This window comes from Heterodontus francisci, chromosome 18 (genome assembly GCF_036365525.1).
Source record: "Heterodontus francisci isolate sHetFra1 chromosome 18, sHetFra1.hap1, whole genome shotgun sequence".
NCBI lineage: Eukaryota > Metazoa > Chordata > Chondrichthyes > Heterodontiformes > Heterodontidae > Heterodontus > Heterodontus francisci.
Genome location: NC_090388.1, coordinates 62216378 through 62288466, shown reverse-complemented (window position 1 = coordinate 62288466; position 72089 = coordinate 62216378). Strand labels below are relative to the sequence as shown.

General features: G+C 44.2%; 1 protein-coding gene across 1 annotated transcript; it reads left to right on the top strand.

Moving 5' to 3' along the window:
* The first annotated feature begins 37408 nt into the window (after nt 1–37408).
* Nucleotides 37409–71656, top strand: pnpla3 (patatin-like phospholipase domain containing 3). Its single transcript, XM_068050865.1, has 9 exons — nt 37409–37736; nt 49233–49465; nt 51507–51572; nt 62908–63117; nt 64520–64580; nt 65257–65514; nt 65722–65854; nt 67920–68042; nt 69839–71656. The coding sequence occupies exons 1-9, from the start codon at nt 37550–37552 to the stop codon at nt 70065–70067; spliced, it is 1500 nt and encodes a 499-aa protein (XP_067906966.1). The 5' UTR covers nt 37409–37549; the 3' UTR covers nt 70068–71656.
* Nucleotides 71657–72089: the final 433 nt, after the last annotated feature.

The following is a 72089-nucleotide window of genomic DNA, read 5'->3' as shown; positions in this document are numbered from 1 at the left end:
TAATAAGGAATGGGATGGGTATTGTTACAACCTCAATGAAACCATTAATGTTAAAATACAAGATATGAACCCCCAGACCAATTTAAAGAATTACATGACAAGATTTCACGTTTTAAGACTTTTATTATAACAACTAAACTAAAAGAAATCCCCATTAATCAAATAGTACTTTATAAGTAGCTGATACCCCAGATTACAAAGAAATGTATTTTCTTTACTTATTAAAATGCTTGAAAACCTCACACCATAATTATATGTTACACAGTCCTTTTTGGTGACGATGACACAAAGATAGGTAGGAAAGTAAGTTGTGAAGAGTTCGTAAGGAGGCTACAAATGGAGATAGATAGGTAAAGTGAGTGGGCAAAGATCTGACAAATGTGGTATAATGTGGGAAAATGTGAAAGTGTCCATTTTGGCAGGAAGAATAAAAAAGAAGCATACTATCTAAATGGTGAGAGATTGCAGAGCTCTGAGATGCAGAGGGATCTGGGTGTCCTAGTACATGAATCGCAAAAGGTTAGTACGCGGGTATAGCACGTAATTAGGAAAGCTAATAGAATGTTCTCATTTATTGGGAAGGGAATTAAATACAAAAGTGGGGAAGTTATGCTACAGTTATACAGGACATTGGTGAGACCACACCTGGAGTATTGTGTACAGTATTAGTCTCCTTATTTAAGGAAGGATGTAAATGTGTTGGAAGCAGTTCAGAGAAGGTTTACTTGACTAATAACTGTAATGGGCGTGTTGTCTTATGAGGAAAGATTGGACAGACCAGGCTTGTATCCGCTGGAGTTTAGGAGCATAAGAGGAGACTTGATTGAAACATATAAGCTCCTGAGGGGTCTTGACAGGGTGGATGTGGAAAGGATGTTTCCCCTTGTGGGAGAATCTAGAACTAGGGGTCTTCTTCTTCTTCTTCTTCATCTTCTTTCGCCTCCTTCCCGCGAGAGACAATGGGTAAGCGCCTGGAGGTGGTCAGTGGTTTGTGAAGCAGCGCCTGGAGTGGCTATAAAGGCCAATTCTAGAGTGACCCTCTTCCACAGGCACTGCAGATAAAATTGGTTGTCGGGGCTGTTACACAGTTGGCTCTCCCCTTCTGTCTTTTTTCCTGCCAACTAAGTCTCTTCAACTCGCCACACTTTAGCCCTGCCTTTATGGCTGCCCGCCAGCTCTGGTGATCGCTGGCAACTGACTCCCACAACTTGTGATCAATGTCTTCCTGTCGCATTTGCAGACATCTTTAAAGCGGAGACATGGACGGCTGGTGGGTCTGATACCAGTGACGAGCTCGCTGTACAATGTGTCCTTGGGGATCCTGCCATCTTCCATGTGGCTCACATGGCCAAGCCATCTCAAGCGCTACTGGCTCAGTAGGGTGTATAGGCTGGGGATGTTGGCCGCCCCGAGGACTTCTGTGTTGGAGATACGGTTCTGCCACCTGATGCCAAGGATTCTCCGGAGGCAGCGAAGATGGAATGAATTGAGACGTTGCTCTTGGCTGACATACGTTGTCCAGGCTTCGCTGCTGTAGAGCAAGGTACTGAGGACAGAGGCTTGATGCAATCGAACTTTTGTGTTCCGTATCAGTGCGCCATTTTCCCACACTCTCTTGGCCAGTCTGGACATGGCAGTGGAAGCCTTTCCCATGCGCTTGTTGATTTCTGCATTGAGAGACAGGATACTGGTGATAGTTGAGCCTAGATAGGTGAACTCTTGAACCACTTCCAGAGCGTGGTCAGCAATATTGATGGATGGAGCATTTCTGACGTCCTGTCCCATGATGTTCATTTTCTTGAGGCTGATGGTTAGGTCAAATTCGTTGCAGGCAGCCGCAATCCTGTCAATGAGTCTCTGCAGACACTCTTCAGTGTGGGATGTTAATGCAGCATCGTCAGCAAAGAGGAGTTCCCTGATGAGGACTTTCCGTAATTTGGTTTTCATTCTTAGACGGGCAAGGTTGAACAACCTGCCACCTGACCTTGTGTGGAGGAAAATTCCTTCTTCTGAATGCTTGAGCGCATGTGAGAGCAGCAGGGAGAAGAAGATCCCAAACAGTGTAGGTGCGAAAACACAGCCCTGTTTCACGCCACTCAGGATAGGAAAGGGGTCTGATGAGGTGCGGCTATGCTGAATTGTGCCTTTCATATTGTCATGGAATGAGGTGATGATACTTAGTAGCTTTGGTGGACATCTGATCTTTGCTAGTAGTCCGAAGAGACCACGTCTGCTGGCGAGGTCAAAGGCTTTGGTGAGATCAATGAAAGCAACGTAGAGGGGCATCTGTTGTTCGCAGCATTTCTCCTGTAGCTGGTGAAGGGAGAACAGCATGTCAACGGTGGATCTCTCTGCTCGAAAGCTACACTGTGCCTCAGGGTAGACACGCTCAGCCAGCTTCTGGAGCCTGTTTAAAGTGACTCGAGCGACACTGTTTAAAAATAAGGGGCCGCCCATTTAAGACAGACATGAGGAGAAATATTTTCTGTAAGAGGGCCGTGAGTCTTTGGAATTCTCTTCCTCAAAAGGCAGTGGAAGCAGAGTCTTTGAATATTTGTAAGGCAGAGGTAGATAGTTTTTTGATAAGCAAGGGGGTGAAAGGTTATCGGGGGTAGGTAGGAATGTGGAGTTGAGGTTACAGTCAGATCAGCCATGATCTTGTTGAATGGCGGAGCAGGCTTGAGGGGCCAAGTGGCCTACTCTTGTTCCTAATTCATATGTTCATATGTATGTATGTTTGTATGTAATCCTTTGTGGTTAAGAGTCTCAAACCCCTCCCAGTAGCAATGGGTTGTATTTCCCAAACTGTTTCAAAAATCAATGTCCTCTTCGCTTGCTTCTCCGAGCACTTTCGACCTGAACGTTGGTGAACAAGGCAATTCCTGATGATCCTGCTGGTCTTCTCCTTCTCCGCAAGTTTCAGCTTTCAAAACAGCTTCAAGTCTTCGAAGCCTTTTACTGTGACAGGCTTCCAAGAGCAAGTGTCTCCTCTCTCTCTCTCAAGGCCACAACCACTGGTTTCTTCTCTTACAGCCTGTCTGCCTTCAGAAGATCTGTTATGGACACAGACTGCTTCAAAAGCTAAGGAATTATGAATGGTACTGAACATTGTACAATCATCAGTGAAAATCCACACTTCTGACATGATGGAAGGAAGGTCATTGATGAAGCAGCTGAAGATGGTTGGGCCTAGGACACTACCCTGTTTATCTGAAATCACACGTCAATAGCTTATTGTCATGTTCCACTATGCAAAGTCCAGAAATCACAGTAGCAGAGGACATGCGAGAGAGGAGTTGAAAAAGAGCGTGAGAAACACCGGCGGAGACACAGCAACAGAACACATTGAGAGAGAGGAGTTGAAAAAGAGCATGGGAAACACCCGCAGAGATAAAGCAGCAGAGCACATTGGGAGAGTTGAGTTGGAAAAGAGCATGGGAACCATCGACAGAGACACAGCAGCAGAGCACATCTCATCTTCAACAGCACAGCACATGACTGGAAAGAAAAATGGAGGTGTGACATTACAGGGAAGCAGGTAGTTGATAGGCTGAGTGAGACATCAGAACTACAGACAGCGCGAGAGAGGAGAGAGAGCGGCGAGGCACTGGGTGTTAGCCAGTGAGTATCTGGTGGGTATTTCCTTACTTTATTAACTTTCTTTTTTCTGCTGATTTTTATTTTTTCTCCAACATTTAAATCTATCTACTAAGTAGATGCTAAAATACCAGTAGTTGGTAGGTGGTTACTCGTTTGTTCGTTCTCTTTGTAACCAATTTATTGTGTTTATTTAACTTCCAATTTTAGTGCAATAAATAAATAATTCGAAGCATGGCAGGGCTGCTCCCATCCTGTGCCATGTGGGGACTCCAGGACCCTAATCATGTCCTAGACAACTACATGTGCACAATGTGCCGCCAAATGCAAAAACTCGAGCGCCTAATTTTGGAACTCAAGGAGCAGCTGGTGTCACTGAGGTGCACCCGTGAGGATGAGAGAAACATGGATAACACATTTCAGGAGGTGGTCACCCTGAAGTTTAAGAGAGCACAGGTAGAGAAGGCCTAGGTTGCCGCCGAACAGACAAGAAGGACAAGGCAGGTAGTGCAGGAATCCCTGGAGGGCATCCACTTTCTAACTGGTATTCAGTTCTGAGTACCAATAGGAGAGAGGGCTCCTCTGGAGAGTGCAGCAAGAGTCATGACCAAAGCACAGAGGGTGGCTCAGCTGTGCAGTGAGGGAGGAGAAAAGACAGGAGAACAATAGTTGTTGGGGTTCCTATAGTTAGGGGAAACAGACAGGCATTTCTGTGGTTGCAGATGTGATTCCAGGATGTTATGCTGCCTCCCTGGTGCAAGGGTCATGGATATCACCGAGCAGCCAGAGAGCATCTGGTGGGCGAGGATGCACAGCCAGAGGTCATAGTCCAGATTGGTGCCAGCAATATCAGTAGAAAGAGGAATGAGGTCCTGCCGGCTGAGTTTAGGGAGTTAGGAAAGAGATTAACAAGCAGGAGCTCAAAGGTAGTAATGTTTTCAGCTCCCCCTCAGTGAATCCTTGTTCACTGTTTTCCAATTGCAAGACAAAGAAATCAAATCAGACAGGTTTTCTTAGATTTAAACAAGAAAGGTGGAAGTTTATTAATCTTAAACTCTAATTCGGTTAACGACTACGAATGCACGACGTGACCATGCTAGCATGCATACGCGATAAACACGCACGCAGCTAGAGACAGAAGAAGTAGAAAGAATAAAGGGGAAAAGTTTGAGGCAATATCTGATAGTTATTTACGGTCCTTGAGTTCAATGTGGAGTCTTTGGTTGCCGATAAGTCTTGCTGTTCGTTGGGGCCCACTGCTCACTTTAACTTGTTTCGATGAGTCTTTTCTCTCTTGAGGTTTACGTGTCTTCAGTGGGTCCGGAGGCTTGTGAGAAAGCGAGAGAGGGCCAGCCAGGCAAGAGGCTGTCTTGTTCCAGGTTCAGTTACAATCTGCAGTCTGAATTCAAACTGTCCTGTGTCTAGTTCAAAAAGCATGCACCAGCCAGTTAGTCATGTGACCAGCTGGCTTAACCACTCCTGCATTTGTGGATTCCGAAGCTCTCTTGGGGGGTGTAGGGCTGTCTCTTACCCCGACAAGATGTGGATCACCACTGACCCGCCCAATCTCTGTTAATTGAATCAGTGAGCCGTTCTTTTGTCTCTCCAAGCACCGTCTCTTAGTATGCAAATGTCCTCCAGCCAAGTGTCTGGTGATCGCTTTTTAAGCAAATCATTTCTTCACTCCAGCAACAGTTTAAAATTAATGTTCATATAACAAAATTAATATGCCTCAATCTTGGCAGGTGGGGGTCTTCATGACATAACAAAGAGGATTGATAAGGGTAGTGCAGTTTATGTTGTTGACATGGATTTTAGTAAGGCACTTGACAAGGTCCCACATGGCAGATTGGTCAGAAAAGTAAAAGTCCATGGGATACAGGAGAATGTGATGAGGTGGATCCAAAATTGGCTCAGTGACAGGAAACAAAGAGTAATGGTCAACGGATGTTATTGCGAATGGAAAGCTGTTTCCACTGGCGTTCCACAGGGCTCAGTTTTGGATCCCTTGCTGTTTGTGGTATATATTCATGATTTGGACTTAAATGTGGGAGGCATGATTGGGAAATTTGCAGATAATACAAAAATTGATCGTGTATTTGATAGTGAAGAGGATAGCTGTAGACTCCAGAATGATACCAATAGTTTGGTTTGGAATTCAGTCCAGAGAAGTGTGAGGAGGGCAAACAAAGCAAGGGAATACACAATAAATGGGAGGATATTGAGAGGGGTAGAGGAAGTGAGAGACCTTGGAGTGCATGTCCACAGATCCCTGAAGGTGGCAGAACAGTTAGATGAAGTGGTGAAGAAGGCATATGGAATGCTTTCCTTTATTGGCTGAGGCATTGAATACAAAAGCAGGGATGTAATACTGGAACTGTATAAAATGCTGGTTAGGCCACAGCTGGAGTATTGTGTACAGTTCTGGTCACCAGATTACAGGAAGGACATCTTTGCTCTGGAGAGAGTACAGAGGAGATTTACAAGAATGTTGCCAGGCCTGGAAAATTGCAGCTATGAGGAAAGACTGAATAGGCTATGGTTGTTTTCCTTAGAACAAAGGAGCCTGAGGGGTGACTTAATTGAGGTGTACAAAATTATGAGGGGCCTAGATAGAGTTTCCCCTAGTGGAGAGGTCAATTGCCAGGGGGCACAAATTTATGATGATTGGTAGAAGGATTAGAGGGTACGTGAGGAAAAACCTTTTCACCCAGAGGGTGGTGGGTGTCTGGAATTCACTGTCCGGATCGGTGGCGGAGGCAGAAACCCTCAACTCATTTAAAAGGTACCTGGACCTGCACCTGAAGTGCTGTAACCTGCAAGGCTACAGGCCAGGTGCTGGAAAGTGGGATTAGAATGGGCAGCTAGTTTTTTCAGCCAGCGCAGACATGATGGGCTGAATGGCCTCTTTCTGTGCCGTAACTTTTCTATGGTTCTATGGTTCTAGAAGTCTGGTTTCACAGAGGCACCTGGGCCTTCCATTCTTCCCAGGTGTTGACAACTGCTTGGTACATTTGCATCTTCAGAATTACTGACCCCCTTGTTTATGATTTGAATGTCTGGGAGGGTGAAGTCCATTGTTCTTCAGGTGTTACCTCTGCAGTTTCCTTTTGTCAAAAAAAGTCATTGATCTGTCTTATCCTTGCAGAGAGTGGATGTGAGGTCACTTGAACTTCCGGATTCCATCTTAAAGTTTTAACAATTGCAATTTTAAAAACACAATCATGTTACTAAGTCCACTGTTCATAACAGTATGGAATAAGAGGGGTGGCATGGGAAAGATGGAATGGCATGGGGGGGTGGGTGGGGGCAAGCGCATGAGGAAGAGAGGAGGAAATATAGATAGCCCCTTTCTGGCTGGGCTGCCCTTAACAATCTCATCTGAATTTAATACCAGTAATTGCAACTTCAATTCCCCAATTGCCAACAATTCCACAAATGGCTTTACCTCTTTCACTGACCATCACAGCATCTGCTTGGCCACAATACAAAAATAAAAGCTAGCACAAATTAAACAGTCCAAACCAAATTTATCAATGGAATTATTCCATATTGCATACAAAAGTCAACTGTTCACCCTTGTGCATTCCCTTGCCCATTTTATGACTTCCTTTGCCTGTTCTACTACTCCTATACAGTGCTACTCCAGTGTTTACAGTATGGTTGGTAAAAGGCTGCTGACTTTCATCAAGGAGACTGCAGATGGCCTTGAAGGACATCCTCACCCAGCTCTAGCCTTAGGAGGCCCAGCTTCAGACTTCGTCACCTTAGCATGAGCAGCAGCAGTTTGGGCTGACTGACTGACAGGCAACAGCAAGGGCACTGGCTGAGTGGCAGTGATGGCAGTATGAATACTGTCTTCCTAACAGAGGACAGCAGGCTAGTGCTCCATGGAGCCACTGCCAGTCACCCTGGGTGATGCCGTAACAATCCTAGTAATCTGTTGGAGGACAGATTGCTGGACTGCTGTGACACCCTGCAAGGCCCATTGCACACTGTGATCCACAGCCATGATGGTAGCGGTCTGAGCTTGCACAGTAGCACACAGATTTCTGGCCGAAGCTGCTTGTGCTGCAATGGAAGCTGAGACATCGGGCATCAGACCCTGCATCATGGTTGGGTCCACAAGTGTGCTTGATGAAGTTGGCGACTACATCCATGCTGGAAAGCAAGCTTTCCAAGCCCTGCGTAAAGCCGTGTGTCAAGTTGGTGCTGGCCTCCTCAATGCTTATTGACAATGACTGCAGATTTTATGACAAGGTTCCCAATGCAGCAAGCAATTTGTTGCGCATATCCATCAGTCTTCTTCTGTATGCTGTCCCATCAAAGTGCTTATCTGAGTCCTATGCAGTAGAAGTCCTGTGTGACCTCACCCTCTGTTGAGATGACACCCACTCTATCCTTGTCTCCTGCCCTGGCTGCAGACCATTCGTGCCTGGTATCTCAGCACATGGGTATCCCACCTCTATGCTATCTTCCATGTTACGTGCAATGTCACCATCTGAGCTGGTGACTATGAGTGTGAAATCGAGTGATGGTGCTATGTCTACATCATCACTGTCTCTTGCTCTTCTGCCACTGCCTGGCCCACTACCACTACTTGGGTATCTGCAATAAGAAAGGCACAAGGGTAAGGTTTTGGTGCTGGAAGGGAGGGAAAGTAAGAGTTGTTTGCTTATATCATCTACAACTTGTAAATCAGCAGTGAGTTTGGGATGAGGAGGAGGTGGGATATGAGAAGGATGATGAGATATGAGGATACGTCATTTTCAATAGTTATAGCCCCACCGCTGGCCACAGCCACAGCAATGGTGCCCCAATAATGGCCAGCACTATCTCCCCCTTGGGTGCTAGGTTATGCAGGTGCGTTTGTCTCCTTCTAGTTAGTTCCTGCTGACTCTGGTTGTGCAGAGGGAAGTGTGTCAGTGAGTGTGATGCAATCTGTTTGGGTGATATGGCTGTTATGGTTGAATAGCTGGCAGTGTGCACAAGATGCGAGATAAAGCCTGGCTCGGGTATTAAATTAAAACCCAACCCGGGCCCAACCCAACAACAGCCAACCCGAACCCGACCCGGGCCTGAGTCCTTTAATTTTTTTAAATGCCCGACCCTGACCTGAACCCGACATGTCGTCGGTTTTGTCGGGTAGCGAGGCTTTACTGCTGAGTGCAGAGTCCAGACTGCACGTTTCCACCTTGACATCCTGAATATTCATTTGAAGATTACTTCCTGGAGCAAGGCAGTCTGAATGCTGGACCCGGAAGAGAGACACGACCCGACCCGACCCGACCCGACCCCGACACATCATCGGGTCTGGTCGGTAGCCACACTGTACTGAGATATGGGTATGAGGCATGCAGCAGTGTTAATGTGTGAAGGTGAGATGAAGCATATGAATGTGAAGTATGAGTCCTGATTGCTAGAGATTGTTGGTAAATGAATAATGGAGGGGGGATCCCCACTGCCTTGTGGGCATCAATTGGCGTAGAGATTGGGCGCCACGGGTTGCCTTTGTCAGTGGGAGAGGTCATCGCATCTCACTGGACAGCTACCGCCCGCCTCAAATTGGGCAGCCCCTGGTCAGTAAGGTTCTGTCCTGCCACAGTCCACCTGCTTCAATGGGTGCTTGGAGCTCAGGGTCATTGCCTGACAAGTGGACTGTAACACCGCACCAAACAGCACAACAAAAAAAGGAAAGAAGGTGCCAGCCCTTTGTTTTGTAAGCTGGAACACCAGAACGATGTGTCCTGGCCTGTCGGAAGACCTTACACAAATCAACGATTCTCAGAAGACCGCCATCATTAACAACGAGCTCAGTATACTCAGTGTGGACATTGCAGTACTTCAGGAGACACGCCTCCCTGCGAGCGGATCTCGAAGAGAGCAAGACTACACCTTCTTCTGGCAGGGTAGGGATCCAGAAGAACCAAGACAGCATGGAGTGGGCTTTGCCATCAGAAACTCTTTGCTCAGCATGATAGAGACACCTTCAAATGGCGCGGAACACATATTGTCCATCCGACTGCTCACTGCCTCTGGTCCAGTGCACCTACTCAGAATCTATGCTCCAACACTCTGCTCCCCACCTGAAGTTAAAGACCAGTTCTACGAGGAACTCCATAATATCATTAGTAGCATTTCCAATACCGAACATTTGTTCCTGCTGGGGGACTTTAATGCCAGGGTTGGGGCCGACCATGACTCATGGCCCTCCTGCCTTGGGCGCTATGGCATTGGAAGGATGAAAGAGAATGGACATAGACTGCTGGAGTTGTGTACCTATCACAACCTCTGCATCACCAACTCATTCTTTCATACTAAACCCTGTCACCAGGTTTTTTGGAGGCATCCAAGATCACGTCGTTGGCACCAGCTGGACCTCATCGTCATAAGGCGAGCCTCCTTAAACAGCGTTCAAATCTCACGCAGCTTCCACAGTGCGGACTGCGACACCGACCACTCCCTGGTGTGCAGCAAGGTTAGACTCAAACCAAAGAAGCTGCATCACTCCAAGCAGAAGGGCCACCTGCGCATCAACACTAACAGAATCTCTCATCCACAGCTGTTACATAAGTTTCTAAATTCACTTGAAAAAGCCCTTCAAAACACTCCTACAGGGAATGCAGAGACCAAGTGGGCCCACAGCAGAGGCGCCATCTGAGACTCAGCAATGACCACCTATGGCAAACGTATGAAGCAGAATGCAGACTGGTTTCAATCTCACTTTGAAGAGCTGGAACCTGTCATAGCAGCTAAGCGCATTGTACTGTTGAACTACAAGAAAGCCCCCAGCGAGTTAACATCCGTAGCACTTAAAGTAGCCAGAAGCGCTGCACAAAGAACAGCCAGGCGCTGTGCAAATGACTACTGGCAACACCTATACAGTTGTATTCGGCTGGCCTCCAACACTGGAAACATCAGAGGAATGTATGATGGCATTAAGAGAGCTTTTGGGCCAACCATCAGGAAGATCACCCCCCTCAAGTCTAAATCAGGAGACACGATCACTGACCAACGCAAGCAAATGGACCGCAGGGTGGCGCACTACCTAGAACTGTACTCCAGGGAAAATGTTGTCACTAAGACCGCCCTCAATGCAGCCCAGTCTCTGCCAGCCATGGATGAGCTGCACGAACAGCCAACAAAATTGGAACTCAGTGATGCCATTGATTCTCTAGCCAGTGGAAAAGCCCCTGGGAAGGATGGCATTACCCCTGAAATAATCAAGAGTGCCAAGTCTGCAATACATTCAGCACCCTACGAACTGCTTTGCCTGTGCTGGGACGAGGGAGCAGTACCACAGGACATGCGCAATGCCAATATCATCACCCTCTATAAGAACAAGGGTGACCGCGGTGACTGCAACGACTGCCGTGCAATCTCCCTGCTCAGCATAGTGGGAAAAATCTTCGCTCAAATCGCTTTAAACAGGCTCCAGAAGCTGGCTGAGCGTGTCTACCCTGAGGCACAGTGTGGCTTTCGAGCAGAGAGATCTACCATTGACATGCTGTTCTCCCTTCACCAGCTACAGGAGAAATGCTGCGAACAACAGATGCCCATCTACGTTTCTTTCATTGATCTCACCAAAGCCTTTGACCTCATCAGCAGACGTGGTCTCTTCAGACTACTAGCAAAGATTGGATGCCCACCAAAGCTACTAAGTATCATCACCTCATTCCATGACATTATGAAAGGCACAATTCAGCATAGCGGTGCCTCATCAGACCCCTTTCCTATCCTGAGTGGGTGTGAAAAAAAGCTGTGTTCTTGCACCTACACTGTTTGGGATCTTCTTCTCACTGCTGCTGTCACATGCTTTCCAGTCTTCATAAGAAGGAATTTTCCTCCACACAAGATCAGGTGGCAGGTTGTTCAACCTTGCCCGTCTAAGAGCGAAGACCAAAGTACGCAAGGTCCTCATCAGGGAACTCCTCTTTGCTGACGATGCTGCATTAACATCCCACACAGAAGAGTGTCTGCAGAGACTCATCGACAGGATTGCGGCTGCCTGCAACAAATTTGGCCTAACCATCAGCCTCAAGAAAATGAACATCATGGGATAGGACGTCAGAAATGCTCCATCCATCAATATCGGTGACCACGCTCTGGAAGTGCTTCAAGAGTTCACCTACCTAGGCTCAACTATCACCAGTAAACTGTCTCTCGATGCAGAAATCAACAAGCGCATGGGAAAGGCTCCCACTGCTATGTCCAGACTGGCCAAGAGGGTGTGGGAAAATGCGCACTGACACGGAACACAAAAGTCCGAGTGTATCAAGCCTCTGTCCTCAGTACCTTGCTTTACGGCAGCGAGGCCTGGAAAACGTATGTCAGCCAAGAGCAACGTCTCAATTCATTCCATCTTCGCTGCCTCCAGAGAATCCTTGGTATCAGGTGGCAGGACTGTATCTCCAACGCAGAAGTCCTCGAGGCGGCCAACATCCCCAGCATATACACCCTACTGTGCCAGCGGTGCTTGAGATGGCTTGGCCATGTGAGCCGCACGGAAGATGGCAGGATCCCCAAGGACACATTGTACAGCGAGCTCGTCACTGGTATCAGACCCACCGGCCGTCTATGTCTCCGCTTTAAAGACATCTGCAAACGCGACATGAAGTCCTGTGACATTGATCACATCGTGGGAGTCAGTTGCCAGTGATCGCTAGAGCTGGCGGACAGCCATAAAGGTGGGGCTAAAGAGTGGCGCGTCGAAGAGACTTAGCAGTTGGCAGGAAAAAAGACAGAAGCGCAAGGGGAGAGCCAACTGTGTAACAGCCCCGACAACCAATTTTATCTGCAGCACCTGTGGAAGAGTCTCTAGAATTGGCCTTTATAGCCACTCCAGGCACTGCTTCACATACCACTGACCATCTCCAGGTGCTTACCAATTGTTTCGCGAGGCAAGGAGGCCAAAGAAAGAATGAAAAATGGGGATATGGTGAATTGATCAGTGTCTGAGGCTAGTGGTGCTGTTGATCGGAGACGACATCTGAAGATGTATTCACTGACCCTGTCTATTCATGTGAGGTGGTTGAACATCTTGCAGCACTGCATCCTGATCCTTGGGGTTTTGACTCCTGGCTGTCTGCACCCACTGCCTTCTCAACATATGTCTGGAGGGCCTCATGACACTCTGAGGATACAGGCCATCTCTCCTCCTTTCCACCTCCTCCATCAAGGCCTCCACTGCAGTGTCCAAAAATCTTGGTGCCCGCTCTCTCCCATGTTGTGCCATTCCTCAATATTTCCCAGTTCAGATTCTCTTCCTGCACGACTGGCAGCACGTACTCCAGCCACATTGTCCCTCCCCTTTAAGAAGTGCATGCTAACTTTAACTGGTGCTCAGACGCCCAGGCAATCAACAGTGCCAGTGCTGCCTGGACACCGAAATCACTTAAAACAGCAGGCAGCACGATGTTGACATGCTGCCTGCGTTGCAGTCAACCGGTGTTTGTTGATCACCACCCATCACAATCCCCACACCCAGAATTGGGGGCTCGAGAATTTAACCCCACCTCTGTCTAAGCTCACAGATGAAGAGTTGTCAGATGAGGAATCTGAAGGTTGTTGATGACTGTGGAACTGTAAAACAGTAAAAGTCAGCACTTTCAAGAGAGGAGACATTGCAATAAAAACATTAAAAATAAGTGTGACAAATCTTTTTTCATTCTTTTTGACAATTTTATTCACCCCACACTCATTGAAGGTACTGAATCTCATCAGAATAGCTTTCTATGAGTGCCAACAGTCATCCAGTATTTTACAAGTGGGCATTCTTAATGTGTGAGCTCGAAGTTACTCTTAGTAGGCTAATCAACCAAGAGAGCATTAAACCAAGCCGAATTCTGTTCTCATCCAATATCCATTCATGCTCAAATTCCAATCTGGAGGGGGGAGCCCGAACAAATTTGCCCCTTCCTAACCCAGGGAAACAAATGGTTGATTATTTCATGTCTCTTATAATGCTAGCTACAGTATCGTATTGTAGTAACCTGGTGGGGTAGCAGGTTCCATACACAAATGCCCTTTAGAGAAGAGAGCCAGCCACCATTAACCAATCTGACCTATCTGTGATTCCAATCCTGCATATATAGTTAACTCTTAGTTCCCTCAGGACATCTAGGGGAGGGCAATAAATGCCGCCTTGACAGTGTCACATACATCCCAAGCACACATTTTTAAAATGATGGGGCTATTCTGTAATACACCAACTGTCTTGAAGTTTTTAGATCCTGGCACACTGTCTCATCAAAGCACTCGCAATGAACTCAGTAATCCCGCACCAGTTTTTGCTTCCCTGAGTCATAAAACAGTTTAACATATTTTCAAAGATAATGATAGCTGATTAGAATGTTATTACAGAATATGTTTACAGGCATTCCTCAAATAACAAGCCACATCAGCCCCTGGACTTTGTTCAAATACCTCATCAGTATTTGAGAGAATCATAAAATTAGATAATGCAGTTTAAAAAAAGTAGTCCAATCACATCATAAAAATTAAAAGTTCTGGAAATACTCAGGAAGGTCTGATGAAAGGTCACAGACCTGAAACATTAACTTTGCTTATCTCTCCACAGATGCTGCCAGACCTCCTGAGTATTTCCAGCACTTTTTGTTTTTATTTCAGATTTCCAGCATCTGCAGTATTTTGCTTTTATTTTAGTCTAATTACATGTATGATATTTGTACTTTGTCCACTTCTTCAAAAAGCTGTAAAACTCTCATATGAAAATTAAGAGGATTTTAATAAAGGACATAAAATCTGCTATGCATGTTAGAGAGACAAGACAATCTAATACAGTCTGACATAACACAAAGCTGCACAAAGAGGTCAATGCACTGGTGGAAACTGGAATTGATCAATATGGACTGGCCTGGCTGTTTATGAAAGACAAAATCTGGAATTAAAAAGCTAGTCTAATGACGACTTTAAAACCATTGTCGATTGTTGTAAAAACCCATCTGGTTCACTAATGTCCTTTAGGGAAGGAAATCTGCTGTCCTTACCTGGTCTGGCCGACATGTGACTCCAGACCCACAGCAATGTGGTTGACTCTGAAAATGCCCTCTGAAATGGCCTGGTAAGCCATTCAGTTCAAGGGCAAATTCAGAATGGGCAATAAATGGCAGAACATGGGGTGATATGCAGGTTTATGGGAATTATATGGGAAATATGGGAATTAGACTGTTATTTGAAAAGGAAGAATGTGCAGGGTTACAGGGAGAAAGCAGGGGAATGGCACAAGGTGAAATGCTCATTTGGAGAGCCAGTGCAGACACGATGGGCTGAATGGCCTCCTTCTGCACTGTAACAATTCTGTAATTCTGTGATTGTGTTCGTGGAGGTTAGCCACCCTTGTCAGAATTTTCAACTGCAGTGATGTCAATCCAAAGGAACCCTTTTCTTCCTAAAGCTTTCATAATAGGTTTTTCTTAAACACCCTGGCTCACAAGGAAGCCATCAGGAAATGGGTGGCAAGAGATGAGCCTGGAATTTCTCATGTAGATCTGCAGATCCTTTTTGATGAGATCAGATGGAGGAGGCCTCATGCTGGGATTGCAATGAAGAAGACCACCCTAAGTATTTAGCACATGGATGTGAAGGGAAGTGGCATTGTCTCTGAGTGCAACTTCTCTCATCCCCAGGATAGTCTAAGCCCTATCCAAGATAGTCTGTTCCTTGATGCAGAGCTCGATACGCGCATAACAGCTACCACCTTTGGCCAACTTGCAAAACGTGCAAGGGATAACACCAAGCTGATCCTTTGGACCAAGCTGATGGTTTATAAGGCCTGTGTTCTCAGCACCTTGCTGTATGGCTGTGAAACATGGTGGACTTACAGTTACTAGGAAAAAAAGCTCAATAATCTTCATCTTCACTGTCTGCAGCGCATTATGGGTATATCCAGGCAGGACAAAATCACAAATGTGGCCGTCCTCTCAAAGGCAGAGCTCCCAAGTGTGTTGGTACTAATCAAACGGGCTTCGGTGGATTGGACATGTCTGCAGGGTGGAAGACAGTTGCATACCAAGGACCTTCTGTATGGTGAGGTAGGAGAGGCCAGAGGACCAGTGGGCACCCAAAGCTCCGCTTAAAGGATACTTGCCAGCGTGACATGAAGGCCCTAAATGTTGACTATTGCACCTGGGAGTCACTAGCTGGCGAAAGAGTGAAATGGTGACACATTCTGTGGACTGGTGTGCACCACCACGATGACTAGTTGCTACAGCAGCTTGGCAACAAGCATCAACATCAAAAACAACAACTCACAGCGTCAATTGGCAGCTTCACGTGTAGCACTTGTGGCAGAACCTGCATCTCAAGGATTGACCTTCACAGCCATCAGCAAAGGTGCATCAAGAGAAGACACCCCACTTAAAAAGATTGTTTGCTGCATGTCCATCATCTTTCATAGATGGAAGGATGCCAATCAACCACAAGAAGTTTATTGACTTGACAGGGAGACAAGCTAAAATAACTATGACCTTCAACTTTTCCCTTTAGCACCATGGAGCATCCTCCACCCACTTCTTAAATGGAATTATAAGTCTTTGTTACATTGCACTGTGCTTCCATAGATCTATAACTGTTCTACCAGGATCTCCCTTCACAAGCCTTTCTTGCATGCACCCTCTCACATCCTTCTACCATATCAGCTGTTCCCTGCCACCTGCCAGGTTCCCTTCAAATGTCTACTCCTGTTAATATCATTTCAGAAGAAACTGGCACAAAGGGACATAAAGGAAAAACTGAAAACTGCAAAGGCTTCTACAGTTCTGTGTCAGAATAGAAAGCAGTCTGAAAAGTCTTGATTTCAACATAGTGATGATGCAAGGAAGACGAACATGTACAGCAGCATATTTTGATATTAGCAACAAAAAGTGAGAGAAATTCAGGGGAGTGATAACAGAGGGATAAGAAAGGTAATAATGGAAGGAAGCTATAGGGAGATTGTCTATCATACAACGAGTTTTTTTCTTCCATCATTTCAGCAAGTATAACACAGTACTAGAAGAGTTCATCTATGGGTACAATACTCAAATCTTAGGCTGGCCTTTGCTTTATGAAAATTAGTAAACTTAAGAAAGACTTAGGTAGGAAGAAGGTAGGGTTTTAATAAACCATTTCCATCAACAAGATCTGGCGTTCAAAGAGATGATAAACATCAATAAATCATCCAAGAATATATAGACATGACATAAACTCATTAAATCAAGCAAAGGAAACTGGAAAGCTTAAAGACCAAGTGAAGCAGATCCATCCCATGTGGAATTAAATTCGCCAATAAACATAACACATTTACACAAATGTTAATTAATTTACAATACTAGATTAAGAAGGTCAGTCAAGGGCATAGAATCATGACAATCTTACTGAAATTGTCTAACACTGCTAAATATTCATTCAGACACTGTGTTATGAAAGTACTTTCATTTTTGAATATTTTGTGAGGACTCATATTTTAAAATTGTGGAAATGGATTTCTTTGGATGACTGAAGAGGTGACACAGACACTGGACTTTGTTTCTTTTTTTAAAATGATCACTGGAAGGACTTGAGCTTTCTGGTTAAAATCAACCCTTACTGGATGTCACATGTCTTAAGCTAAATAAACAATAAGAGCCTTGGTGACTATGTGTTTACAGAGAAGTGATATGTCAAGATTTATGGTGGTCAAGAATTGATTTCGTTTTGGATTGTTTTGAATCAGTTGGAGGTTCAGCCTGCTAAAAGAGAAGATACCAACTCATCCTTTCTCCAGAAGTCAGTGTGATAGCTGAAACTCCTGATGCCACATTTCTCCTGGAAAGCCTGTCAGACTACCCCTCAAAGTTGCCTGAAGAGATATGCTCCAAAAAGATCCCAGTGACAGCTGTCTATGTGTACCAGAATAAAAGGACAACTGATATCATTCCAAATCTTCTCCTTTTCCTTCAAGAATTAACAAGTATTTGGCCAAAATTTTTTTTGTCTTTTTCGTAAATAGATCTCTGCAGAGAAAACCTCTATTTTTTCTTTAACCGGTATGTGTTGGGCTAATTTAAAAGGGAACTTTCATATTTCAATCTGTGTGTTAATGCTTTGCATTTTTACTGAATAATTCTTGATTTATAATAAATTAATAATTTTGTTGTGTATTAAAGAAATCAGGTTAGCGAATTTTATTCAGGAATAAAAAATAGAGTATATAATTGGCATGTTGGGAACTGGGTAAACATTCAAATATATGTTGTGACCAGTGGATAAGTGGAACTAGAGAAAGACAGTACACTCCTCCCACCTCGGTCATAACATATAATTGGGGGATCATCTGGGATAACCCAAAGACAACGATGTGAAATTGTAAGTGGGATAATAATAATTGAAATGGGCAAAAGGAAAACATCAGGTTTCTTGTGCATTAGAGTAAATTTTACACTATTGGAATGCTTTGTCAGTTGCTATAACCTTCCTGGAGAAGGAGGATTTATTTCTGAGTGATTTGTTAGGCTTAGCTAAGGCAATGCTAAAAGCATTGGCAGAAAAGTTGGAGTTAGGGTTAAAACCAGGAGCTAAGAAAGCAGACATAATTGAGGTAATAGCATAGCATTTGAAATTGGAAGAAGGAAAAGGCAAACCAGATGCTAGTTCAGTTGAATTAGCTATAATTCACTTTCAGATGAAGCAGCTCAAACAAGACAAAGAAATGGGAAAACTTGAATTAGAATTTCAAAAGGAAAGAGAAAAGACAGGCAGGGGAGAGAAAGGGAGCAAGAAAGGGAATTTGAATTTAAAAAGCTGGAACTAAAAAAAAAGGCTGGCCTTGACTCCAGTGCAAATTCTGGTGAGGAAGATCTAACCTCAGCCGAGGACCCAGTGGAGAGCTGTTTAAATTTGTGCAAGCCTTCCCAAAGTTTGAGGAAGGGACATAGAGGCATTTTCATTTCTTTTGAAAAGAGATAGACAAATGAAGTGGCTGAAGGAAAGCTGGACATTGCTTATGCAAAGCAGGTTGATGGACAGAGCTCATGAAGTTAATGCCATGCTTTCTGAGGAGAATTCTGCAGACTATGAGATGGCAAAAAAGGCTTTCTCACTGCTTGTGAGCTATTCCCTGAAGCTTACAGGCAGAAATGTCGGAACCTCCGGAAACAGCCTACGCCGACTTATATAGAATTTGAGAGGGTAAAGCAAATTGATTTTGATTGTTGGATACTGGCACTAAAGCTAGAGGCCACATATGAGAACCTTAGGGAAATTATTCTCCTGGAAGAATTTAAAAATTCACTCCCTCCATTAGTAAGAACACATGTAGAGAACCAGAAGGTTTCAACAGCCAGACAGGCAGCCGAGATCACTGATGATTACGAGCTTGTTTACAAGCCAAACCCTTTGACCGTCACCCCCACAAACCCAAGAAGGATAGGTGGGAGGGTGAAAGGAAGACAAGAAGCCGGGGACAAGAAGGGACATCTGGGAATGCCCCAGGATCTCCTTCTCAGGCCAGAAAGGAAGATGCTGATCGTGGAAGTGAGGTCTAAAAGCTTAAATGCTTCCATTGCTGCAAGGTGGAGCACCTCCGTGCAGAATGCTGAAAGTTTTGGGCTAAATTCATGGGACTTACTGGGGTAGACAAAGTCAATGCAGAGAAAGGGGCTCTGACTGAAAGTATGACAGATTAGGCTGTAGCTCTGACTGCAGCTGTAAGGTCAAGTACAAAAACCGCTGTAAGTGTGGGGGATGTGAACACGATACCTGAGAGTTATAGGGAATTCTTATCAAAAGGAAAAGTAACTCCTTATCCCTCAAGTGAGGCAGGTAAACCTATAATAAAAACAGAAAGTGCTGGAAATACTCAGCATGTCAGGCAGCATCTGTGGAGGGAGAAGCAGAGTTAACGTTTCAGGTCTGTGACCTTTCATCAAAACTGGCAAAGGTTAGAAAATATTTACATTTTAAGCAAATGAAGGGGGTGGGGGGGGGAATGGTGGGGAAGAGAACAAAAGGGGAGGTGTGTGATAGGGCAGAGGGTAGGAGAGATTAAAGTACAAAGCTGTCCTGGGACAAAGGCAAAGAGTGTGTTAATGCTTGTGGTTAAAGACAAAGCATTAGTCCAGAGAGTGTGTTAATAGCAGAATAATGAACAGCTCTGTCTATACGAAAAACAGGCGCATGGTTAAAAAATAAAATTAAATTAAAAATATTTTAAAAGGCCAGTCATGCTCTGAAGTTATTGAGCTCAATGTTCAGTCTGTAAGGCTATAGAGTGGCTAATCGAAAGATCAGGTGCTGCTCCTCGAGCTTGCATTGATGTTCACTGGAACACTGGAGCAGGCCAAAGACAGAAATGTTGGCATGAGAACAGGGGTGGTAGTGTTGAAATGGCAAGCAACCGGAAGCTCGGGGTCATGCTTTTGGACTGAGCAGAGGCGGAGAACATCTAGTGGCCTACTTAGAAACACTGCCACCCAAACTCATTTGCTGGGGAAAGGCATAACCTTTCCACCAGAGAACGCACCGAATGCCAAGGTTTTAGTGAATGGTATTGGCGGGGTGTATATACCCGTACCTTTGTATCGGTGCACCTGGAGTGTGACCTAATGTCTGGAACAGTAACTGTCGGAGTTGTCCATAGTTTGCCTGTAGATGGAATTGACCCACTCCTGGGGAATGATTTGGTTGGAGTGAAGGTAGTAGCTTCTCCAGTAGCCACAGAAAAACCAAGTGAAGTCAATGAGTTAGAGCAGTTGCAGGAAAAAGTTCCAGGAATTTTTCCTTCATGTGTAGTGCTCCGATCAATGGCTAAACTAGTTCCGTTGGCGGAGGTCAAGTTGGCAGCACAGAGAGATAGCCAAATATCTGAAACTTTCCTTGGAGATTTGGATAATCCAAAGGAAATGTTCAGTAATTTTTCTCTGATCAAGGCTCAGCAAGCTGATCCAGAGTTAAGTAAAGTGGATCAATCAGCCCTAACTGAAATGGAGGTAAAGGGAGTTCTGGAAGGCTACTATGTTAAAAATGGGATTCTGATGAGGAAGTGGAGACGTCCTCACAGACCTGTGGACGAAGAATGGACGATAGTTCACCAGATAGTGGTACCGCCCAAATATCGCTGGGAAATGTTAGGGATCGCCCATGAATTCCTATGGCGGGACATGTGGGGATCTGGAAGACCCAATCACGTATAAGTCGACAGTTTTACAGGCCAGGTCTTTACAAGGACGTGGTGCAGTTTTGTAAAACGTGCCATACGTGCTAGATTGTGGGAAAACCGCAACCTGCTATAAAACCAGCACCTCTCAATCCCATACCAGTTTTTGGGGAACCATTTAGTAGGGTTGTGGTAGACTGTGTTGGACCTTTACCGAAAACAAAAGCGGGACACCAATACATACTCACTATTATGAATATAAATTAGAACTGTACTCCAGGGAGAATGCTGTCACTGAGACTGCCCTCAATGCAGCCCAGCCTCTACCAGTCATGGATGAGCTGGACATACAGCCAACAAAATCGGAACTCAGTGTTGCCATTGATTCCCTAGCCAGCGGAAAAGCCCCTGGGAAGGACAGCATTACCCCTGAAATAATCAAGAGTGCCAAGTCTGCTATACTCTCAGCACTACATGAACTGCTATGCCTGTGCTGGGACGAGGGAGCAGTACCCCAGGACATGCGCGATGCCAACATCATCACCCTCTATAAAAACAAAGGTGACCGCGGTGACTGCAACAACTACCGTGGAATCTCCCTGCTCAGCATAGTGGGGAAAGTCTTTGCTCGAGTCGCTCTGAACAGGCTCCAGAAGCTGGCCGAGCGCGTCTACCCTGAGGCACAGTGTGGCTTTCGTGCAGAGAGATCGACCATTGACATGCTGTTCTCCCTTCGTCAGATACAGGAGAAATGCCATGAACAACAGATGCCCCTCTACATTGCTTTCATTGATCTCACCAAAGCCTTTGACCTCGTCAGCAGACGTGGTCTCTTCAGACTACTAGAAAAGATCTGATGTCCACCAAAGCTACTAAGTATCATCACCTCATTCCATGACAATATGAAAGGCACAATTCAACATGGTGGCTCCTCATCAGAGCCCTTTCCTATCCTGAGTGGTGTGAAACAGGGCTGTGTTCTCGCACCCACACTTTTTGGGATTTTCTTCTCCCTGCTGCTTTCACATGCGTTCAAATCCTCTGAAGAAGGAATTTTCCTCCACACAAGATCAGGGGGCAGGTTGTTCAACCTTGCCCGTCTAAGAGCGAAGTCCAAAGTACGGAAAGTCCTCATCAGAGAACTCCTCTTTGCTGACGATGCTGCTTTAACATCTCACACTGAAGAGTGCCTGCAGAGTCTCATCGACAGGTTTGCGTCTGCCTGCAATGAATTTGGCCTAACCATCAGCCTCAAGAAAACGAACATCATGGGGCAGGATGTCAGAAATGCTCCATCCATCAATATTGGCGACCACGCTCTGGAAGTGGTTCAAGAGTTCACCTACCTAGGCTCAACTATCACCAGTAACCTGTCTCTAGATGCAGAAATCAACAAGCGCATGGGTAAGGCTTCCACTGCTATGTCCAGACTGGCCAAGAGAGTGTGGGAAAATGGCGCACTGACACGGAACACAAAAGTCCGAGTGTATCAGGCCTGTGTCCTCAGTGCCTTGCTCTACGGCAGCGAGGCCTGGACAACGTATGCCAGCCAAGAGCGACGTCTCAATTCATTCCATCTTCGCTGCCTTCGGAGAATACTTGGCATCAGGTGGCAGGACTATATCTCCAACACAGAAGTCCTTGAAGCGGCCAACACCCCCAGCTTATACACACTACTGAGTCAGCGGCGCTTGAGATGGCTTGGCCATGTGAGCCGCATGGAAGATGGCAGGATCCCCAAAGACACATTGTACAGCGAGCTCGCCACTGGTATCAGACCCACCGGCCGTCCATGTCTCCGCTATAAAGACGTCTGTAAACGCGACATGAAATCGTATGACATTGATCACAAGTCGTGGGAGTCAGTTGCCAGCATTCGCCAGAGCTGGCGGGCAGCCATAAAGACAGGGCTAAATTGTGGCGAGTCGAAGAGACTTAGTAGTTGGCAGGAAGACTGTATTGACAGAGTTGGCAGTGCCATGTTTTTTACCAAAATAGATTTGTTAAAGGGATACTGGCAGGTTCCTTTAACACCCCGAGCAAAAGAAATGTCGGCCTTTGTCACACCAGATGGTCTTTTCCAATGCCGAGTGATGCCATTCGGGCTATAAAATGCCCCAGGATCTTTCCAGAGACTAATGAACCAAGTGGTAGCCAGTGTTCCTAACTGTGTTGTCATGCAGGCCCCAACCTGCAAAGGATGAGGCACATTAATTTCATCACATGGACATTAAATTTCAAATTGTTGCTGGGAAGAAGAGAAGGCCTGTGACAGAGGATTGCCAGGCCCCTGGCTATAAAGACATTTTTGCATATTAGCAGACGGTGTTTGGGAACAAAGGAGTTATCCCCTGCTCCAATACAATCCACAAACAGACATGGTCGGACCAGTTGGTCACATGACTAACCTGCTTGGTAGTCTGTTTTTTTTCTGAATTGTAGAGTTTTGAATTAGCCATAGAGACTGCAGAAAGCTGAATACTCCGGGACTGAAGAAGACCTCCTGCCTGTCTGTCTGCTCCCATCTCTTTCTTACGGAACTCCAAAAAACCCACTGAAGACACATAGACCCCAAGAGAGAAAAGTCTCCTACAGCGAACAAGGTTTAAGAAGAATACTGGGCCCCAACAGATCTACCTACAAGCAAGGACTCTATAGTGAGCTCGAAGACCTGTAACAAAAATTCTTCAGTTATTGCCTCAAACTTTTCCACTTTATTTCTTCTGCTCTTTTCTATCCCTATCTGCATGTGTGTATTGCGTATGCATGCTAACGTGGGCGCATTGCGTATCCGAAGGCATTAACCAAATTAAAGTTTAAGTTTAATAAATTTCACTTTTCTTCTTTAAACCTAAGAAACCCTGTGTGTGTACTGGTTTCTTTGCCTTATAATTGGAAAGCAGTGAACAAGGATTCACCAAAGGGGAGCTAAAAACAGAGTGTGTTTAAAAATTAAACCCTGTTACAGGTGAAGGCTGAAAGGAACCCTAAACATCCTTCTCACCTGGTCGTAACAGTATGTTTTACATTAATGGTGTGCTGGTATACAGTGACACTTGGAAGGATCACTTGGAACAACTAGAAACTCTTATTTAGAAAATTACAGTCAGCTGATTTGGTGATAAAACTTGCAAAAAGTGAATTTGCAAAAGGACAGGTAACCTACCTAGAGCATATAGTAGGGCAAGGACAAGTGTTGCCAGGAACAGCAAATGTATGAGCATTGATGGAGTTCCCTGCCCCTAAGACTAAACGCAAAATCATGACACTTTTGGGATGTGTGGTTTCTACCACAAATTTGTACCAAATTTTAGTATCATAGCTGCTCCACTGACAGATTTGCTACAAAAAAGAAAGCCAAGGTAGTGTGGTCAGGAGAGTGCCAAGCATCTTTTGAGAGGTTGAAAGCCATTTTGATTAATGAACCTGTGTTGGCTGCCCCAAATTTCACGAAGCCCTTCAAGGTAGCAATTGATGCTGTTGACCTGGGGGTCAGTGCAGTCCTGTTACAAGATGATGAATTGGTCACAGAAAGGCCAGTGGGATACTTTTCCAAAATGCTTAATCGACACCAAAAGAGATACTCAACAGTGGAAAAAGAAACCCTGGGGTTACTACTAGCCCTTAAGTATTTTGAAATATATGTCCGCCATGACTACAGAGATACACTTGTATATATTGATCATAACCCCCTAGCCTTTGTGGAAAAATTCAAAAACCAGAATGCCATCTTTCGATGGAGTTTACTATTGTAGCCCTATCACTTAAAGATTATCCACAATGTAGGGAAAAGTAATGCAATTGCTGCTGCTTTGTCTAGAATTTAACCTTGCTTTGAGTTATCGGAGTACAAAAATGATTCAAAGCAGAACTATATTGGTTACAGCTGAAGAGTGACTGTGAATGAGTGTGCAAATGTGTTTAATTTTTTTCCATCTTTTGTTTTTTTCCACTCTTTGTAATGAAACACATTTAAAAATGGCATTTCATTCTTCCAAGGATTGGGTGTTTGAAAGTACATCCATTTTTAAATATTTTGTGAGGACTCATAGTTTAAAATTGTGGAAATGGATTCCTTTGGCGGACTGAAGAGGTTACATAGACACTCGACTTTGTTTTTTTTAAAAAGTTCACTGGAAAGACTTGAGCTTTCTGTTTAAAAACAACCCTTACTGGATGTCATATGTCCTAAGCTAAATAAACAACAGGAGCTTTGGTGACCAGGGGGAGCTGTTTACAGAGAAGTGATATGTCAAGATTTATGGTGCTCAAGAGTTAGTTTAGTTTTGGATTGTTTTGAGTCAGTTGGAGGTCAGCCTGCTAAGAGAGAAGACACCAGCTCATCCTTTTCCAGAATCCAGTGTGATAGTTGAAACCCCTGATGCCGCATTTCTCCTGGAAAGCCTGCCGGAGTCGCCTGAAGAGAAATGCTCCATAAAGATCCCAGTGGCAGCTGTCTACGTGTATTTGGGATGCCAGAATAAAGAGGCAACTGATATCATTCCATATCTTCTCTTTTTCCTTCAGGAACAAGTATTTGGCCAAAGTATGTTTTGTCTTTTTTGTAAAGAGATCTCTGCAGAGGAAACCTGTTTATTTTTTCTGTAACCGATTTGTGTTTGTGTGTGTGTGTGTTGGGATAATTTAAAAGCGAACTTTCATATTTCAATCTGTGTGTAAGTGCTTTGCATCTTGACTGAACAAGTCTTGATTTATAATAAATTAATAATTTTGTTGTTTATTAAAGAAACCTGGTTGGTAAATTTTATTCTGAAATAAAGATAGAGTATATAATTGGCCGTATCAGTAACTGGGTAAATATTTAAATATATGTTGTGACCCGTGGAGAAGAGAAAGAGAGTGCACTCCGCCCGCCTCAGTTGTAACAACTGTAAAAGCAACAAAAAACTAAACCAGCTGACGGTAGTGACCTATTACCTACTAACTTGCTGAAGCTGCACACTTAAAGAAATAGCACTGATATGTTGTGGTTCCACAGTTCGAATTTGGCCAGCCTGTCATGTATGCCTGTAGTAATTATATTTACAAGGAACAGAAACTAGTGATACATTTGATGCAAAGATAAGGCAGAAAAGGTTTATGAAACAGGGCAGTTACTTAGCACAAAGTGAACTGAAATTGGTTTTAAATGGTAATGCAAAATGGACAGTAGGAAATTGTCAGACCAATTTATAACTCACCCAACTTTTTACCAATTATCATGCAGTCCAATTCAGAAATTCGGAGTCATGTGTGAACAATCAAGATTTGGAAGATCCAACTGCAAGTTGCTTGGTAAAATAAGGACCTTATGGGGAAGTGTGGTTACGAGGTGCACTGCTAAGTAACACTGCAGGTGACAGGATTCATGTACATGTCTACAATTCATTGTCTTAAAAATTCCTGATCCCTGCAAGATTGTCAAGTGGACAGGAGAGGGCTGAAGAACTGTCCCATGGTAGAGAAGGAGATTAATAATAACAGTGGGTCCTTGCCACATTGTGTACTTCCCAATGACTGGTTACAGAAAACAAAAAGAAATACCTGCATTTATATAGCACCCATCACAATCTCAGGATTGTCAATGTGTTTCAGAGCTAATTAAGTATAATTAAGTAATGTAAGAAACAGGACAGCCAACTGCAATGAGCTAAATGACCAGATAATCTGCTGTTTTATTGAAATAAGAACAGAAAGTGCTGGAAATACTCAGTAGGTCTGGCAGCATCTGTGTAGAGAGAAACAGAGTTCATGTTTCGGGTCTGCGATCCTTCATCAGAACTGACAAAAGTCAGAAATGAGCAAGTGAAGGGGGGAGGGGGGGAAGACGAACAAGAAGGAAGGACTGTGATAGGACAGAGGGGGCAGAGATTAAATGATAGATATGTTGTGGAACAGAATGGAAATGGAGTGCTAAATAGTTGTAGCAAAAGACAAAGCACGAGTCCAGAGAGAGTGCTTGACAGAATAATGAACAGATCTGTACAAAAGCAAAAACATGAAAAATAAGTTAAAGATGAGCACTGGGGTAAAAAAAAAACAAATAAATAAATAAAAAGGAATATATATATATATAATATATATAAATATATAATAAATAAACAAAAAATAATGGGGCTCATGGTCTGAAATTATTGAATTCAATATTGAGTCAAGAAGGCTTGGACGGACCACTGAGGGTGGCAAGGGCGCACAATGTACTCTGGGTGGGGGACTTATATGTCCATCACCAAGAGTGGCTCAGTAGTACCACTACTGACCAAACTGGCTGAGCCCTAAAGGACATATCTGCTAGACTGGGTATGCGACAGGTGGTGAGGGAACCAACAAGAGGGAAAAACATACTTGACCTCGTCCTCACCAATCTGCCTGCCGCAGATGCATCTGTCCATGACAGTATTGGTAGGACTGACCACCGCACAGTCCTTGTGGAGACAAAGTCCTGCCTTCACATTGAGGATGCCGTCCATCGTGTTGTGTGGCACTATCACCGTGCTAAATGAGATAGATTTCGAATAGATCTCGCAATGCAAAACTGGGCATCCATGAGGTGCTGTGGGCCATCAGCAGCAGCAGAATTGTACTCAACCACAATCTATAACCTTATGGCCCGGCATCTCCCCCATTCTACCATTACCATCAAGCCAGGAGACCAATCCTGGTTCAATGAAGAGTGCAGAAGGGCATGCCAGGAGCAGCATCAGGCATACCTCAAAATGAGGTGTCAACCTGGTGAAGCTACAACAGAGGACTACCTGTGTGCCAAACTGCGTAAGCAGCATGCAATAGACAGAGCTAAGCGATCCCATAACCAACAGATCAGAACTAAGCTCTGCAGTCCTGCCACAGCCAGTTGTGAATGGTGGTGGACAATTAAACAACTAACTGGAGGAGGTGGCTCCACAAATATCCCCATCCTCAATGATGGGGGAGCCCAGCACATCAGTGCGAAAGATAAGGCTGAAGCATTTGCAACAATCTTCAGTCAGAAGTGCCGAGTTGATGATCCATCTCGGCCTCCTCCTGAAGTCCCCAGCATCACAGATACCAGACCTCAGCCAATTCGATTCACTTCGCGTGATATCAAGAAACGACTGAAGGCACTGGATACTACAAAGACTATGGGCCCTGACAATCTTCGGCAATAGTACTGAAAACCTGTGCTCCAGAACTTGCCGCATCCCTAGCCAAGCTGTTCCAGTACAGCTACAACACTAGCATCTACCCGGCAATGTGGAAAATTGCCCAGGTATGTCCTGTACAGAAAAAGCAGGACAATTACCGCCCCATCAGTCTACTCTCAATAATCAGTAAAGTGATGGAAGGTATCATAAACAGTGCCATCAAGCGGCACTTGCTTAGCAATAACCTGCTCAGTGACGCTTAGTTTGGGTTCTGCCAGGGCCACTCAGCTCCTGACCTCATTACAGCCTTGGTTCAAACATGGACAAAAGAGCTGAACTCAAGAGGTGAGGTGAGAGTGACTGCCCTTGACATCAAGGCAGCATTTGACCAAGTATGGCATCAAGGAGCCTGAGCAAAACTGAAGTCAATGGGAATAAGGGGGAAAACTCTCCAGTGGTTGGAGTCATACCTAACGAAAAGGAAGATGGTTGTGGTTGTTGGAGGTCAATCATCTGACCTCCAGGACATCACTGCAGGAGTTCCTCAGGGTAGTGTCCTTGGCTCAACCATCTTTAGCTGCTTCATCAATGACCTTGATTCAATCATAAGGTCAGAAGTGGGGGTGTTCGCTGATGACTGCACAATGTTCAGCGCCATTCGCGACTCCTCAGATACTGAAGCTGTGCATGTAGAAATGCAGCAAGACCTGGACAATATCCAGGCTTGGGTTGATAAGTGGCAAGTAACATTCGCACCACACAAGTGCCAGGCAATGACCATCTCCAACAAGACAGAATCTAACCATCCCCCTTGACATTCAATGGCATTACCATCGCCGAATCCCCCACTATCAACATCCTAGGGACTACCACTGACCAGAAACTGAACTGGAGTAGCCATATAAATACTGTGGCTTCAAGAGCAGGTCAGAGGCTCGGAATCCCGCGGCGAGTAACTCATCTCCTGACTCCCCAAAGCCTGTCCACCATCTACAAGGCACAAGTCAGGATTGTGATGGAATAATCTCCACTTGCCTGGATGGGTGCAGCTCCAACAACACTCAAGAAGCTCGACAACATCCAGGACAAAGCAGCCCGCTTGATTGGCACCCCATCTACAAACATTCACTCCCTCCACCACCGAAGCACAGTGGCAGCATTGTGTTCCATCTACAAGATGCACTGCAGCAACACACCAAGGCTCCTTAGACAGCACCTTCCAAACCCATGACCTCTACCAACTAGAAAGACAAGGGCAGCAAATGCATGGGAACACCACCACCTGCAAGTTCCCCTCCAAGTTGCACATCATCCTGATTTGGAACTATATCGCTGTTCCTTCACTGTCGCTGGTCAAAATCCTGGAACTCCCTTCCTAACAGCACTGTGGGTGTGCCTACCTCACATGGACTGCAGCGGTTCAAGAAGGCAGCTCACCACTACCTTCTCAAGGGCAATTAGGGATGGGCAATAAATGCTGGCCTAGCCAGCGATGCCCACATCCCATGAATGAATAAAAAAAGGCTGTAGAGTGCCTAATCGGAAAATGAGGTGCTGTTCCTCAAGCTTGCATTAATGTTCACTGGAACACTGCAGTAGGCCGAGGACAGAAATGTGGGCATGGGAACAAGGTTGAGATTTAAAATGACAAGCAACCGGAAGCTCGAGATCATGCTTGTGGACCGAGCGGAACTGTTCTGCAAAGCGGTCACCCAATCTGCGTTTGGTCTCCCCAGTGTAGAGGAGACTGCACTGAGAGTAGCAGATACAGTATACTAAATTGAAAGAAGTACAAGTAAATCACTGCTTTACCTGGAAGGAGTGTTTGGGGCCTTGGATAGTGAGGAGAGAGGATGTAAAAAGGCAGGTATTACATCTCCTGTGGTTGAATGGGAAGGAGTCATGGGAAAGGGAAGAGGTGTTGGTGGTGATGGAGGTGTGGACCAGGGTGTCACAGAGGGAATGGTCCCTTTGGAATGCTGACAGTGGAGTGGAGGGGAGGGGAAGATGTGTTTGGTGGTGGCAACAAGCTGGAGGTGGCGGAAATGGCGGTGGATGATCCTTTGGATGTGGAGGCTGGTGGGGTGGAAAGTTAGGACAAGGGAAACCCTGTCGCAGTTCTGGGAGGGAGGGGAAGGGGTGAGGGCAGAAACGCGGGAAAGGGCTCGGAAACAGTTGAGCGCCTTGTCAGCCACATTGTGGGGAATCCTTGGTTGAGGAAAACGGAAGACATATCAGAGGCGCTGTTATGGAAGGTTGCATGATCAGAACAAATGCGTCGGAGAAGGAGAAACTGGGAGAATGGAATGGAATCCTTACAGGAGGCAGGGTGTGAGGAAGTGTAGTCAAGGTATCTGTGGGAGTCGGTGGGCTTATAATAAATATTAGTGGACAGCCTATCTCCAGAGATGGAGACAGAGAAGTCAAGGAAGGGAAGGGATGTGTCAGAGATGGACCGTGTGAAGGTGAGAGAAGGGTGAAAATTGGAAGCAAAGTTGATAAAGTTTTCCTGTTTGGGGCGAGAGCAGGAAGTGGCACCGATAAAATCATCAATGTACTGGAAAAGGAGTTGGGGAAGGGGGCCTGAGTAGGACTGGAACAAGGAATGTTCAACATTTCCCACAAAAAGACAGGCATAACTCGGACCCATATGGGTATCTATAGCAACACCTTTTATTTGGAGGACGTGAGTGGAGTTGAAGGAGAAGTTGATCAAGGCGGAGGAGGGTGGTGGTGGATGGGGACTGGTTGGGCCTCTGTTCAACGAAGAAGCGGAGAGCCCTCAGACCATCTAGGTGGGGGATGGAGGTGTAGAGGGATGGAGGTGTAGAGGGATTGAGCGTCCTTAGTGAAGAGGAGAAGGTTAGGGACAGGAAACTGGAAATATCGAAATGACATAGGGCGTTAGAAGAGTCACAGATGTAGGTGGGAAGAGACTGGACAAGGGGAGAAAAAATAGAATTAAGATAGCAGGAAAGGAAAGATAGGGGCAGGAACAAGCTGAAATGATGGGTCTACCAGGACAGTCCTGTTCGTGGATTTTGGGAAGAAGATAGAAGTGGGCTGTTCTGGGTTGTGGGACTATGAGGTGGGAAGCTGTAGAGGGAAGATCTCCAGAGGAGATGAGATCAGTGATAATCCTGGAGACAGTGGCTTGATGTTCAGTGGTGGGGTCAGGGCCTGGGGAGAGGTAGGAAGAAGTGTCTGAGAGTTGGCGCTCAGCCTCTGCAGTCCGCCAGACAACAGCAGCACCATCCTTGTCAACCAGGGTTGATCACAATGTCAGGGTTAGATCGGAGTGAACAGTTTTTATTGATATTGGTTGAGGGGAAAATATTGGCCAGGACACCAGGAAGAATTCCCCTACTCTTCTTTGAATTGTGCAAGGCAATCTTTTAGGTCCACCTAAGAGACAGACGACAGGTGGGACATCGGTTTAACATCTAATCTGAAAGAAGGCACCTCTGACGATGCAGGACTCCTTCAGTATTGCATGGTAGTGTCAGTTTAGATTATGGGTTCAAGTCTATGGCATGGGACTTGAATCCACAACCTTCTAACTCAAAGGCGAGAGTGCTAGCAACTGAGCAACAGCTGACACCAAATATAGCGACAGAAGGGAGAGTGAAGATGCAGAGCAGTCCGTCTGCACATCTCTCAGAGGTACAGAAATGCATACGCTAAATCAAATTAGATTACATTAGGAAGGCCATAGAAGAGAGAAAGGGATATATTTTCACTGGGTTGTATTTGGGTGGGCAGTGAGTGGGGGGAATAAGCAGCTCGCTCATTGTCATCAGCAAGAGGCCCAAACCAGTTTGTATTTATCGTTCGTCCAAACATTTTTTGCCCAATTGAAGGGTGAGATTTCCATCCGACATCATCTAAAAGCTTTTTAAAAATGCACCTCTTAAATAGGGGATGCCATTCAACTCTATGCAAAAACTCTGTGCTGCTACTCAGAGATTTCTGGAAAGCAACATATTGCAGACAAGAGTACCTTAATTTTCTGACAACGGTGTCGGTGGTTGTGCAACAGGTAAAGGCATAGTGTTAGTCTTGTTCCCTCAGATGGAACAGAGTTACTCAAAAAGATATTATAGCAGGTCTGGAGAGAGTTAGCAAACAATGCCAAGTCTACAACACTGCCTCCAAGATGTGGGTCAGTGCTGCAAGCACTTCAACAACTTGTTCTGGACTTCAAGAGTAATGAGACTGGTTTCTTTCTATCTCTATTTTTCTGCATCAGACCTGCCACACCACTCCCAACCCCTCCCCTGGGCACTCCAAAGAGTTTACTTCCTAGCTCTTCCTCCAATGATAAGGAGATGCCGTACCAACTCTCCTTATTCCAGCTGCACACTCCCTTGTTGCTGCTGTACTCACAACAGGCACAAATAACATTCTACTTTTACCTGGTAGCAATTGTAAAGCATTTCACTCTTCTGTTGACTGCTTTCTCATTTCACATTGGAGCCACTTCCTTGCATATCACCATCTCCCTATCCTGCTTGCAACTTGCTGCTTCTTCCTCTCAGCATGCACACTGCCTAAAGCTGCCTCACATCTGCACACCCCATTATGACAACCACACACTAATTCACTCCATCTCTCGCTGCAGAAGAAGCTGGCTCACAACAGTGAGAGGACCAGAACCGGAGGCAGGCAGCTTCCAGCTAGGACCTCACCTAAATATAGGGGCAAACAATGGACATCACTGGAGAAGGAAGATCAAGCAGTGTCAATAGGGCGGCACAGTGACACAGTGGTTAGCACCGCAGCCTCGCAGCTCCGGGGACCCGGGTTCAATTTTGGGTACTGTGCGGAGTTTGCAAGTTCTCCCTGTGACCGCGTGGGTTTTCGCCGGGTGCTCTGGTTTCCTCCCACAGCCAAATCCTTGCAGGTGATAGGTAAATTGGCCGTTGTAAATTGCCCCTAGTGTAGGTAGGTGGTAGGGAATATGGGATTACTGCAGGGTTAGTATAAATGGGTGGTTGTTGGTCGGCACAGACTCGGTGGGCCGAAAGGGCCTGTTTCAGTGCTGTATCTCTAAGTAAATAAATAAAAATAAACAGTGACAAGACTAGAGGCAATAATCATCAGGATGTTTGATTATACCTTTTCTCTTTTCTCAATTCATATAATTTCCTCACAGATATAGGCAGTATAGCCTTGATTGTGCTATTAATCATTTACTGCCAAGCCTTACTGTGTCATTGCTGACCCATGTCCTTCTCCCTGAGTCCATCTAAAGGCTTGAACCCTGAAGACCAGGACTCATCGGAAGACAATCCTGCCAAGGAAGCATTGGCATCCAATCCATCTGTAGTCTGTAGTACAAACCCACTCATGTAACAATCTCTTTTTATGTATAATGTCTAACCATATTGATTTTGTCTGAATTATATATACATTAGCCCTTTCTGTAGCATGTATTCCTTCCTTCATCAATACTGCTACATCTCCCCCTTTCTCACCTATTCTGTTCCACCTAAACAAAATTATAGCCCAATGGGAGTAATTTTGTCTTTTGCTGATAATGTAAAATGAGCGATATCAATTCAACCACAATTATACATCTCTTTTGATTGCAATAACTTCACTGTTATACAATTCTCTAGAATTTCATTTCCAATCAGCTGAATCATATCACCCTTTTTACACTACCATCCAGTCAAAATTACCCCCAATTTGTTTATATTCCCCACCTGCGTAGTTTGTCACCAAGTTCCTGTTGGTAGAGGTACTATGAGATCTAAATCGTACTGTGACATAATTGTTTCTAATTCCTTAAATTTATTACCCACACTCTCAGCATTGCAATACCTGCTTTTTAACTGTTTTTGTTTGCATTTAATTGTTTTTGTCCAAGATAGCTCCTTGTTCCTTTAGGACAGTCTTTTCTTTGTTTATAACTAGTAAATTTGATATTCCTCCTCTACTCCCTTTGTTTTTTCTCTATCTGATCCCTTTAACAAAATTATATTTTTATTTGTATATTAACCTAATTTTTTTCTACATTTTCTTCTAGATATTTCTGACAGCTTGTATTTTCCTTGGCCCTTTTCTGAGTGCAAGGGCTGAATTTTACCAGCCCCTGGGTGGCAGGAACAGAAGCGGGGAGGCTGGTAAAATAGTGGGAAGCTGTGTCGGGACGGCTGCCTGCCACTGTCCCGCCGCCAGAGAGGTTTCCCGGTGGCGAGCAGGAAGTGGTCAGGGTGCAGGCAGCAATTCTGCATAGTAAAGGCCCCAATTAGGAGCCATTAAGCAGGGCCAGCGGCAGCACGTCCCCACTGCTTGGGGAGCCCACCAGCTTCATGGAAGCAGCCTCCCTGCGATAGCCAGAGGGGCCATTGGAGCCGAAGGTTCCATTGCTCACAGAAGAGCCCATGTCACAGTACGATTTAGATCTAATAGTACCTCTACCAACAGGAATTTGGTGACAAACTATGTAGGTGTGGAATATAAACTTATTGGGGGTAATTTTGACTGGATGGTAGTGTAAAAAGGGTGATATGATTGAGCCCACTTTTGATCCAAAATCCCTTGATATCCTCACCTAATAAAAAAGTCGGTAAATCTCCGCCTTGAACAATTTCAATTCACCAAGCATCCACAGCCTTTTGGGGGAAAGAGAATTCCACTACCTTCTGGATGAAAAACTCCTGAATGGCCTAGCTCTGAGTTTAAGATTGTGCCGCCTTATTCTGAAATCCCCCAATCATAGGGAATACCTTCTCTGTATCTACTCTATCAAATCCTTTTATCATCTCAATTAGATCAACCCTCAACATTCTAAACTCCAGGGAATACAACCGAAGTTTATGCAACCTGTCCTCGTAATTTAACCCTTTTAGTCCCGGTATCCCTCTTCCCATTATGCATTTTGCCAGTATAATAGCTCCTCTCCTGTTAAGATACACAATAAGCATCAATTTCTGACAAGTGCCCCATTTTACAGGAGGAAACCACTAACAAACTGGCTAAACAACTAAAGATACACGCAAGTTTAAAGCAGTATTCTATTCTGACAGTCAACGAAAAGCAGTGTGTCCAGTACTTCCCATGAGTCATGAAACTGGGGCTTTTCAGCCTTGAAAGGAGGAGCTTCTTATAATGGTGTAAATCCCAGGGCAGTACTTCAAGGCAAGCCAAAACAGCAGAAGTGGCCGTAGGATAAAACTTGTGATGGTCAATTTAGGACAGATATCAGTAAAGACTTCCTTATATGTGGATTGATAAACATTTGGAATGGTCTTCCAGGCAGGGTAATGGAGCTGAAAACTTTAGATTCATTCATTGTGTCTACTGTTTGGCTTTGACTGTTTCTCGGATAACTCAATGCTCTGGAAGCAAAGATTCCTTTGTGTTTTGATCCATGGTTGCTTTCAGACTTAACTATCAATCATATTAATCATCAGCAAAGTGATGGAAGGTGTCATTGACAGTGCTATCAAGCGGCACTTACTCAGCTATAGCCTGCTCACCGATATTCAATTTGGGTTCTGCCAGGGCCACTCAGCTCCAGGCCTCATTACACCCTTGGTCCAATCAAAGACAAAAGAGCTGAATTCCGGAGGTGAGGAGTGAGTGACTGCCCTTGACATCCAGGCAGCATTTGATTAAGTGTAGCATTAAGGAGCATTTGCAAAATTGAAGTCAATGGGATTCGAGGGGAAATTCTCTACTGCTTGGAGTCCTATCTAGCACAAAGTAAGATGGTTGTAGTTGCTGGAGACCAATCATCTCAGCAGTAGGACATTGCTGCAGGAATTCCTCAGCATACTGTGCTAGACTGAACCACCTTCAGCTGCTTTATCAATGACCTTCCCTCCATAATAAGGTCAGAAGTGGGGATGTTCACTGATGATTGCAGTTTTCAGTACCATTCACAACTCCTCAGATACTGAAGCAGTCTGTTACCACATGCAGCAAGGCCTGGACAACATCCAGGCTTGAGCCGATAAGTGACAAGTAACATTCACGCCACACGTGCCAGGCAATGAGCATCTCCTCATGTCATTCAACTTCATTACCATCCCCACTGTCAACATCCGGGGGGGGGGGGGGGGGGTCACCATTAACCAGAAACTTAACTTGACCAGCCATATTAAATACTGTGGCTACAAGAGCAGGTCAGAGGCTGGGAATTATGTGGTGAGTAACCCACCTCCTGCCTCCCCAAAGCCTGTCCACCATCTACAAGGCACAAGTCAGGAATATGATGGAATATCTGAAATAAAAACAAGATATGCAAGAAATACTCGGCAGGTCTGGCAGCATCTGTGGAGAGAGAAGCAGAGTTAACGTTTCAGGTCAGTGACCCTTCATCAGAACTGGCTATTACATTTCTATCCTTTGCCAGTTCTGATGAAGGGTCACTGACCTGAAACGTTAACTCTGCTTCTCTCTCCACAGATGCTGCCAGACCTGCCGAGTATTTCTTGCATATCTTGTTTTTATTTCAGATTTCCAGCATTTGCAGTATTTTGCTTTTATTATATTATGGAATATCCTCCACTTACCTGGATGAGCGCAGCTCCAACAATACTCAAGAAGCTTGACACCATCCAGGACAAAATAGCCCGCTTGATCGGCACCCCATCCACAACCTTCAACATTCACTTCCTCCACACAGTGGTAGCAGTGTGTACCATCCACAAGATGCACTGCAGCAACTTGCCAAGGCTGCTTCAACAGCACCTATCAAACCCATGATCTCTAACCCTGGAAGAATAAGAGCAGCAGATGCATGGGAACATCACCACCTGCAAATTTCCATCCAAGTCACACACCATCCTGACTTGGAACTATATTGCCGTTCCTTCACTGTCGCTGGGTCAAAATCCTGGAACTCCTTCCCTAACAGCACTGTGGGTGTACCTACACCATGTGGACTGCAGCAGTTCAAAAAGATGGCTCACCATCACCTTCTCATTGCAACGGCAATTAGGGATGGGCAATAAATGCTGGCCTTTCACGATTGAATGGAAAAAAAGCCATGTCCTGTCATCTGCGCACTTCATTAAATTGCATCAAGTTTCTGAAGCCCAATCATTAACATAGATTAAAAGGGCAATTTTCTGTCTTTTCCAACCAGTGATTCTTGGTTCCATTTGGAACTGGTTACTACCAACGTCCTTCCTGGAGGCTCATTTCGCCTGGACCCAATAGATCCAGGAAAGTCATTACAAAGCACACAGTGCAATTACCCAGTGAGTCACCAGAAAACTTAAAGCTTTTTTCGTTTTATCATGCAGATATTTTGTTAAATATTACATTTGTATCTTTTAGTCTGCGAAATACATTAGTATATATATTAAAAATACAATACAAAAAGCACAGTCGGGAAATGAAACGCAGTTTAAATTAATATGCATTGGTAAATTAATAGTTTCCTTAAATGTCACTATTTGGGGCAGCGGAAGGCAAATGAAAAGGTCCCGCTCAAGTATCCTTCCAGCTGATTGGCCAAAGCTGGTGTTGCTGTCACATGGGGAAACGGCAGTGATATATTGTGCCTTTAACTAAGCTTTCTGCTCACTCCCAATCCATGCATTGTCAAACAAACAGCCTATAATAAAATGCAGGAGCAAAGCGACCAACTTAAGTGAAAATCGTGTCACTGCGCTCCTGTTGATCAGATTCCCCTGCAGTTTTTCCCCCCCATTGAAACTCTTTCTCGTAGTCCGAGATGTTTGATTTCGAAGGCGGCTGGAACATTTCTTTCGCTGGCTGTGGCTTTCTCGGTGTTTACCATATCGGGGTGGCGAGCAGTATTCAGGAACGTGCCCCTTGCATGATCCGGGATGCCACTAGGATCTATGGCGCGTCTGCCGGGGCGCTCACTGCTGCTGCCGTGGTTTGCGGGGTACCGCTGGGTGAGTCTCAAAACTGGGGACAAGAGGGGGCATCATTTGGGCAAATAATTATAGGCACAAGAACCCCAATATCATGTGAAGGGGCTCTTGCAATCCAAAGGGAAACTGGAGGATATTAGTAGACGATGGTGTATTTATAAAACGGGCACCTGCCAATTTTGGAAGCATTCTTTGGGAGATCTACTTCCTTAACTTCGTTTGGAAAGAGGAGATCAGTAATTGTTCTTGTGCCTGTAGAGGACTACAGTGTATCTCTTCCTCGCTATTGTTACTAATTAGCTAATTTTTAAAAAATCCAGTAGCATACAGTTTAGCAAAATATCTGCAATAATTGTGTTAATTTATAACCTGTTTTCGAGCCTGGGTTGTTCCGTAGGATTGTTGTTAAGGATCCCAGATGTATGACTTTTTGAGAAATTAGCGAACCAGCATCTATTCTCCCACCAATTCTGAAACCTCAGTGTTTTGGATATGTTACATGGAGAGTGTGTGTGTTTTGTATGTGTTTTAAGTGAATCTTTTGAGGACTGTTCATGGCCGCATCCTGTTATTTGCCACTTGGATTGAGACACTGATTATCAATTGCTGGGAGTGGAGACGCGATTTTCCTCGAGAAATTCCAAATAGTGAAATTAATGCTCGTCTTTCTGCCTCTCCCATTTAATAGTGTTCTTGCTGATTTACTGCACGTTTTATCATCAGTTGGGACCAATGCTAGGTTTAAAGATTGTGATTTATGGTAATTTGATACCAATCAGTGGCATTACTTTCTGTTCCTGGGTCGGATGGTGATGTGTTGTAACTCCTGGGAATATTAAAGCAGTGGGTACAGTGTAGGCTTGGGCTGACCTGAGTTTCAGCGCTTTGTTTTATTGGCGGCTGCTGTGTGGACTGACTCAGCTGGGCGGGTTTAAATGTTCGGCTGTTTAGCGCGGTTACTCCCGGCCATTGACCTACTCACTGACCTCGGATAGTCATTGTGCTCTTCGCAAACAAAGCTTTTTACGGTTTCTAAAAAATACTAAATATCAATGAAGTGTCTTCCATTTAAGTTTTACAGTTACATTTCCCCGCAGTGTTCACTTTTTAAAGCGATTTTATATGTTCAAATATTAAAGGGATCCCTCCATATTTGAAGGTCACTTAAAAATGAGTGGAAAAAGTTTTCTGGTACAGACACAAATTTGGAAAGGAGGCCAGTTTTGGCAAGTGTCGCAAACAGCAATCAATGTACCCTTGCAGTTGAATCAAGCAATATTTCACTGGGATTTGAAAACGAAGAAGGTAGCTTGCGAGGCTACTTTTCTGATCACTGCGGCATTGGAGTGACCTGTTTGAATCCTGCAGTGCTAGGGATTGCAATCACTTGTGATTTTTTTTTTAAAGAATCCCGGGCTCCTGTCACCTAAAATGAGTTTTTTAAAAGTCTGAGTTGAGTTTGGGAGCTTAACTGGGCTGACAGGGCAATAATGGGCTTTGCGCCCTAGGCTAGGAAGGAGGGGTTAAGCCAGGGTCCCGCTCCTGATTTCAATCCAGTGAACCGAGAGATTATTAAATTAGATCCTGATTAATATGCTATCTTCCAGGAAGAAACAGAAAAAAAATGATATTTGTATGATGGGGCCTGAAAAAGGAGACCTTGGGGATATCAGGAAAAGGAAGCAATTAAATGTTTCACTTGTTTTTAACGGGTTTATTTCATGGAAAACATTGTTGTTTGGGAGGGATTCTTGCGAGAACAGGGACCTCTTATGGTATCTGGATTGTGAAATGTGTTTTTTTCATAGTACACAAATAAAATTATACTCAAGCATACTAAGCGGCATTGGTAATTGAATTTGTTAGCATTTTATTTTGGTATAAATTTTCAACTTCGTGCTATCTCGGAATTTAATTTTCGACCCTTTCATATAGTCACTTCCCTGTCCCTGCAATCAGTTTACATCTAGGACATGTCTCCTCATCTCTGCCATGTCAATGTAACCTCAATTCCCTTTGTTTATTCATGCTTGTGGTTTGGCTGCTGCTCTGGACCCCAGCCCATTACTTCTCTTGGTTCACCTCTAGCTCTTTTCTCTCCTGGTCTCCTCCCCTTCCTGTTACCAATCATGCCATCATTCAGTTCGTTGCTTTCTGGTACTTTGACTCCCCAACCCACCACTACCGTTCCGCCTCAGTTTTTGAAGGCACTATATAAATGTAAGTTATTGTACTTTGCTATTTTTAATGTGGTATATGTAATGAGCATAACTGAATGGCAGGAGGTATCGTTCCCAACGTTGCCTGGGCTTCTTGCCATTTTGTCCATGGTGGGGAAGGCCAACGATAGTCTTCCCACACTTAAGGGCCTCTTCCCGCTTGCACCTCAATCTTGCAGGAAGTAGAGGGGCCCAACACTACCAGGTAAAACCTGGCTACCTTCTAGTGGGGTGGGGGTTCCCTCCTTTTGGGGAAATCCAGGGCTGCTAGAGGGGACCCCATCCCATTGCTGGGGCCTGCCTGAATGGCTCTGGTGACCCCGCCCTCACTCATCTTTCCTGGCATCTCCTCCTGTGATGATGCTGGGCCTCCTTCAATGCCAGCAGTTGCTATTGCTCCCAGTGGCGCAGTTGGTACTGCAGGGCCGACAGTGGGCAGTTAATTGCCTGCCCACCATTGAAATGGCTTCGGCAATCTGATGGAGGGCCGAGACGGGGTTTGCCCCCACTTTGTTGCCCACCGCCGGGACCCCCTGTTGCAAGAATACAATGCAGCCCAAAGTATACATGAAGAACCATGCCCACGTCTTCCACTTCCACACAAGTTATCTTTCGTGGTCTCTAATTGGCCCTAATCTTTTGTTAATTAACCTCTTTATGTATTTATAAAACATCTTTGGATTTTTCTTTATTTTACTTGCCGATATTTCATCATGTCCTCTGTTTTCCTTATTTTCACCTTTAATTTCACTCCGGCTCTTCCTACACTCTGCTAGACCTGCTGCAGCATTAAGCTCTCTGTGTCTGACAAGCTTCCTTTTTCTTGCCTTATCCTATTCTGTGTGCTCATGGGCATCCAAGAGGAAGGGCAGGGTTTAGATTTGGGAGTTCTACCCTCTTTTTGCTTTGTAGGAACATATTTGTTCTGAACCTTCTCTCCTACTTGAATGCCTTCCACCCCTCTGACACTTGTGTCTTCAAGCAGTTGTTTGCAGTTCACTTTTACCAAATCACTTTTAACGTTGTGGGCTCTCATGCACCACCATCACCACAACCAGTGGCTATAGCAGCTTGGCAACAGGTGCTAATGCCGAAAGCAACAACCCAAAATGTCACCTGGATTCATGTGCAGCAATCGTGGCAGAACCTGCCTCTCAAGGATTGGCCTCATCGGCAAAGATGCATTATATGAAGGCACCCCCATCTAAATGTACTATTTGCTACGTGTCCATCATCTCTTGTAGATGGAAGGATGCCAACATACTCTTGGTCGATCTTGATCCTTTTTCCAAAAGTACAACTAAATCAAACTGAAGAGTATTTATGAGTACTGCCAAAATGCTCTCCTGCTGATGTCCCTTCCACCTGCCCAGCTTTATTTCCTCAAACCAAATCCAGAACTTCCCTTTCTCTTGTTGGGCTTTCCAGGTTCTTGATGCTGATACTGGGTACAAATGTTCTTGAACACGTTTGGCAAAAAATTTGTATTTTCATATGAGCAGAAAATATATTGTTTCGAAAACCTGTTTTCTGAAAAAATAACTTTTAAATGTGCTGAGTACAGGAAGTTAAGAGTTCATTAGAAGTGTACTGTTTGTATCAGCCATCTTTTCACTTTTGTGCTGATACTGTATGCTCTTAAACTCAAGAAGGAGTTGAGGTATTAGTTATCAGAAATGCAAAATTATCAGCTCCCTTGTTTTAAATATTAATTTCCTTGGTACTGTAGACCACTGTGGTTTGTTACAAGCTGGTTGCGACTGACCTAGAAACCTGTGCCAAGATCAGTAATAATGTGCCATTTCAGACAAGGCAGCATTTATGAAGTGATTAATCTCCAGTGAACAAGCCGTGCGGGTATGCGCGTGTGAAATTCCAAGATAATGAACGCTGCCTAATTTTTCAATCAATTTATTGAAAACCATCTGATATTCCCATCTGGGAACATTCTAAAGAGGATCTGTTGCATTGACTGTTCATAAAAGATTTAGATGGTTGCCCTAGCCTTGGTGATGTTTCAGTTTAAGCTTGTTTGTTCTGGTTGGTGGTGTGTTCAAAGCCAGTTGCTGCTAGTGCTTCAAAGCCAAGCCTCTAGCATTTGGATGCTGATCTCCAGAAAACAGATGCACCCTAACTATGATATTAAACTGTAGATAGGAGTCAGCTGCAAAGTTACAGTTCTGTTATAAATTAGTGGGTCGATTGGAATTGGGAGCATTTTGGCAAAATCAGTGGGATAGTAATCCTGTCTCTGTGTGCCATAGCACATGTGAATTTTCAAGTGTCCACAGTGAGCTCCCAGGAAGTGAATTGGATAACATGATGCAGGTCTTTCTCATATCCCTCCTGGAACCCATTTATGGAGTGATATTGGCCGCAGCTCAAACTCCATGTTAACCAGTCTTGGCAAAGATGAGGAAAAAGGAAGAAATAATCTCAATTCTTGTTACTTGAAACCTTAACCTTTTTGATTCAGGCAATTTGGAGCTTTTGAATATGATTTGAAGAGGCATCCAACTAGCCCACTTTCTATTGGTTTATTCTTGACCTGGGTGCATTTTGGGTTTTCATTATGCATGTAGCTACTAGGCCAAACAGAAAACTGACATTACCTTTATGTCCAACTACCCCTCTCCCTTTGATAGATTTAAGGAAATAACAATAACATGATAGCAACACTGTAGGGAACCAGGTGGGGTGGATTGCTAGAGGTGGCTCTGGGTGTCCAAATATTTTTTTTGATTTGATCACATAATCTGGGAAAAGCTTGTTCACCAAGTTTACTGGTAGTTGACACTGACAGCCAGGTTCAATTGTAATCGTGCCATCTGCAAATCGATCTGAAATTCAAACATTAAGGGCTGATTTTCCTTCTCAATCCTGTCTGAATTTGGTGAGATTACAATGGAAATGGCAGGAAAACAAGGTGAAGCCTAATGCTGTCCTGCTACCCTGACCTGGATTTCCCATTCCTGCCTGGAATTGGCTGCTGTTGCTGACAATGCAGCCATTAAGTGGCGCAGTACTAGCACATGCTCAAATGCAGCCTCTTCCACTGAAATGTCACTGTCTGCGACGTTCAGGCAGCTGCCAGGATTAAAGATGATACTACTCAATTTATCACAGAAAAACAACTTCAACCCAAAATTCCCTTCTATCGGTCCCTCCTGCGCCCGTCTTTTCACTGCTGCCTTCCTTTAAGCACTCGCTACAGCCTCGCCATCCACCCCCCCCCCCCCGCCCACCCTCAGCTGCTCATTCCAGACCTCACCACTGCTTCCCACCACCCCCCCTGCTCCTCACTTACCGCACCCCACTCACTAGCCCCTTGCTCCCTATTCTCCCCCCCCACTACCCCCCAGACGTTCTCTCCAGGCCGTGCCGCTTCCCTCCCCTCAGTCGCTTGCTCCCACGTTTGATTGTTCTCTGCGTGCCACCCAAAGAAGCTAGGTGGGCTGTGTGGGGTGAAGGGCAAGTGGCTGGGGGGGTGGGGGGTGGTGGTGGAGGGGGAGAAAGCATCGAGGCCTAGAATAAATGGTCGAGGGGGGAGAGTGGTCAGTGGGTGGGAGAGAGAAGCTGTGTGAGGGGAAAACAGGAAAGGGGAGTAAGTAGTGGGGATCGAGCTCTAGCCTCGGCCAGGGGGCAGGAGAGAGTAGCTGGGGGGGGGAAGTGAGCGGGGGGAGCGAGTAGTGGGGAATGAGCTCCAGCCTCGGCCAGTGGGGTAGGAGAGAGTAGCTGAGTGGGGGGGGCAGCGAGTAGCGGGGATCGAGCTTCAGCCTCAAAGTGCCTCATTCAGCCGCTCGATGACTTTGGTGTTGTGCAATGACGTTTTCTTGCGCATGCACCAATTAGTCCTGGCAAGACGTAGGCTGTGCATGCACAGCATCTCACTGAGAGCAGGAGACCATTTGCGCATGTCCGCAGCTTGGAGTGCTCTGATGACGCCGGGCCACTGTTGTCAGGAGTCACTTTGTTGTAAATTTTGGTGGGGATAGGGAGGGGTTAGGGCCAGGCTTCCAGGCCCATTTCCTTTCCATCCACCCCAGTTATTGGTAATGCCTGGTGGAAGTTGGAAGTAGACCTGCAATGCTCACTGTAAAGGCCCCAAAGCTTTCTGACAGAGGGAGAGGACCTGGTGCAGGCTGCTTCTTCCTCCGTTTTAGCCTGGACACTCCTCCTGTAGACCTTAGTCTCAGTGAAGACCTACAAAATCTGAGGCAGAGGTTCTTATTTGAGGCATTTCTGTTTCATCACCTCTGGTGCTGTATTAATGATCCCAACCCAGAAAACAGGATCAAGATGTAAGGGACAAGTGGAAGTCCTGCCCTGCTGTTGGTCTGCCCCAAAGAGGAGAATACTGCCCTAAATCTCTCTCCCCATATTGAGAGTGGGTTTGAGTAGAATCCGTGAAGAATGCACAGATCTAATTCCGTAGGGCCTACAGAAAAAGGAGCAAATGGGTGTTGTTTGTTTTTGTTTCCAACTTGGCTCTGCATTTCTGTTTATACTTCCTCATGAGAAGGTCCCTGGCTGTTGGTGCTAGTTTTCTCCTCTTTCTTTACTCCCATGCCTGCCCTATGGATTGCCTTGGTATTTTGATATCTTCTCTATAATTTGTATTTGTACTGTAAGAACATGTATCGTGGAGGAGAAACAAACTGATTCAACTTAAGATCTTGTTATCTTCAAAGTGATCTGTCTGCCTCTACTGATATTAATGCACTGGACTTGGCGATGCAAGGCATAATTTCAAAGTTTGCGGGTAACACAGGACTCTGAAATGGCGTAAACAATGAGAATAGTAACAGACTTCAGGAGGACATAGACTGCTAAAAGGGATGGGACACTTGGCAGATGAAATTTAATGCAGTGTTATGATACATTTTGGTAGGAAGAATTAGGAGAGGGAATAGAAACTAAATCATACAATTTGTAAAGGGGATGAAGGAACAGAGGGACCTGGAGATTGAGTGCACAAATCTTCAAAGGTAGCAGGTTGGGCAAGTTGAGAATTTTGTTTTTTAAATGGGATCCTGGACTTTATTAATAGAGGCAAGGAGTACAAAAGCAAGCAAGTTATGCTAAAACTTTATAAAACACTGGTTAGGCCTCAACTGGAGTATTGTAGTCAACTTTTGACATCACACTTTAGGAACTATGTTAAGGCTTTGGAGGGTGGAGAGGAGATGTACCAGAATGGTATCGGGGATGAGGGAATTCAAGCATAAGAGACTGGTGAAGCTAGGGTTCTTCTCCTTGGAGCAGTGAAAGTAAACAGGAGATTTGACCAATGTTCAAAATCATGAACGGTTTTGATAGGGTAACTAAGGGGAAATTGTTTCCGCTGGCAGAAAGGTCAGTCATCAGAGGACACAGATTTAATGTGATTGGCAAAAGAACCAGCGGTGCATAAGGAATTTTTTTTTATACACAGTGAGTTCTTGTGTTCTGGAATGCATTACCTGAAAGGGTGGTGGGAGCATATTTGACTGTACCTTTCAAAAGAGGATTGGATAAATGGGGCCATAGAAAAGTTATGTCACAAAAGAGGCCATTCAGTCCATTGTGTCTGTACCGGCTGGAAAAAAAACTAGCTGCCCAATCTAATCCCACCTTTCAGCAACTGGTCTATAGCCTTGCAGGTTACAGCTCTTCAGGTGCAGGTCCAGGTACCTTTTTTTAAATGAGTTGAGGGTTTCTGCCTCCACCACCGATCTGGGCAGTGAATTCCAGACACTCACCACCCCATGGGTGAAAAGGTTTTTCCTCATGTTCCCTCTAATCCTTCTACCAATCATCTTGAATCTCTGCCCCTAGTAATTGACCTCTCCGCTAGGGGAAACCGGTCCTTCCTGTCTACTCTATCCAGGTCCCTTATAATTTTGTACACCTCAATTAAGTCACCCCTCAGCCTCCTCTGTTCGAAGGAAAACAACCTGAGCTTATCCATCTTTCCTCATAGCTGCAATTTTCAAGCTCTGGCAACATTCCTATACATCTCTGTGCTCTCTCCAGAGCAATGATGTGCTTCCTGTAATGTGATGACTAGAACTGTACACAATACTCCAGCTGTGAACTAGCCAGAGTTTTATACAGCACTACATCCTTGCTTTTGTATTCTGCATCACGGCCAATAAAGGAAAGCATTCCATATGCCTTCTTCACACTTTATCTACCTGTCCTGCCACCTTCAGGGACCTGTGGAGATGCACTCCAAGGCCTCTTACTTCCTCTACCCCTCTCAATATCCTCCCGTTTATTGTGTATTCCCTTTGCTTTGTTTGCCCTCCCCAAATGCATTATCTCACACTTCTCTGGATTGAATTCTATTTGCCACTTTTCTGCCCACTCAACCAAACCATTGATATAATTCTGGAGTCTACAGCTAGTCTCTTCAGTATCAACTACATGGCCAATTTTTGTGTCATCTGCAAATGTCCCAATCATGCCTCCCACATTTAAATATATGAATATATCATGAATATATACCACAAACAGCAAGGGACCCAGCACTGAGCCCTGTGGAATGCCACTGGAAACCGCCTTCCATTTGCACAAACATCAGTTGACTTTGTTTTCAGTCACTGAGCCAATTTTGGATCCAACTTGCCACATTCCCCTGTATCCCACGGGCTTTTACTTTTCTGACCAGTCTGCCATGTGGCACCTTGTCAAATGCCTTACTAAAATCCATGTAAACCACATCCACTGCATTATCCTCATCAATCCTCCTTGTTACTACTTCTAAAAATTCAATTAAGGTAGTAAGACATTACCTTCCCTTAATAAATCCATGCTGACCATCCCTGATTAATCCATGCCTTTCTAAGTGACGGAATCAATTCTGAGAGATAGGATAAACTAATAATTTTCCCACCACCGAGGTCAGACTGACTGGCCTATAATTATTTGGTCTGCGCCTCACACCCTGTTTAAACAATGGTACAACGTTTGCAGATCTCCCATCCTCTGGTAACTTGCCTGAATCTAGTGAGGATTTGAAAATGATCCTCAGAGCATCTGCTATTTCCTCCCTTGCTTCCTTTAACAACCTGGGATGCAATCCATCCAGCCCTGGCGATTTATCCACTTTCAAGGATGTCAGACTATCTAGTACTTCCCCTCTCATTATGCTTTATAGTATCTAATATTTCACACTCCTCTTTAACTACAATGTCTGCATCATCCCTCTCCTTTTGTAAAGACAAAGTACTCATTAAGAACCCTGCCCACATCTTCTGTATCCACGTGTAAGTTCCCTTGTATGTCTGATGGGCCCTGCCTGTTCCTTAGTTATCCTCTTGCTCTTAATGTACTGATATAACTTCTTTGGGTTTTCCTTGATTTTTACCTGCCAATATTTGTTTCATGTCCTCTCTTTGCTTTCCTAATTTCCTTTTTGTACTTCACCCCTGCACTTTCTATACTCCTCAGCTTTCTGAAGTATTAAGTTTTTTGTGACTGTCATAAGCTTGCTTTCTTCTGCTTTATCTTACCCTGTATGTTTCTAGATAACCTGGAGGCTCTAGATTTGGCAGTACCACCCTTTTTTCTTTGTGGCGTCATGTCTACACTCTGCCCATAGAATCTCACTTTTGAATGCCTCCCACTGGTTTGCCACTGATTTTCCTTCAAGTAGCTGTATCCAGTCCACTTTCGCCAGATTGCCCCTCAGCTTCGTAAAATTTGCCTTCCCCCAATTTAGAATTTTAAACATGTTCTATCCTTTTCTTTTCCATAATAATGCTAAATCTAACTGTATTATGGTCACTATCTCCAAAATGGTCACCCACTGCTGCTTCATTTCTGGAGACTAAATCCTGAATTGTGCCCCCTCTCATTGGGCTTGTTACATGCTGACTAAAAAAGTTCTCTTGAATGCAGTTCAAGAATTTTGTGCCCACTGTGCTGTTCGCACTGTTCGTACCCCAGTTGATATTAGGGTAGTTGAAATCCCCAACTATTATTGTCCTATAGTTTTTGCACTCCGAAATTTGCCTACATATTTGTTCTTCAATCTCCCTTTTTGGGGGTCTAAAGTACACTCCGAGTAGTGTGGCTGCTGCTTTTTTTGTTTGAGCTCAACCCATATGGTCTCATTTGATGATTTGTTTATCATATCATCCCTCCTCACAGCTGTAATTGATTCTTTAGCCAATAATGCTACACACCCTCTTTTTTTTTTATCCCCCTCTATCCTGCCTGAAAACTCTATATCCAGGGATGTTGAGCTGCCATTTTTGCCCCTCTTTAAGCCAAGTTTCCATTGTAGCAATGATATCATGTGGCCATATGTCTATCTGTGCCCTGAGCTCATTGCTTTATTTGCTTTAATCCTTGCATTTAAATAAATACCTTTTAACACTGCCAAATTCCTGTGCTGCACACTTTTTAACCTTTGCTTCTTCTGTTTTTCAGAGTCACTCGCTAATTTTCTGCCTCCCATTCCCTGCCCTGAATTTGTCCTATCTGAAATGTGAAGTGTCAAAATTCGCAGGACTTTGGGGAAAGAACAGGGGAGTATGATTAATTGGATAGCTCTTTCAAAAGATTGGTACAGGCACAATGGGCTGAATGGCTTCCTTCTTTGCTGTATTATTCTGTGATTCTATATACTGTTCTATTTATTTGTACAGTAAATGCTAGAAATACTCAACAAGTCTGTTATAGAGTCATAGAGTTATACAGCACAGAAACAGGCCCATCGTGGCCCCTGGTTATTGACACCTCCGCTAAGGGAAGAAGTTTCTTCCCATCTACCCTATCAATGCCCCTCATAATTTTGTGTACCTCAATCAGGTCCCCCCCCTCAGCCTTCTCTGCTCTAAGGAAAACAACCCTAGCTTTTTCAGTCTCTCTTCATAGCTGAAATGCTCCAGTCCAGGCAACATCCTGGTGAATCTCCTCTGCACCCTCTCCAGTGCAATCACATCCTTCCAATAGTGTGGCCAGAACTGTATACAGTACTCCAGCTCTGGCCTAACTAACATTTTATACAGCTCCATCATAACCAACATCAGTCTGGTAGCAGCTATGGAGAAAAAGAGTTGATATTTCAGATCTGTGACCTTTCATCAGTTCTGATGAAAGTTCATGTTAGTTCTGATGAAAGGTCATGCAGACCTGAAATATTAAATGTTTTTCTCTCCACAGATGTTGCCTAACCTGCTAAGAGTTTCCAGCATTTTCTGTTTTTTTTTTTGTTTCAGATTTCCAACATCTGCAGTATTTTGCTTTTCTATTTGTTTGTATTTTGACCTGCAATTTTTTATATGTGCTTTTTGTTTAATTTTTCAAGATAATTGTTGTGCAGATATCATGAAAGTGGCGAAAGAAGCCAGAAAAAGAAACCTGGGACCTCTGCACCCATCTTTCAACTTGGTAAAAATAATGAGAAATGGGCTTTTCAAGAATCTTCCAGAAAATGCACACCAGCTAGCCACAGGCAGGCTCTGCATTTCTCTTACAAGGGTACCTGATGGTGAGAATGTGCTAGTGTCCGAGTTCAACTCCAAGGAAGAACTCATCCAGGTAAGACTAAAAAAACTCCTCAGAAATGGTAGTGGTCCTTTACTGTGTGATACCTGCTCGATTTTTGAAAGTCATATCTCTTTGGACAGTACAAGGCAATGTTGCAGGAATGCAACAGTGGCTGATAGTCTGTGAATTGTTGACTTCCTCAGCACGAGGGAGGAAAATGGATCACTCAACAGTGACAGATTTTGAAACAAAAACAAGAAATGCTGGATTCACTCAGCAGGTCTGGCAGCATCTGTGGAAAGAGAAGCAGAGTTAACGTTTCGGGTCAGTGACCCTTCTTCCGAAGAAGGGTCACTGACCCGAAACGTTAACTCTGCTTCTCTTTCCACAGATGCTGCCAGACCTGCTGAGTGAATCCAGCATTTCTTGTTTTTGTTTCAGATTTCCAGCATCCGCAGTATTTTGCTTTTGTGACAGATTTTGAGTTCTCTTGTGTAAAAGTCTCTGGCACCTTACACATTGACCCAGATTTTGCTGTGGTAATGACAATGAAACTGTCAGCATTTGCTATTGTTACTCCACTGAAACTGACAGCAACTTTCTTTTTCAAAAATCTGTTTACCTTTATTTTTACCTTTATCTTAATATAGTCAAAAGTTTAAGTAAGTGAAGGATTTTAACTGCTTCTAACTCCCTGGTTTGCTGTGTCTGAATGCATCGTCTTGATTGGTTGCCTAGCTGTTTGTTTGGTGGCATTATTGCTGCACACTAAGGGCTGGATTTTATGGAGTTGGCAGGAGTCATGGGAAACCCTGCCTCGGCCCTTTGGAGTCGTCCTCCCCCGCCCCCTCTTCCTCCCCCGCCCCCTCTTCTTCCCGGGCTCTAATTAATGCAATTAACTGCCTGGTGTCAGGAATCCCACTTCCAAGAGCTGTCGACCAATCAGAGGGCCAACAGCTCTGTAGTATTTGAAGTCCCACTGGTGGGGTGGGGTGGGTGGGTGTTGTTGAGGATGAGGTGAGGGATGTGTTAGCGGAAGGGCGGCCTTTGCTGACAGGGCCCTCCGTGGCCACAGATCCCCCACCCCCCACCACCACCACCCCAAGCCCACAGGGAGGTCACCTGCTTCACTGGGCGACCTTCCCACATGTTGGGACTCGTCATCGATAAAATACCAGCGACAATAGACAGATCCCCCTAAGTGACTGTTAATTGCCCTCTTTGGCCTTCCCTGCACAGGACTAAATTCCAAGGCATCAGGTACTGGGCGACCCCCCCCCCCCCTCCCCCCCCTGTCTCCATTCCTCTCCCGAGGGAGCCTGTAAAATTCAGCCCTACGACATCCCCTTGGTTTTCCAAGAGATTTCAACTACCGTGGGGAAAGGGGAAATTTCTACCACTGATTGCTGAGGCTTTGTGGGCAGCTTTCTTCAAGGTCAATGGCAAGCACTCTTGCTACGCCACTGACTGCAAAATCCAGGCCATCGTCAAAATTAGTACTGGAACTGAGGCACTGGCGAGCTGATTTTGTTTTAAGGATGTCTAGCTCCATTATAAGAACATTCAAACAAATTTCAGTACTATTAATATGGTTTAAAGTCGATTTCTTGTGGAAATTTGGCTTGTCAAAAATGTTTGTGGGTTAGCAAAAAGTAACCTTTATTTAAATTAGCATCTGAGCCTGTCCAATCATTGGTCAAGTGTCCTTACTCATTCCAATGGCTGCTCATTGGAATCCTCAGGCAGTACATATCTTAAGGTTCTGAAGAAGGGTCACTGACCTGAAACGTTAACTCTGCTTCTCTCTCCACAGATGCTGCCAGACCTGCTGAGTATTTCCAGCATTTCTTGTTTTTGTTATGTATCTTAAGGATTGGGTGTTCAAATGGTTGTCACAAAGAAATCTTCATAAAGTAAAGGAACTTCCCCTCTGTTTTTTAAGCCCCCTCCCCCCAGAAAACAACCTTGAGGGCCATTAACATTAATGTAGACAATGAACTTGTGTTGCTTTCTGATCTGTTTCTAACACCATAAATTGTGCATGAAAATATGCCTGTTCCAATTAGTTCTTCCCTCTGCTTATTCTCCTCAGGCTCTGATCTGCAGTGCCTTTGTTCCAATTTACTGTGGACTCATTCCACCATCTTTTCGAGGAGTGGTAAGTTTTTAAGCTTTTGAGAAAAATGTCTTCAATTGTGAATTAAATGCCTTTTTTTAATTGAAAAGGAGGGTCAAAGTTGACAATAGGACATCAGTAGGGCTTGAGCATGGGTGAATTGAAATGTCTGATTTAATAATAATGTCTGGCCCACTCAAAGACAGAGAAGGGAATCTATGTGTGGAGCCAGAGGAAATGGGCGAGGTACTAAATGAGTACTTTGCATCAGTATTCACCAAGGAGAAGGACTTGGTGGATGATGAGCCTAGGAAAGGGAGTGTAGATAGTCTGAGTCATCTCATTATCAAAAAGGAGGAGGTGTTGGGTGTCTTGCAAAGCATTAAGGTAGATAAGTCCCCAGGGCCTGATGGGATCTAACCCAGAATACTGAGGGAGGCAAGGGAAGAAATTGCTGGGGCCTGGACAGAAATCTTTGCATCCTCATTGGCTACAGGTGAGGTCCCAGAGGACTGGAGAATAGCCAATGTTGTTCCTTTGTTTAAGAAGGGTAGCAAGGATAATCCAGGAAATTATAGGTTGGTGAGCCTTACGTCAGTGATAGGGAAATTATTAGAGAGGATTCTTCGGGACAGGATTTACTCCCATTTGGAAACAAATGGACTTATTAGCGAGAGGCAGCATGGTTTTGTGAAGGGGAGGTCGTGTCTCACTAATTTGATTGAGTTTTTTGAGGAAGTGACAAAGATGATTGATGAAGGAAGGGCAGTGGATGTTATCTATATGGTCTTCATTAAAGCCTTTGACAAGGTCCCTCATGGCAGACTGATACAAAAGGTGAAGTCACATGGGATCAGAGGGGAGCTGGCAAGATGGATACAGAACTGGCTCGGTCATAGAAGACGGAGGGTGCTTTTCTGAATGGAGGGCTGTGACTAGTGGTGTTCCGCAGGAATCAGTGCTGGTACCTTTGCTGTTTGTAGTATATATAAATGATTTGGAGGAAAATGTAGCTGGTCTGATTAGTAAGTTTGCGGACAACACAAAGGTTGGTGGAGTTGCGGACAGTGATGAGGATTGTCAGAGGATACAGCAGGATATAGATCGGTTGGAGACTTGGGCGGAGAAATGGCAGATGGAGTTTAATCCGGACAAATGTGAGGTAGTGCATTTTGGAAGGTCTAATGCAGGTGGGAAGTAAACAGTAATTGGCAGAACCCTTAGGAGTATTGACAGGCAGAGAGATCTGGGCATTCAGGTCCACCGGTCACTGAAAGTGGCAACGCAGGTGAATAAGGTAGTCAAGAAGGCATACGGCATGCTTGCCTTCATCGGTCGGGGCATAGAGTATAAAAATTGGCAAGTCATGCTGCAGCTGTACAGAACTTTAGTTAGGCCACACTTAGAATATTGCGTGCAATTCTGGTCGCCACACTACCAGAAGGACGTGGAGGCTTTGGAGAGGGTACAGAAGAGGTTTACCAGGATGTTACCTGGTCTGGAGGGCATTAGCTATGAGGAGAGGTTGGATAAACTCGGATTGTTTTCACTGGAACGATGGAGGTGGAGGGGCTACATGGTAGAGGTTTACAAAGTTATAAGCGGCATGGACAAAGTGGATAGTCAGAAGCTTTTTCCCAGGGTGGAAGAGTCAGTTACTAGGGGACATAGGTTTAAGGTGAGAGGGGCAAAGTTTAGAGGGGATGTGCGAGGCAAGTTCTTTACACAGAGGGTGGTGCGTGCCTGGAACCTGTTGCCAGGGGAGGTGGTGGAAGCAGGTACCATAGAGACGTTTAAGAGGCATCTTGACAAATACATGAATAGGATGGGAATAGAGGGATACGGACCCCGGAAGTGCAGAAGGTTTTAGTTTAGGCAGGCATCAAGATCGGCGCAGGTTTGGAGGGCCGAATGGCCTGTTCCTGTGCTGTACTGTTCTTTGTTCTTGTTGATATAGGAGGAGCCTTTAAGAATGCTTCATGATGCAATTCACATTGAAAATTTTTGTTCATGAAATAACCCACTCAAAGGATCTTGAGCTGGCACAAAAATAAATAAAACTGGAATTTGTAATTTTTCCAAATGGGATAGCAATTTTCCGGGCTGGCATTTCTGATGGTCGTGAAAGGAGTCTAGAAGATAATAGCAACTGGTAGAAATCTTCAAATGCTTCAATGTCATTTTGCATAGAGACCCAGAGGAATTCTTGCCTTTTGGTAGTTTCTCCAGTATCAGATTACTAATTGTACTGTGGACTAGGTGCTTCCCTACAGAAAATGGGGAGAATCAGACAGCAAAGGCCAAAGTATGATCTTGCACAGGCCCTTTGAAGCATTAGAGTCCTAGGAGAAGATTGTGTGTGGTATTCTTGACAAGCCATTGGTACTGAAGAAAACAAATCTTTTCATTTTTAGAGAAAATGGAAATCTGCTGTTTAGCGTCATCACACCTATTTGATTTTTCTCATCATCTTCTCTCTCCAACTTTGCTGATGGCCCATTCTTGAGGAAATTTGTTTATTTTAAAGTACGGTATTTGTTTTACCATAACATACCCTGCAGTTGTTTGCCTGCCCTCTGCCTTCTCCACCCCACCACCCCAAACATACTTATTGACTTACTGTGCTGCTCCCAATGTGGTTTCAGTGACTGGCTGTCAGGCAAGCCCCCTACCTGCCAAGAATGAGGAAAATTAATTTCACCACATGAACATTGATTTTAAACTGGAAATACTCAGCAGGTCTGACAGCATCTGTGGAGAGAGAAGCAGAGTTAATGTTTCAGGTCATTGACCCTCTTCAGAACTAGCAGATATTAGAAATGTGAAAGGTTTTAAGCAAGTAAAGTGGGGGTGTGGCAAGAGATAACAAAGGAGGAGCAGATAGGACAAGGTCACAGGGAATAACTGACCAGAAGGTCATGGAGCAAAGGCAAACAATATGTTAATGGTATGTTGAAAAACAAAGTATTAGTACAGATAGGGTGTTAATGTGAACTGGCCACAGGGTTAAAACTCAAAGCTGTTTGCTCCTAGACTGGAAAAGACCTCTCTCCTGTCTGCTCTCATCTGGTACTCACCAGCTTCGGAAACCATTGAAGACAGGTAAACTAAAAGAGAAAAATCTCCTATGTGATCAAGGTTTAAGAAGAATACTGGACCCCAACAAAAAGTAAGAGCTGTCTACAATCAAAGACTCTATGGCCAGCTGGAAACACAAACAGTAACAAGAAACCCCCTTCAGAGATTGCCTCAAACCTCTCTACTCTCTTTTTTCTTCTCTTTTCTGTCCCTATTTGCATGTGTGTATCGCATGTGCATGTTAGCATGGGCACATCATTTATCCGTAGGGGTTAAATTGGAGTTTGTTTTAATAAATTTCACTTTTCCTCTTTAAACCTAAGGAAACCTGGTGTGCTCATTTCTTTGCCTTATGATTGGAAGGTGGTGAACAAGGATTCACCAAAGGGAATCTCCAAACACTGTGTTTAAAATTAAACCCTGTTACAATAAGACCAAGTGAAGACAGTAAAAGACCCCTCGACACCTTTCTCATCTGGTGGTAACACTGGTCCTCAATGTTTGTCACTTCCAATAGGGATGTAGCACTGTGAAATTTTGTGCTTTTATTTTTGGGGCAATGGAAGTGGGAGGAGCATGGGAGAGAAGAAAGGAATAGCATGAATACAAAGGAGTTGATGAGATTCTTGGTCATATTTGACTAGAAACATCGACCGGAATTTTACCTTCATCGCTGGCTCCGGTACGGGTGGAACTCAAACGGATGCGACCTGCGTTCCTGCGCTGCGTCTCCTGCCCACCGGCATCATGCGCGGGGCAGCCAATTAGTGGCCCCGCGGCTTACCTGCGACCTGAATCTGCTCGTGCGGGTGGGAAGATATACATCATTGGGGGGGGGAGCCACATCAGGGAATGTCTGACGTAAACCTTTGAAAAATGTTTACCTCAATGAAATTGACCAGGTACTCATTCATTGTTTAAAAATCTGCAGTAGTAGTTGTGGTTCACTGAGAGGCTACAGTCCTGTTAGTGCAGAAGGAGTTAGAGATTTAAACACAGGTGGAGGAGGTCATGGAGGAGAGAAGCACTCGCTCAGCCCCCCGTTTTTCAGATGCTTCACTACAGATCCTCCTTCAGGCGGTTGAGGAGAGGCGTGATATCCTCTTCAACTCAGATGGTAGAAGGCGACAATCAACAGTGACGAAGAGGGCCTGGCTGGAGGTCGCGGAGGAGGTCAGCAGCCGTGGCGTTGGTCAGCGCACATGGATACAGTGCCACAGGCACCTCAATGACCTGCTTTGCTCTGCCTGGGTAAGGGGCATTCCTGCAGTAATCCCATATTCCCTATCACCTACCTACACAATGGCCAATTTACCTATCACCTGCAAGTCTTTGGCCGTGGGAGGAAACTGGAGCACCGACGAAAACCCACGCGGTCACAGGGAGAACTTGCAAACCCCGCACAGGCAGTACCCAGAATCGAACCCGGGTCCCTGGAGCTGTGAGGCTGTGGTGCTAACCAATGCGCCCTATGTGAGATGAACGTTAAGGAGGGATTGATGAGGGCACGCTCAGCAATGGCACAGCAGTTAAAAGCCACATCAACCCATTTGGGTGATTGCGTGACATGCGCACAAAAATGTTTGACCTAATTTTTTTTCTTTCATTCGGAAGAGAGGGTACACAATGCCCGAGAGAGGTCCCGGACAGGTGGTGGTGTGGTCTGTTCAGCATTCCTCAGTCGAATGGAGGGGGACGCTTTGATTGCAGGGGAGGAAGGAGGACGAGCCGTAGCAGATGGCAAGGCCGGTGGACATGGCCATGAGAGTGAGTGATCCAGAAAGTGGTGATTAGTGCATTTCGGGGGGGAGGGGGCAGGGTGGGGGAGGTTGATGGGCCAATGTTGTTATGATTTACTAATGAACATAATTTGGCCCTCAAAAGTCCCATCACACTGACGTGACCATAATGGACTCAAATACATGTTCTCAACTCTGGCTTTCTGATCAAACTGATCAATATGATTTTCCCAGCAGGTGACCAACTGCATGGAACAGGAAGCGTCTCCATTGTACTACCATCTACCTCTGAGGTTGAGGAGGGTGCCTCAGAGGGCGCACCGTCACATCCCCGCGACGCACCAAGCACCAGCGCAGATACAGACACCTCGGTTGGGATTTGCGTGTCCGTGGATTCGATTTCACATCCAGGTGTCAGCACAGCACAGGTGCCGGGCCAGCCACCGGAGGCAGAATCGGCCGATGCCTCACACAGTCGGAGGAGTGTGGGAGGCCAGGCCAGTGCAGAGCAGCAAGCTGATGACATGCCTTTGAGAACAACCATTCGGCGGGAGATGTAGCAGATGCAGCAAGCGGTCCTTGAAAATCTGGCGGAGCTGCCTGAGACAATGCGCGCAATTAATCAAACTCTGGCTACATCCATCCAGAGTATGGGCGGCGCAGTGGTTAGCACCGCAGCCTCACAGCTCCAGTGACTTGGGTTCAATTCTGGGTACTGCCTGTGTGGAGTTTGCAAGTTCTCCCTGTGTCTGCGTGGGTTTCCTCCGGGTGCTCCGGTTTCCTCCCACAAGCCAAAGACTTGCAGGTTGATAGGTAAATTGGCCATTAGCAATTGCCCCTAGTATAGGTAGGTGGTAGGGAAATATAGGGACAGGTGGGGATGTGGTAGGAATATGAAATTAGTGTACGATTAGTATAAATGGGTGGCTGATGGTCGGCACAGACTCGGTGGGCCGAAGGGCCTGTTTCAGTGCTGTATCTCTAAACTAAATTAAGTATGAGTTCTGCTCACTCTCAGGCAATTGAACATCTGGCTTCCCCCATTGACAGATTGGCGGCTGCAGTGGAAGGGCCAGTTCTGGATGCACTTCGTGACGTCAGATCGATTGTGGCCTCCCTGGACGACAGCATCAGAGAGCAGAATCTGATGCACTGGCGCAAGGTCGAGGCCGCTCATCCCTCTGATGTCACCAGTGAAGGTTGTCCGAGCCTCACGAGGGCACGGGCAGCAGATTGCATATGGGAGCTCCTCTCGGGGCGCCTCTGATGCATCCTCCAGCTCCTTGCTCCCTCTGCCAGGGACATGTGATCAGCGAAATCCCAGGGTGTTACAGGGTACTCATGAGATTTCTCAGGAGAGCCCTGAGATGCTGGGGCCCTCGCGGCCGCGAGCAAGCAGAGGACGTCCGCCAAAGTCATCACAAACAGGGCAGCAAACAGTTCAGCCACCTGCCTCTGGTGTGTCTGGTGGCGAGGGATCATGCACCCGAAAGAGCACTCGGAAAAGATTTAAGAAATCACTTTAACATCACTAATGGTTCACAGGGTGAATTGAAACATTTTTTATTTGAATGTGTTATAAAATATTGTAATAAATCGGGTTCTCTGAGAATATGTCATGGGTTTCCTGAAGTCAATTCCAACATCGTTGCTCAACAAAAATAGTTCAACATGTGAGGTCTCACACCTGGGTGGCATTCCTCATGATGTGAAGGATTGCATCGTTGCATTCTCTCTCCCCGTGAAGGTGAGTGAATTTGTCCTTTCAGAGCCTCACGATTAGTCTCGTCACACAGTAATCCCAATTGTGAAAATTTACAGACTCTCAATGGAAATGTCTGCCTCTTAAAGACACCCTTGTCTCTCGAGCACTTAGATCCAAATTAAATTCAGCTTCCTCTCCATGACCATCAGGTCAGTGGTGTCCAGCTTCTTTATCAGAAACATCACAGTCATCTGATGATACATCGCGCTGACACTGATCCTTCTCCAGTGCCTCTCCATTTTCAGTCACCAGGTTATGCAAGGCACAGCACCCTTGAAGGTGCATACTGCAGTGCTGCACCTGAGCGGTCAAGACACCTGAACCTCATCTTAAGCAGGCCTGTAGTTTGTTCGATGGTCACTGTGGTGGCCGCATGGCTCTCATTGTATCGTTCCTCCGCATGACCCCTTGGATTCCTCACTGGTGTCATGAGCCATGTCTTCAGAGGATAACCCCTGTCGCCAAGTATCCATCCCTCCATTCTGTCTGGAGGCCTGAAAAGTGCAGGTACGTGGGAGTTTCGAAGGCATCATGACAACTCCCAGGGTAACGTGCACACACCTGCATGATTCTCTGACGATGATCACAGACGAGCTGAACGTTCATTGAATGGTATCCCTTGCGGTTAATCAATGCCCCCGACTGACCTGCTGGGGCTCTAAAGGCCACATGAATACAGTCGATCACTCCCTGTTCCATTGGAAACCCAGACATAGTGCTGAAGCCTCTGGCTCTCTCAGCCTCAAGTGTTGTCTGCCTTGAACGTGATGAATTAGTTAGCACGTTGGAACAATGCATCAGTCACAACCTTGATGCAGTGGTGCGCTGCTGCTTGTGAAACTCCGCACAAGTCTGCTGCTGAGGCTTGGAATGAGCCAGACGCATAGAAGTTAAGAGATATTTTAACCTTTCGAGCGACCGGCCTCCGATGGCCTCCGATACAGTTTGAGGAAACATCCACTGCCAACATCTCACAAAGAGATGTGACAGCCGCAGTCGTCTTCTGCACTGGCGATCTGACAGCTGCAGGTAGCTCAGACGCAGCCGGTATGCCCCTCCTGGTGGGTAGGCACGTATCCTGACATGTTCACTACCGGGCGACTCTGCCACCTGCTCTCCTTCCCACATCACGATGGTGCACTGGGTCAGCTTGTTGCATGTTCCCCTGTCCATTTGTCCATCTGTCCCTCATAGGGGCAAGGTCCTCCTCATCTGATGATCCATCTCCACATTGAACAATTTCCATTGCTGTACTACTCACCAGATGCTCTGACCACAGGTATTAACTTCCAACAGTTAGTACTGGCTCACGAGATCCCCTTCCTTTCACCACATAAATCAAAGTTGATGGGTCCCCATCAGCAGTGCAGAACACTCAGATGAATCCTTTAGCACTAGTTGCAAGTCACACACCTTGTCAGGAAATACAAATAGCATTAGAATTATTTCAGAGTAAAACTGAAAATTGTACTTCCAACTCACTCCTGAATCAATGCCTGCTGCCCTTATGTAGCTGCCGGCTGGCCGACACGCCCCACGAGCCGATTTACGGACGTTAAATCAGACCTCAGACGTAAAATTGTAGTCAATTGCTTTGTAAACGACCTCAATTACCTTTCAATTACTTGTAGTCGGGCGGCGAGCGCAGACTCACTCACGCCCGACTTCCGACATTGGTAAAGTGACATCTGCGCGTAATGACGCCGGGTACACGGCCTGACGTCATCGCGTTTCATTTTACCATCCGGACGCCTCCGAAGAGACACGTTTAATGCCGGTAAAATTCCGGCCAACAACTCTGTTTCTCTCTCGACAGATGCTGCCAAACCTGCTGAGTATCTCCAGCACGGTTTTTATTTCAGATTTCCAGCATCCATAGTATTTTGCTTTTATTTCACAAGTTAAAAGAAACTTTTTTTTTGCCTCCATTGTTTGTGTGACTTGTGTGTTTTGTATGTTAATGTTCTTGTCAGTTAGTATTTCAGCTCTGTATTAGGTGTCCAGGTCATGACTGTATTAGTTAGTGACTAGATTTGGAAATTATCATTTGTAAGAGTATTTTAAATATGATCTGTGATCTTTGTAGGCTATAAGGTTTGAAGAAGGAGGCATTTAATTTTTTTTATTTTCTTCTCATATACTTTCAAACCTGTGTAAAGAATCTATTCTCCATAATACTGCCTTTATAGAGAAACAGGTGATTGCTGAAAGCCCATAAAACGTTTGTGAAGAATACCTATGGTTGGTGTTATTTTCTACAATTAATGGACCCCGCAATCAACCAAGTTGAAAAGTGAAAACAAGATAAATCAAATTTTTGCTAATCTTTTAAAAGCTTGTATGTTGTGGGATGAAGAGATGGCTGATGGAGATCAGGAGTTCCATAATTCTGAGATCCTTGGTAAAAATTGGTCAGATTTGGAGATGGTGCCGTGCGTTCTCCTTTCAACAAAGGACAGATGTAGGGTCAGCGGGAGTGAGACAGATATGCATATAGCGTCAAGTGCACTGCAAAGTTACTAATACAATTGGGCTGAATTTATCTTGGAAATGGAACAGACATCATGGTTGGGATTTTATCTTGGCGGGGGAGGAGGGACAGTCCTCGACCACCAGCTAAAGTGCTGGCTAGAGCCCCACGTCACCGCCTCTGGGAAGGCCTGCCGGATTACGTGCCAATTAAGTACTTAAGTGGACAGTGCCTTCCCCAGGATTAAGCAACCATATGATGGAAGTCCCACCTGTTCAAAGCTGTTGGCCAATCAGAGGCTGGCAGCTCCTTCACTGAGCAGCACCACCATGGAGGCAGTGACTGCTACGGGTACTGGACTCTGAGGCACTGAACCCAAGCCACTGGTCAGTCAGGGTGGGAGGGGTGTTGCAGGGAAGGGAGGTGTGGGGAGTCAGCAGCAAGGAGTTTTGATCTGGCACAAAAATAAAGGAGGGGGTGCCCCCAATTATTTGCTCTCCCTGTCTCCAAAGCCAATGTGGGGGAAAAGCATAAAATTCCCCCTAATGGCTGTAAAATCTAGATTTACTTCTGTTTTCTGATGAGAGCCTGCCAGAATCATGCAGCAGTTTCTTGGCCACAGTGGTTGGATGGTGTGATCAGGAGGACTATGTCACTACTATCATCAATACACATGATTGCAAGTCTCAATTCTTAGTGAAGCTCTCTGAAGGGGGAGGTGCCCATCGGGACTGGATGCTTCAAGTGCTGCGCTGTCACAACAATAGCTAGTTACTTAGAATGGAAGGATGCCATGGAACAGATCATCTTGGTAATGGAATAATCTGGGCTAGTGAGAGCGAAGAAGGGAAAATGAAGAGGTCGATTTGAGAGAGAACTCTGGGATCTTTCACCCCCCCCCCCCCCTTTAAAGTGAGCTGTCTGCAACAAGACACTGACAGCTTGGCAAAGAATTGACCCTCATGATGGTAAAGCCCAGTCACAAGTAGTTCTTAATTTGAAGCTTGTCTTTGGGAATGAGACACAGTATAGTGGGTAATGTTAAAATATTGGATTATGAAGGTGACCAGTGAAAATGTTTGAACTAGATGTTTGTCCATCCTTCTCAAATAGGTAGAAAAATATTGCCTTATCCAGCAAGGACTTTGACTGTATCTAGCAACAATTTATGTATGAAAGCATTAAGGAGCCAGATGCTTTTATTCAGAAGATTTCCTCACAAATTCAATCCTATTAGGCTGTAAGAAAGACAAAGGCAAAACTGTTGGTAGTTAAACACATTTCCATGGTTAGATCTCAGGTTCTGCCTGCATATCTAGGCTAATCAGCATTCAAAGTGGGGCCCTTGGCTGCAGGGTTTAATTTTTTTCTGGATTAATGAAAGCTTACTTTTTCACTTGTGAAATATGTTGTAGCTTAAACCAGTTAGTCTACATGGCTTTTCCCATGAAACACCTTTCTCCATTTTGATATTTAGTATTCATTCATGGGATGAGTGTCACTGGCAAGGCCACCATTTGTTGCTTATCCCTATTTGCCCATGAAGGTTAGTTCCAAAGGGTGACTTACCCTGCATGTCTAATATATAAAAGTACAAGTTATTTTTGCCTGTTCCCATCTGTTGGGAATGAACTTGTTCAGTTTTGGGCACTGCACAGTACTAAGTTCATATTATATCCCTCTTAACTTCTGAGAAACAGTAGCCTTGTTTACCAGAACATTTTGAAACTTTAGCCTACTATAGTGCTCACTAGTCACTTTCTTTACTGTACTGAACTTCTCAAATAATGAGGTTTTTTTTACTGGAACAGTTGTTACTGGTGGCTCTTTGCATTGAGTTTTTACATTTTTATTTTCCTGCGTCTATAACCTAGTTGCAAAGAAGTACCAAAAAACGGTTCTTAGAAAAACAGCACCAGAGTAAATGTGTAATCCCTTTTTAAAAGGTGAGTGCTAATGATCTAATTGGAGGACTAGCCTGAAGTTACTGTGCTTACTATATACAGGGGAAGTTAGCCTGCAAGTTTGAAATCCAAAACTGCAGAATTATCCTAGATTTATAATTAATTAGGCTCCCTCACACAGGGCACAGTCATTCATTTATACAAGCTTCTGATATTAGCACGAAGTATTTTAATCTTGTTTTTTGTCTTCCCCTGTTTTTTTAAAAAAAAACATTTTGCAATTTTAAACCGTAACTATTTTGCGATTGTGGCTTAGGAAGAAATTTTTGGTTTCAAAGACAAAGCTTGTACGAATCTGTAAACTGAGTTGGAACTGGAAGGCCATAGCCTTGTATTGAAAATTGACCCCTTATTTTGTTAGCGCTATGTGGATGGAGGGATCAGCAACAACTTGCCTCAGTATGAGTTGAAGAACACAATTACTGTGTCTCCATTCTCTGGAGAAAGTGATATCTGCCCTCGAGACAACTCTAGCAACTTCCACGAACTGAGAGTCACCAACACCAGCATCCAGTTCAGCTTGGGAAACCTGTATCGACTGACTCGAGCACTTTTCCCTCCAGAACCAAAGGTAGATGAAATGTTTAGCTCTTATCTGAAGCTAGGTTTGAAATTTACAGTATTTCAGATCATTGAAATTTTTTAATGGTTTATTAAAATTATTTTTGGAAATTCTTTTGGGTACATGTGTTTGAACACCAACCCCCGCCCCCACCCCCAAAAAAAATGGACTGTGGATTTTTTGAATTTTCCTAATAGTTTGGTTATAGAAAAACCCTTCAGTGTATTTATTTAATTATGCTTTATCAGAATATTCAAATGTTCTGGCCTTTCTTGGGGTGCACACTTCCTGGTCCATTAATCTTATTTTGGGATGGTTGGGGCAGGGTGGGGAGGGGGGACAATATTGCAGTCAGGGAGGCAGAAGCTTCCTTATTGGACCTAGAGGAAAGTTTGAAAACTTTCATTTTTGGGGCCTCTTCTAGCCTCAATCCTCTTTGTGGCTGGGTTGGCCTGGCGGGCAGCTCACCACTGCTTCCTGCTGAGGCTGCTTATTAAAAACTGCAGTTGGGTCTGACAAATGTTTTTTTTTTAAACTTCTTTTGTAAGTATCTTTTGCAGCCTGCTCAGGAGAGCAAATGAAAATTGGAACTGGTCGGTTCCCGGTAGCCCCAGGTGGGGAAGTAACTTGAGTGATTTTTCTTTTTAAAAACTGCCCACCTATCTGGTTTCACTGGGTGGGAGGTAGAGATAAATTCACTTGCAACATTTCATGCTCAATTTTACTATGCCAACTATCACAATGCATTTTCAGGCTCTGACCACTGGATGACGTCAGTATCTGAAGTCTCTCTCCAAAAAATTTAAAATAAAAACTAACAATGGGCAATGCCACAGACATTTATTTTTCCAAAGTCTGGATTTGATGTTGCACAAAATAAAAATCCAATTCAGGAAATGGCTGCTTCCTTCTTGCACTCTTTCATACATTTGTCTCCCAGTTTTTCTGCGAGTCCATCAAACTAATTTCTTAATCTAATACAAGTAAAAAATACAGGAAATACATAGGTCCTGGAGACAAGACAGGCTAATATTTCCGGTCTGGATCTTTCATCAGGACATTAATCTTTCTTCTCTTACCAATGTTGATGCACTAGTTATATACTTCCAGGATTTTGTGTTTATTTCATATTTTGAAGTTTTTCTTTGTTCTATACTAAAATGTATTCTAGTTTATCTGAATAATGAAAAGGACATAACCCCAGCTTGTGTAATTTCTGTTACAATGTGTAGTGGGCAGTTAAGCAAGCAGCTGACTGGTTCTTGTGTTTAAATTCCTGCTGCTGAGATGTATTGCATCCATTTGCTTTCTTGGAATAAGGCAGAATGTTGGTACCAATTTGGAGATTTATTGCTTTTCCTGTGTAGTCTGACTTTTTAAAAAAAAAACTTTTTATGTAACCTATTTTCAGGTGCTTGGTGAAATGTGCCATGAAGGTTATGTAGATGCACTTCGATTCCTTGAAGGAAATAGTAAGTCTTGAATTACTTTGCAGGATTTGAATCTTCAATCACTTAGAAAAGAGTAGCGTTCATCTCATTTGTTAGAGCCATTTTCTACACTTAAGTACTAGAAGCTAGATATATTAATACACAGGGCCCTGTTCTTTGCAGACGGAAAGAATATGTACAAACGTTGCACCTGTTTAAGCAGAACAAAATAAGTGACTTCCAAACGCTGGTTCATTCCTCAGAACAATGCCTTGACCAATCAGAGTCAAGCTGCCTGGTTTAAATTTCAAACAGAGCTTGGCAGTTAAGTCAGTCACCATAAACTGGTGCATTCTTCATGGCAATGCCTCTACCAATTAGAGTTCACTTGCTAACCAATCAGCACTCTCTTCTCATACAGTATAAGTTGTTGTTTTTCCTTACATTGGTTATTCTTGCAGATTATTCTGATGTGTGCAGGACGAAAAGCTTTGACAACATGTCTCTATTTTCAGCAATAATTAATTAGTTCTTAACTCTGAATTTGCATTGCACAATTTAAGTGTCTTTGCACCAGTGTTAAATTGTTACTGTTCGACTCCTCAAAGTATTAAGTTCTGTTGTCTTTGATCTCTGCCCTGTAGTTGAAGCTGAAATGTCAGTTTTGTTAAAATATTCTCTTGGACAACAAATCACCCTGTTTTTGTTTGCTTCTCAGATCTGCTTAAAATGCCAGTCCTTCTAGATGACTTGACTTCCCTCACATCAGTGAGGGCAGCTGACACCACCTACAATAAGAATCGGGACAATCGTTACAGCAGGATGCGATTCATGGAAGAGGAGGTGCCAGCAATGGCCACAAACAGAGCTTCAACAGTAAAATCCAAATCAAACAGCGAGGATCTGAGGAAAAATCAGTGGGCATCGGCACTGGATGATAGAAAAATAGAGAATCTACCTCCAAGACTTTGTAATGGTATTGTGGAAACAGAAATGCTGGGCTTGAATGTAAAGGTTCAATTAACTAATCCAATCATAAACCATCTGTGCAATCTGAGAATTGAATAAATGTGATATGTTAACTCATGTACGTCCTGGAGTGAAGTTCCATAGAAGCCCAGAGTATATCTGCAATCAACTTACAGTTCAATTCTAACTTTCACTTTTTTTTTTCCTCCTGTAGCATTGCATGAAGCGTGTAAAGAGAAAAGTGGCCTTTATGCACAGCTTAGCAACCTCTTCTTGGTTAGAATGGCATCCTATGCGATGCTACCTTACACACTACCATTGGAGTCTGCCTATTCTTTTGGCCGCAGGTAAGTGTTGAGAACAGCTTGATTCTACTGGCTTTACAGCGATGTGCTTATTTTACAAAATCATTTGATTATAGCAGGAATTTTTATGTTGTACTCTTGATGTATTTGAGCCATGAGAGAGAACTTACGTTTTTTATTAGTTTCTTTCCTCTTTAGTGCCCACTTGGTAACTCTAATTTCTGTCTGTGGAACTCCCCAGTACTTTGAGTAGATTTTGTAGATGTGAGCAAGCGAGAAAACACGTCATCATGCCACAGATCTGTGTAGGTAGATGGAGCATTCAGCGGGCACATCTCCGCACCAAAACAACTGTGAATATAGACATATGACATGTGAAGTCACTAAGTTGGACTGGGAGTGCAGTGCTGCATGGGCTGACTTAACCGACATTGCAGATCTACCTGACATTCCACCACTTTTTTTAAACTCTCAAAAAATGGTGAAATTTTATTTAAAGATTATGACCATGCTGGAGACATGTTATTTTCTATGGGTTATGCTGCCTCAGAGCATTTGTTTTTGGTGCATCTGTTGACATTTTGGAGCTAACTATGATCCTGAGTGAATCTCACTATATATTTTGAAAAATGTCTCAATCCAATTCCCTCCCTATTTTGTTTCTAAACCATGATAATTCCACAAGAACGGTGCCAGGAAACATCAATAAAACTGGTTAATGTATTCACACCTGGGAACAATCAATTCATCTCAGTACTGAAGAAAATAAATATTCACCTGAGACAACTATCGGGCATGGTCCAGAAAATCCCTTTTTGAGGAAAATATGTAAAGCCTTTTTTTAGAAGCTGCATCTTAGGATCATAGAATGATGCAGCATAGAAGGAGGCCATTGGACCCATTGTGCCGGTTGTTTAAAAGAGCTGTTATTCTCAGCACCTTTTAGGGGTAACAATGCAATCTCATTTGCTTCATGGCCCTGTAAGTCAGTGACAGTAGCATTGAAATTTTGAGGACGTGCAAATGTAAAATATATTGTAAAATATTTTTTGTTCTTTAGTAAAGGTCAACTAGCTGACTCCCATCGGGAGCACTGCAACTTAATCTATTGTCCCTGGCTTAAGGAAGATAAAAGTCTGCCACGGTTCCCACCCCAGAATGCCATGCAGTGATGCCAGTAGAATGTGTATATTCACTTGCACTATCCACCTTGGTGGCTGCTACTGCTGCTATCAAGTAGACTGCTGAGACATAATGACAGTTCAACTTTCATGTGGAGAAAGGCCACTTCCACAACGTACTGGAGGGCTCCCAGTGACATTGGAGCTGTGTGCCAGCATGAGTGAAGGGGAGGCAATTTTTTTTTTTTAAATGTTGGTAAGTTTCAATCTCCCAATTACTTTCCAGGATTGCCTCCCATGCTAAGAGTGCTGTATGAGGCAATGTTGCAAAGTGTATATAGTGACATCAGTGCTGTTTGAGGTGCTGAATCTACTTGAGGTGGATTTTGTCCGTGCTAGTGACAACTCTCAAATTGTGGTTCCAATGACATGTAGGTCAAGTTGCTCTTGATACAGTTGGGTTGACCCATGTAGGTCATACAATTTCAGATCTCCCCTGAATATCAGAAGGTCTATGGTCAGACTTGGCAATAACTGCAGATGGACAGTTGGTTTAATAGCTTTTCTGTAATTCCAGAATAAATGTACATGTACAATTTACCCACATGCAGTTTGCTATTAAAACTAAAGCAAAATACTGAGCAGCCAAGTGTTTCCAGCATTTTCTGCTTTTTTTAAAAACTTGCAGTTATCTATTGTTAGACCCTGCAGAATATATGAAGTGAATTCAGCAGGCAGGGAACCAGATTTTTACTGAACTTCATGTGAATAGGATAGAAGTGAGTTTTGTACTGCAGTCTCCCAGACTGATTGTGACTTTATACCAGCACGAGCTTAGAGTGGTGAAATTGCCTGTTTTATAGTGACAGTTGAAGATTGGTTTTAGGCAAATACTGGATTAATTGCTATCAGTAAATGAATATGTCAATTGCAATAACTTGGGTGCAGTTTCCCTGTGACTAATGTACTTCGTAAATATTCCACAGGTTAGTGGAGTGGCTTCCCGATGTCCCAGAGGATGTTTGCTGGATGCGTGAACAACTATACATTATTGGTGGTGTCATTTATCATCGAGCTACAAAGCGTTTTGGGGGGCAGCCACGTTTTAGGTAAGTAGCTTTTAAAAAAAAAATAATAATAATCTTTGGGAAGTTAATATTTCCAAATGGGGTGGGTGGCTGTAATAATATATTCAAAAAAATTATTTTCAGGAGCTCAGCAATATTTTTCTCTCATAAAATAGGCAATGTAATGGACTTTAAATATGTTTGGAAACAACAAAAGCTGAAGGCAGTTTAAAGAGAATGGTCACTTTTTAACTGAATATCACTATTGGGTTGCTCTTAATCTTGGACTTACTTTACCACATTTTATAGGCCTATGTTGTAGGGCTACCATATTTTTCTCAGTCCAAAATGAGACCGGCAACAATATAATTTCAAAATGCATCTTTCATTGTTGGAAATGGGTTTGTTAAATACCACCTGAACTGAGTATCACAAAAGATATGTTGAGTCTATGATTTGGAAATTAGTTGCCATTAGTAAACTGAAAATGGTAACTGCTGAATGCTTGGCTTTAAAAAAAAAACTGCACACATAGAGGATTTCTGTTGACGATCCATTTCAAAATGTAACGGTTTCCTTTTCACTGTAGCAACACTGTCACCTTTTTATAATTTACTCCTGCTGATGTGCAACCTGATTATTACTGATGTAAATGTGTCACTGTTTTGATCGAAAAGTTGCATAATACCTAATACAGAACAGCCACATCGGCTGGTGACGAGATTCTGAACAAACTAAAGACAATATAGAAATTACTCTAAGTAGTGATGGTCTTAGTCTGCCTGAGATTTCAACACTTCCTATTAAAGGAGCTGGCAATTGATATTAGGCACATTTTGGTGAATATCTTGAAGGAATTACATAGTGCCGATTTTTATATTTTGAAAAGAATGACCAGACCTTTGAACTTGACATTGCTAATTGAGAAAATTAAGTATACTGGAGTAGTGAACAATGAAGTATAAGAAGGAACATCAATAAAGTCCTAGATTTAAAGGTGGTAGATTACCCTTCCCAAATCTTCTGGAGTTCTTTGAAGATAAAGTAGGTTTAATATGCTTAGATTTTTATTAAGTACCACATAGGAAAATTCTTTACAAAGTGGGAAGGAGAGCAGGTGTGTTGGGGTGATGCCAGGCTGTGGGGCTCAAAAAAAAAAAAATCTCAGATGGATAACTTAGTATCAATATCAACCCTGTGTGTCCAGCAAAGTGATTAAATAGATATTTATAGGGTTGATATACTAAGTTCATGTCACTGACACCATGATTGACAAGCTCAGTTTTGAGAACCCTGGAGTTAAATGTGATTTAAGTTCCCTATTTTCAATATATTTGGTTCTCATTTCAGTGTCTTTGTACCATTCCCCAGTTAAAATCACATGACTTGTATACTGGCTTCTGCCTATATAGCTTGACAGCTACCAGGTTGGAGTGATACACAAACAGCTGTCATTTCTTCAGGAAGGGGTGGATTTACTCTCCTTGCCTCCCTTCCTGTGGGAAAACCAGGCTGACTCCATATCCTTATAATATAATCTGAAATCATGGCTTCAAGAAAGGGATAATTTTCCACAGCAAATTGAGTTTCAACTCAAATGAGTTTTGGAAAATCCCAAAGGTGTGGCCTTCGATGGTTTCTTCCATGCGCTGTCTGGAGTTGATTACTGCTTTAATAGCACTCTATTGAACACTGCATTCAGTAATAGGAAGACTATTTTTTTAAATCTAGGTTATTGTGTTAGTGTTTTCACTTTATGGGGTTCAATGTCATTTAATAGGACCTTTTAATTTGAAACATGAACTGAATTTCTTGTAATGTTTTTTTTTACTTTCCAGTGTTCAGCCTAACATGCCTCTGAGAAAATGCCTGAGCCTACCACCTAACTCAAAGCAGCACCAGTTTTACCTCACTTCTCAAATCTCCTCTGTGGAGCTTAACTCTCAGCAGTGCGAATTCCCCAGCTCCTCATATCCAATGGTGCAAGATTCTGATGCTTTGGCAAAACAGGGTCTGGCAACTTCAGACAAACAGATCAATTTCTTCACCAGCTCAGATGATTCCTGAATTGTAGCAGGAAGTTTGCAAAGTGGATTAGACAGCCAACCAGGAAATCCTTTTCTAAATGGTTCAGGCATCAGAATGACTCTCAAAATTGGCCCATGGACCAATTAGATTAGAAATATGTATGCGAGACCTTTTACTTAGAAGAAACCTAGTTCATCGGGTTTCAGATTAATAATCTTAAAGCCATTTCTAAACTACTTTGGTGTGGCAACAATCTTGTTTAACAATGAACTGCCTTTAAGAACCTTAACACATGCGTTCTGTATTGTGTAGGTCATAACTTATGTTTGAATCGAGTTAACAATGGAGTAAACTCAGTTTCCACAGCATCAGTGATTCATGCCCAACTATTTATGGTGCATCAACTCAAATTGGTATTTATCATTTTAAGAACATTTATATCCTGATACCTCCTACAAATTACTTATGTATATAGCAGAATCTCTGGCTGTATCACTGCATTTTAAACTAGTGGATATCAAGTTTAATCCAAAATAAATATGCATTAGTTTTACCTCGCTCCTTGTAAATATACTGTCGCCCCCCATGCACTCCTGAACCAACAAGACTGTGATTACCTTGGTTAAAGATATTGTGGAATGATCAATGCTGGCTTTTCTTAATATGAATTGTTATTACATTGAAATCACCAGGTTCAAGTCAGGTTGCTCTTCCTCTCAATGTAAGAAATTTATTGCTGTAATTAATACTTAAGTGTTTTGCTTTCTGGGCTGCTTTCATATTATATTTGAAAATGCAACGGGACCTCCCTTGTCCAATTTCTCAGTTACACAAAAAGTTGCCCTTTTACATACCCCATTAACACTAAAATTTTTCTGACTTATCAGTCTTGCAGCACCAGAAACATTAAATAGATTTAATATTTGTGTTGTACTTTATTCCTGTGCTTGAAGTATTGCTGTAACGGTTGAGTAAATTTCTAAATTTGGAACATTTAGTCATGGATAATAGATAAGAAATTACATATCATGGGGCTTCCACTGGATGAACTTGTGGTACCCCAGTTCTAAATGTGGATGTATGCAGTACATGTTTGTGAAACCAGAATGTTGCTTGTTGGTCATCCCATTGAGAGGACTGGAAACTTGAAATTGATTAGAAAAAAAAGCTGTGTTTTTTTTCTCTCTCGCGCTCTCTCTCTCTCTCGCGCGCTCTCTCTCTCTCGCGCGCTCTCTCTCTCTCTCGCGCGCTCTCTCTCTCTCTCGCGCGCTCTCTCTCTCTCTCTCGCGCTCTCTCTCTCTCTCTCGCGCTCTCTCTCTCTCTCTCGCGCTCTCTCTCTCTCTCGCGCTCTCTCTCTCTCTCGCGCTCTCTCTCTCTCTCGCGCTCTCTCTCTCTCTCGCGCTCTCTCTCTCTCTCGCGCTCTCTCTCTCTCTCGCGCTCTCTCTCGCTCACAACTTATTGTCTCTGGTGCTATTTTCACTGCAATATTTAAAGATGATGTAAATATCTCATGATGTGCCTTTTTATTAACAAAAACCTGGCAAATACCTCATTATTCCTAGTTGGCATTTGAACACTACACTTTGTATAAATGTAATTCTATTTCCCTTTCTCTCCTCTCTCTTTGTATGTGTAAATAAAATATTGAAAATAAAAACCATGATTACATTTAACAATGGACAAATTTCTTGTCTTCATGCATGGCCAATAGAGGAGTGCATAATCATAGAAGAATATAATATATGCCCCCATACCTTATCAGTTCTCAAATTCTATATATTTTTTAAAAGTTGTACCCTCCAAGATCTTCCCCTTCCCATACTACCATATCCTCTGATTCAACGTTAGTGCTATGGGAGGTCTTCAGTGCTGATTCTCCATTAAGAATACTACTCGATCCCCTGTGGCATTGCATATGGGGCCCCCAGAGGCGGGGGGGGGGGGGGCCCCGTCGCACTGCAATTTAATTGGGGGGGGCGGAGGAAATAGGCTGACAATGGCCTGCCTGCCCAGCAGCCAATTGAGGCCTTTAAGAGACGTATTTCTAGCCACTTCACAGAA

Bases quoted from the DNA above. Each gene is read 5' to 3' on its own strand.
- pnpla3 (XM_068050865.1), top strand. From the start codon at position 37,550: ATGTTTGATTTCGAAGGCGGCTGGAACATTTCTTTCGCTGGCTGTGGC. The intron at 37,737-49,232 runs GTGAGTCTCAAA...TAATTTTTCAAG, and splicing joins GGTTTGCGGGGTACCGCTGG to ATAATTGTTGTGCAGATATC. The intron at 49,466-51,506 runs GTAAGACTAAAA...TATTCTCCTCAG, and splicing joins CCAAGGAAGAACTCATCCAG to GCTCTGATCTGCAGTGCCTT.